The following is a 72,089-nucleotide window of genomic DNA, read 5'->3' as shown; positions in this document are numbered from 1 at the left end:
TGATCCTCCCCCTTTGCTTGTAATGTCTTGTCGTGTCTGGTGGATTCATTCTTCTGGGCTTCCTGGGGTTGTGATCCTCATTGTCTTTCCTTAGAATTTTGACGAAAATTTTTTTGGAGTGCTGGTTTGGTATTTATGAAGTTCCTAAGGTGATCTTTGTCATGAAATTATCTTATTTCAACATCAGTTTTGAAAGATATTTTTCAGGATACATCAATCTGGGTTGGAGGTTGTTTTCCTTTAGGGCTTGAAACACATCACTCCAAGCTCTTCTTGACTTGAGGGTTTGCACCGAAAAGTCTGCTGTGATTCTGATGGGCTTCCCTTTGTATCTTATTTGTTTCTTTTCTGTAATTACTTGTAGAATTTTGTTCTTCTGTGGGGTTTCTGGAATCTTAACATTATATGCCTATGTGTAGATTGTTTTTGATCAAGTCTAGTTGGAGTCCTATATGCCTCACTTGTTTGTATGTCAAATTCTTTTCCCCTGCTTGGGAAGTCTTCTGCCATCACTTCCATAAACAGTTTTTTCATGTCATCTGCACTCTCTCCTGTTTCATCATTGACTCCAATCAGTCATGTTATTTTTCTTTGCATCATGTAGCAGCTGCTGGATTGATTTCTCATGGTTCCTTAAAATTTTAAAGAACTTTTTCTTTTCCTGGTCACTAATTGCAATCTTATCTTCTATACCTGAAATTCTGTCTTCACATTGGCTCATTCTGCTGCATAGACTTTCAGTGGAGTTTTTAATCTGTTGGAAATCTGTTTGCATCTCTTTTATAGATTCTATTTGTTTCATGTGTTGGGATTCCATCATGTTCCTCAGATCCTCTATTTTTTATCTGTTTCCTCTCTAGATTTATTAATCATATCTTGCACTATGGACATAATCTTTGCTGTTATGTGAGAAATTATTTCTGATTTCATTTTTCCCAGATCCTCTTTTGTTGCTAGTTCTGGGAGTCCAAGTGCTTGAGTATCAGAGTGTTCCATCTCATTTCCCTTTGGGGTTGCTGTAGGTGATCTGGAAGTCTGGTTCTGAGGCTTGTTTACCTGTCTTATCATTTTGACTTGGGGGGGGGGGTTGTTGTTCCTGGCACCTGTGCTGCTCACCTCCTCTGTGCTTGGAACAGAGGCACACCTATCTGGAGCCCTCCTCTGCACTGGGAGCCATGACACATATACCCAGAAGCCTCCTCCTGCCTGGGAGCCATGGTGGGCTGACCTAGAAGTCTCCTCTGGGCTGGGAGCCATGACACAACTACCCATAAGCCTCCTCTATGCTGGGAGCTATGACATGCCTACCCAGAAGCCTCCTCCTTCCTGGAACCTGTGGTGTCCCAACCTGGAAGTCTCCTCTGTGCTGGGCACCTCGTCACACCTACCCAGAAAGCCCCTCTATGCTGGGAGCCATGGCACACCTACCTGAAAGCCTCTTCCTAGCCATGGTGTGCCAATCTGGAAGTCTCTTTTAGGCTGGGAGCCGTGACATGCCTACCCGGAGGCCTCCTCTGTGCTGGGAGCCATGGCACTCCTACCTGGAAGCCTCCTCTATCCTGGCAGCCATGGCTTGCTGACCTGGAAGTTGGGAAGTTAGTTTTTACTGAATAGAGTATGTTCAGTTGAAATGAGAAAGTTTAGGAATGAAGAGGATATGAGAATGTCTCTGATAAAAATCCCAAAATTTTCTAAAGTGAGTATTTTGATATAATTTCCCATAACTTAGAATAAGGTTCCTTAATGTAACGATGCATAACCTGATGCATTCCATGATGTGTTCTTATTTGGATTCTGTAAAGTTTACTTTTTAACAAATAGGATTTGGAAAAGTAAAATGTCACTTAGAATGAGCTATGCACTTAAAGTTTCATAGTTCCTAGGTTATCTGCCACACCAGGCCATCCACTCCCTTCCTGTCTCCCAGGACAAATCACACCACAGTTTTCTGTATACAGTATTCATGGATAATAATTTTATTTCTAGCAGAAACCTATTAAGAAGGGAGAATAAATTCTTGAGAGGTGGAATTGGTCAATTTTCTCTTTGCTGGAACAAAATACTCAGCAACCACAGCATAGAGGAGAACTTTATTTTACCCATAGATTTGAGATGATTCAGTTCATGGTTCCCTGGTGCCAAGCAGAAATGGCAATGCAGAAGTGATCTCAGAGGAGAGGTTCTAACTCCATGGCAGCCAGGAAACAGAGACAGAGAGGAGTCACTGGGACAAGAGTTTTTCTGCAGTGTCCACCTCCATCTTGGCCCCACCTCCCAGCAGAACAGTCAGCTACTGAACTCCCCAGGATGAATGAGCTGATGAGGAACAGGATGGATGATCCAGTCAAGATCCAAACATGAAGTTCTGGAGGGAAAGTTTAGATCTAAACTATGAAATGGTTTTGAATGTGATCATAAAACTGAGTAGGAGCCATTGGAAGTATGACCAATATGGCATTTAATGCATAGCATGAGTGTGTTTGTGAGTTTGTGTCTATCACCAAAGGTCACACACATGCATATTGAGTGTCTCAGATATACTTACAAATCTCATTGTCCTATGTAAAAATTCACTTATTAATATCACTTTGTTAGTATTTGTATTCACTTATTAGTATTCAAATCATTGAACTGGGCAAAAATAGTTCATTTAAATGTACATTTCTTATGGGACATTTTTTATTCTGTAGAATCAAACAAGAAAACTTCAGTCCAACTCTTCAACACATCACTGGGTTCAGCTATGGAAAGAAGCATCCAGGGAGGGAAGACAGCCCATGCAGTTATAGGACTTTTCTGTGAGTGAAAACATCAGCCTAGCACTGTGACTCAGCTTCCTCAGAAAACCCCATGTAATAGGCCTGGGTCCTCCATACAGAAGGCTATGTTGCTGCCACCACTGAGGTTCTCAGGCAGTCTGTGAATAGCACCCCTTTACACAACAAGCTCTTGTGAGCATCTCCTACCACGTCACTGGTGTAGGGTGAACCAGAGACACTGAAGTGTTTGTTCTGTGACTTTTGATTCCCATAAGAACTCAGTCTTATTCAATAAACCTCTTTTCAAATTGGCTTCTGATTAGACCCCCTTCTAAATATGGCAGTGAAGCAAGAAACTGAGGAATGCAGACAGACCACTCTTAACGGGAAGGTAGGACCAAAAAGTGGCTTTAAATGCTGGCAGCTCTGCAAGTGACTCCTGTCAGTCTTGAGGGCTTCAAATAGAAGTTTGTGCTTCCTTATATACCTCTTTTTACATCTACAAAGCTTAAGGTCATTGGCACTTCCTTTGGAATATAGCAAGCAGGATTTATACAAAGCAGAGAAGTGGAGAAGGGGGAGCAAAGAGTTCTGGAAGGACTTTCTGTCTTCTGTATTTACTGTATACAGATAATCTGTATCCTTTGGTGACAGATTACAGAAGTTGTCGTGGCTACTCAGATACACTGTAGAAATAGCATCTTTAACTAGTTAACCCATAGTTGCTTAATAACACAACTAACCCATAGTTGCCCAATTGCATATGGAGGGGTTGTCTCCTATCTGAGCAGCACTGCAGTGGATTTCTTCCTCAAAGCTACCCTACCATACTTAAGGGGTCACTTTCAGAGTAAAACCTACCTTCCTTTGCAACTTGCAATAAGTGGGGTGGGGTTTTTTTGTTTTTTTGTTTGTTTTCAGGATTTGTGTTGCTGGTCTGTTTATCACTGAGGCTGCAGTTTCTTTCAGAGATTATATTTTGCTTCATGTGTCAGATTCCGAAGGGAATTTTTTCCAATTCATGTTATGTGTCCTGAATTATTCTGATATGAAAGTTAAGAAAGGACAGTAGAAGAGAATAAATTGCCAGAAAGTATTCCTCATGAACATACACCCAATATCCCCAACAAAATACATGCAAATCAAATTCAACAGCACATAAAAGTAAGTTTTACTGTGATCCATTGGCATTTACTTTTGGGAAGTAAATTTGGTTGAATTCATGCAAATCATTGAAAGTGATTCAACAAAATGACAGGCTGAAGGATAGCTTTATAGATAATCTCAATAAATGCAGAAAATCATTTGACAATATTCAACAATCTTTCATAATCAAAATTCTCCACAAAGAGCAATCTGGTTGTCACACACCTATAATCCATATACATATGCCGTAGTTCCAGGCAACTCAAAGAAGCCCCATCAATGAAGCATGAGGCTTTGAGGGGATATCTTGGTACAATCCAAAGCACATATGATAGAGCAATCACATGCCTGATATGTATGCAAGACACTGAAATCAATCTACTGAAGAAATATCCTCAACTCTTATTAATTGCAAGTCTATTGACGAGGAACCAACCCAGGTGTCCTTCATCAAATGAAGGAGCAAATCCAGCATATACACTAATGGAATGGTACTATACAGTCTTAAAAACAGGGAAGTTCTGGCTTTTGCCCCAACATGGCTGAACCCTGAAGGGATTATGCTATGTGAAACACACCAGGCATAATCACTCTATGTGGAATGTCACAAAGTTGAATTCGTACATCTAGAGAGTAAAATTATTGTCACCAGATGCTGGCTGAGGGGATTCAATGGGCAACAGGGAAATATTGGTTACAGTGTATGAAATTTCAGCTACACTGAAAGATTCAATTTTAGTGATCTATTGGACAGAATGGTGAATATACAGTCATAGTAATGTATATTTTCAATAGGTGAACAAAAGGGAACATTGAATGTTCGTCCTTAAAAATGGTTAGCAGAATGGATGATAAACTTAATAATTAGTCCCATTTCAACATTCCACTGTGTAAACCTTAAGGAATGACAAGGGATCCTTTAAATGTCTATGATTATTATTTGGAAATAAGTACATACAGAAAATTACTCAAAACAAAAACTAGAACTAAAAATTTGCTAGTGTAAAGGACTTGAGTATTATATTTGAAAAAGTCTAACTCATAATAGTATATTCATTGAAAATGCAAAAAATACTGGTGTAGAATCTTATAAATCCATTAATAATAATCATATGTTCTAGGTACAGTCAAACCAAAGAAGAATTAGAGTAATTTATAAATTAACGATGGAAATTACAAATCAATCTCCCTGTTCATACAAATATCTTGAGAAAGTAATTCTGTACAGAAAAATTTGCATAACTGTAAATAAAGACAAAAATAGGGGAAAATAAATTCCTCTTCAAACATTCAGAATTGTTGACACTCTACTTAGCAAACATAAATTAGAGGGCTGGGGATTTAGCTCAGTGGTTCCACTGCCTGCCTTGAAAGAGCAAGGTCCTGAGTTCAATCACTGGTACCAAGAAAAAAACCCATAAATTAGAAAGCAACTTTTTATCCTTGAAAGGAACTATGCAGGTGACCCTGGTAACATTACTTTTAAAAAGAAATGTGGATATGTTCATAAGCTTTTTTGAAGGAAATAGTTGATGAAAAATACAGAAATTAAATTGGATTTGCACCTTATATAAATAAGTACAAAATTGTCACCTATAACTAGGTAAAGCTGGAGATGTAGACTCCTCAGGCATGAAACATTGAAAGTTGAGGTACATTGAGGTAAAACATTGAAAGCTGGGGTGTCTCAGGCATCAGAGGATGGTGAGTCACCTCCAAACCTTCACTGGGGTGTTAGCTCTGGATGACAGGAGGTCCATAGGGCCAAAAACCACTTGATTCTTCTAAGAGCAATAAGTACAAAGATGCAGGGAGCCTGATGCATGTGTTGTTCCAGTGCTGGACTGGGGCTAAGTGGGCACCAGAGCCTCAGTGCTGAGCTTTTCCTAGACAGGACATCTGAATTATAATATAGGCAAATGTGTGAATCAGTTTTGAGACACAAAATTGCCAATACTGTATTTATTTTAACCACTAGGTTCCAGAATCAGCTCTTGGGTGTCAGAAAAATAAAATTATTTCTATTTTATATCAATGCATTTGTATGCAGTATTTGATGTGAAAAATGTACTACACATCCAAGCATTACCTGTCACTCCTCAGGTAAATTCCAGGAGCAGTTACCTTTTCATCTATCTCCATGCTACAATCTGATAATTTTTTTCTTTATGCACAAATTTGAGTGAATAAAGCAGAGGTTGAACTATTCATCCAGAGCACAGGAAGAAACCAAACCTTCCAAAATAAAAATTTAGTGAATTCAGTTGTTTTGTGTCCTAATTTTCATTTAGTGAAGAAAAAAGTTTTTAGCAAATGTCTGTGAGGATCACAATGTTGATCATCCCATTGTATCCTCCAGCCTGAGTTGTCCCCCTCCCTAACCACCTTGTCACTTATCCCAGCCTGAGTGGAAGAGTGAGTGCAAAGAGCACAGTGCAGACAGCAGGGTCTTCTCACAGGACCACTCAGTGTGCTTCTCTATGTTGGTCAGATACAGCACCTGAGGTTCTCTCAACAGCACAGGTGTCTGTTAAGGTGGTACACAAAAAGCATGCCCAGCTCCCAATGCCTGCCTTTGATCTTATCTTAATATATCCCAAATATATTCAAAACAATTTGTCAATATAGACCAGATTTCTTATGTTTCTAAAAAGGGTTATAAAACATAAGAATTACTGAGCAAAAAAGTTGAGATATACATTTGTCATTCACCATAAGAAACATATAGAGAGACACATACAGACAACAAAAATACGGAGTCAGCTAAAATACACAGTCCAGAGGTGTAGATCACAATTAAATGACATACATCATTAATGAGTAAAACTAAATTCCAATGGTAGATGATATTTTTGTTTTACTCAAGAAATTTTTCACAGAAAACACACAGAATCTGTTGAACATTCTTTGCAGAGCAGCATTGATCTCCCTGTTGCGTAGACAGTAGATGATGGGGTTCATGAAGGGAGGCACCATGCTGTAGAACACAGCAGTCAGCAGATTCTTAAGGGATGGTTTCTTTGCAATGGGACCTAAGACAGCCACCACCCCAGAAATTAAAAACAAAAAGAGAATGGCCAACTGTGGTGTACATGTGGATATGGCTTTGGTACGGGCTTCCATGGAATGCATCTCGAGCACAGTTGAAAAAATTTTGATATATGACATAAATATAAAGGCTACACAGCCTAAGACAAAACAAATACACACAATAACCAATATAAATTCAGAATACTGGACATCTGCTGATGATATCCTCAGAATTTGAGGAATATCACAGAAATATTGCTGGATCACATTGGTCTTGGTGAAGGGAAGCCTGAAGAGAACACCAGTATTCATACCTGAGTATACCAGACCAGAGGCCCAGGAGCCAGCTGCAGCCTGTGAGCACAGCCTTGGAGTGATGATGAGCCCATAGTGCAGAGGGTAGCAAATGGCCACATAGCGGTCATAGGACATAACCGCTAGGAATGCAAATTCCACAGCTGCAAAAAGTGTATATAAGAACATCTGTCCAGCACACTCTGTCAGGGATATGGTCTTACTACCAGTCATGGAATTCACTATGGCTCTGGGAACAACCACTGAGATGCTGCCAAGATCTAGAAGGGCCACATTGATTATAAAATAGTACATGGGAGAGTGCAGACATTTTTCTGTAACTATGAGTGTGGCAGTCACAAGATTCCCTGCCAGTGCTCCCAGATAAATCATTAAGAACAGCACACCTTGCAGAACCTGGAGCTCCCGGGAGCCTGTGACATCCATGAGGAGGAACTCTGTGAAGACAGTGAGGTTGTCCATGTCTGCCCACCAGCCATGGTCTCTACAAAGTCAGAGGTTAAAGTGAGCAGTGGATGATCCACAGGCAGAATGCATAGCACCCATTAGACCTGCAGTTTCTTCTAATTAGGACCTCAGGAGACAATAAGGGGATAAAATGAAGCATTTTGAAATCTAGTGAACATATATATTTCTGTTTTGATTTTCTTTCCCCAAACTGCTGACATGTTTTTAGTTTCTATACTCATAGCAGGAGAGAATTAAGCAATATAGTATTTAAAATGAAGTCAAGTTCCATCTCTCATTTTTTCAGTTCTTTCAAAATTACTCTTTAAATTTTACTTGGACACCTCAAATATTTTCCCATTTGTTTCAGTTTTGTGTGGTGATCCTACACCTACTCTATGAGAGCTTCTCTGTCAGCCCTGGGGTTGGAAAATTCCTCATCTGCTCCTCATTCGCTATGTCCTATGGGTGTAGAATGACTGTGATGTGATACTTCTGTGGCTGATGCTCTCCTCAGTTTTTCCTAACAGGTCTAATTCATGAACCTGAGCTGCCTTTGACAATGATTTTAATCTAAAGGACACCAGGCTGGTCAAGCTGTACCCTTTTCTTCCTTCACATGCTCTTCCAGAACAGTTTGTGAGCCCTTTCTTTCCCTATTTGCACTGTTATGTATACAAGAAGTGATTTCATTCTGGAGGTAGAATTTCTAATTTCCATTGGCAGTGTATTTTCTATTTTCTTCTGATACCTCCATGCCTGCATATTTTATATTAAGAAAACTTTTTTTGTATCAAGGATTGAACTTGGGACCTTGTGTTTGCAAGGCCAGTGCTTGAACCACTGAGCTAAATCCCCAGCCCTAAAAATAACTTTTTAAAATACTCCTCCTAAATCCAACTACCAGCTAGACATGTATTCTAATATTTAATTACATGACAACTGTCTCTGCAGACTCCCCTTCTGTTGATTTCAGAGCTTTTCTAAAATTTCATTATTCTGAAGTTATTTTAACCTCACTTCATTTACCATTGCTTGTTTTGAAGCAATCAAATAATAAAAAATCTGCTTACTAATTTTCTTTTCAGTATTTCAACTAGTCATACTGAGAGTTCTAGTATTGTTTTCTTTTATTTTCAGAGGTAAAAAACAGAACTCAGGTATTATAATATTGAAAATATTTTCATTGGCATTGGTAATACTTTGTTGAAAATTACTATGCCATTACAGAACATTTACCATTTCCTGCTCTTTCTGTGTATAAAAATAATTATTTGCTTACAGTGCACATTAATTATGAGTGTTCTACAAAACTGTGTTTATTGGAATTGTTTTGTCTGGTAATTATTTGACTTACATGTGGTTTCTTCTTTTAGCCTTATTTGTTATTAAAAAGACAATAGTTTGAGGACAGAATATCACTCTCAAATCCAAATTAATTGATGAAGCTGCTACTGCTGACATGGTGTGGATCACAGCCAACTATGGCAATTTTATTTCCTTTGTCAAATTCACAGATAGGGGTCATCAAAACTCTTAGTCTCATTTTCCATCCCATCTTATTACATGCCCTTCCTCTTAGTGCAAACAAATTCTCAAGTTTCCCTGAGCTGAATTCATCTTACATTTCCATTCTGCACAGCACATCCTGATCATGTCCAGAAGAGGAAACCCAAGGGCTGGAGATTTAGCTCAGTGTTTCTGCCACCTGTCTCACAAGCACAAGGTCCTGAGTTTGATCCCTGGTACAAAAAAAAAGAGGAAAACCAGATTGCTCCTCCTTTTCATTTTCTCAGTGATGTGTTGAAAGAATTTGGCCACAACTTCAAAATGTGAAAAACAGAGTGAGTGAGACATTTCATTTGCCACAAGTAACTAAATGGGTGAAATATCACAATTTATCTAAAGAGGCATTATAATTTTAATATTGTGTGGATTCCAGTTATCATCAAATTGAGCATAAGAGTGACCACACTAGACTTCTCAACCTTTTTGCTTTTGCTAATTTAAAGACCATGCTTAAACACTATAGTTTGATTTCCATGAAATGCTCTCATAAATTTTAGCTGCTTATAGATTTGTTCATTTGTTCATTACCCTTTTAATTCCACCTCAAGTTACTATTAAAATGGCCTGTTTCCCTGTTCCACAGTAATTTCCAATCACTATAATTCCTATCTTTAGACTTGGGCCTTAAATGGAACACAGCTCCTCCTGGACCACTTGAAAAACTAATTTCTCAAGGTAAACTGTAGAAACTGGAACAATCTGTCTTTTTTATACTACGTATACATCACGTGTGGCTGAAATAGTTACTTTAGTTAAGATTTTGAAGTATTCCATAGATACTTGTATCTATCTTATACATTACTAATGTTAACAGAAATATAGAAATTAACATGCACAAAATTACCTGAGCAGTGGAGTAATGATTCTAACCTCACTAACAAGAATGTTGCTTGTGTTCAGTGTTAAGAGACTTATTGGGGTCCTTGATCCCTTCTTCAGTGAGTAATACCAAAGTCACTTCTCAGTGAGACTCCCAGTGTGGATAGGGTGGGCAGCCCTGCTTCTGAAATACCTGTGAGCCTGGTGAGTCTCCACCAAGGACATTTGAGGGTCACACTTCTGATGAGCTCTGGAGACCTGGTGATCCCATGTTTACTGCAGCCTCTAATTGGCAAGAATTCTTGGCCACACCATTGAGACTAATTAAATTTCAAATACAGTCTTAAGAAGTACTTTATGTGTGTGACACTTAATAAAGAGGAAGCATTCAGATATGATTTATGTGTCACTGGAGATCCAGGGAATTTTCCAGTTCACAAATTATTATAAAATTAATTGGCTTACATTATAGTAAATCCCTAAAACTTTGGCTTTCCAGTCAGCATGCTTTGACTGGAGGAGGGATGTCTCTCTGTGGGTTGAATTTTCCAAAGAACCAATACATGATATTACAGAATCATGCATCACTCATACCAAGGGCCAGAAAAATTAAAATCAGAGTGTGATAAATTCATTCATAGGGCTTCATTGTCCTATGTTCAATTATTCTTTAATGAATCAGAAGTTATTTTGTATCACTGTGGAATAAATTAAGAATATCAGAATTAAATGGGTACCTGATGAAACTCCTCCCACCCACTAATCCTATATCAATGCAAAGCAGTATTTTTCTTGTTGTTCATCCAAACTCATTGACTACCCTGGCCAGGATGTTTCTCCTCAGAAGCAAATGATTCCTGCACAGGATTCCCAAGCTCATGGACTGAGAATCCTCTCCTCTATGGTCAGACATCTTCCTTGTTGTCAGTTAGCTTCTGCTTGTATATAAAAAAATAATGCATACCCAGGACTTTGTAATGAATAGGTTCTTCAGGAAGCTTAGGTGAACACCATATATGTCATGTGTCTTTATCTACTTTCTCCTTAAAGTATCAAAATAATTTATTTATTAAATTTATTTATTAGCAAACAGTTTTGAAGGTCCAAGTGCATGTCACAAGCATGGGCTTCTGCTTATCAGCTAATGGAAGAAATTAACATATGCAGAGAGAGAGAGAGAGAGAGAGAGAGAAGAGTGGAGTCACAAAGGTGGGTCCTGGTCCCAGCATCTTGGTCTTCTGAAGGAAACACCTCCTTTGGTAAGAAATTAATTGCTGTGAGAAATATATTAATCTTTACTGAAGATTTTACTCTATAATTCAATTAGCTCTCCATAGGCTGAACTTCTTGAAGGGTATATCATCTCTTGTTTCCCCTACATTGGAGAACCTGCCTCCAGGATATCAATGTCTCAATTAAAGCATCTTATTTGTAACAAGTGTTATCATATTAAATGCTCTCTGATTTATCTTCTAACAGATTTCATTGATAATTCAAGTGTAGTATTTGATTCTTTAGGGTTAGATACTTATGTTCACATCTTCAGACTGCCACTTTTAACTTAGTTCTAGGCAAAAGCTACACTGAGGATTTTAAAATTAACTTATGGCAGAAATTGAATAAGAAAATAAAATGAATGATTATGGAAAATTTAGACAAATTTATAATCCTCATCTTGTAGTTTTCAGTAGCATTGGAGTCTATTTATTCTTAATAAAGTAGCCTCAGGCATGTATATAACTAGTGTTTCCCTAATGGTGAAAGCCAATGCCCTAAGGATCACACAGGAAGCTCTCTAATGTGGTTCTGCATGATACATTTGAAATATGAAGAATTTAATAATCCACCATTGATTTGGGCAAGTTCATGTTGCAATAAGTGGAAAGAGATTTGATTAGTACCATTTTCACACTATAGCTAATTGACACTGAACATTAGTTTATGCTTCTTAAATTTCACTAGGGCATAAAGAAGAATTTGGCTTCAGACCCACGTAAATGGGCATCTTTTTGCAAAATGCTCCTAAGTTCCCTTTGCATAAATGTAAGTAAAATTATAATAAGAAATCTGACTCAAACATTGGCTACTATGGCCTAAGAACCTATTGTAGAGCCTATTGTTGCCCAGAAAACTCCAATCCTCTTACTAAATTTGTTTTAAATAATGAGTTTTTTTGCACTATCTGTTGTGTGAACAGGGCAGAATGAAGTTGTAGCAATACTTGCTGCTGTATTTGGATAACTACATCTGGTGTGGTGGAATCTCCTGAAAAAAGCCAACATCCCAGCTACTTTTGTCAAACATGCATGTCCTTCTTATGGCTGATTTGGGGTATATTTCCATTTGCTTGGTTGATTTATAAATGCTCTTGATGAGTTTTCTCAGTTGCTTACTTATGATCTTCACCCTAGGAATTCTAATTGTTTTGTGTGCTGTGTCACCATAGAGTGTTACATGCTCATATACAGCCATCTCTTACATGTCATGTGGTCTCACTATGTGTATAATAAAGATGAAAATAAGAATATGAAGAATTATCCAACTAATTTGACTTTATTAATTGTAAATTCCAAACTAGGACAAAAATTGTAAATTTTAATATGGATAGAAAGTGAGATCCAATGCTCACATACTTAGACAATCTTTCCAAAGTGAGAAACTGAGTCATTAAGCTTAAGTGTGAACTTGACTTGGATGAGAGCCACGTGTGTGATTAGTTAATCTCACTTCCATGTATCTGGCTGTCTTAGACGTGTGCTCTTACAGTCCATATATGGTCCCTGGTTTCTTCCTATTTCCCTGCTATGTGTTCTGGCTTTGTCACAGTCATTTGCTATGATATTCCTTCCCTAAAACTGGCTGAGCAAGGAATGAACACACGGAAAGAGGTGCAGGAAGAAGTCAACCACTGACAGTGATGATTAGCCCATAGTGCAGAGGGTGACAAGTGGCCACATAACAGTCGTAGGTCATGACCACCAGGAAGTCAAATTCCACAGCTACACATTTTGTGAACAGGAAAATCTGCAAAGCACACTCCCTCAAGAAGATCATCTTACCACCTGTCATGGAAGTCACCAAGGCTCTGGCAACAACTGAGATACTGCCAAGGTCTAGGAGGGCCATATTGCTTATAAAAATGTACATGGGACAGTGCAAACATGTGTTTGTGATGATGACAGTGACAGTCACAAGATTCCCTGTTAGAGCTCCCAGATCACTAAGAACAGCACACCTTGCAGAAGCTGGAGCTCCTGGAAGCCTGTGACATCCATGAGGAGGAATTCTGTAAAGATGGTGAGGTTGTCCATGTCTGCCCACCTGCCGTGGTCTCTGCAGAGTCAGAAGTTACAGTGAGCAGAGGATGCTGCAAGCAGAATGCAGAGCACCCATTACAACTAAAATGTGGACTCTAATCAGGAACTCAGGAGAGAATAAGTACATACAATCATTTTGAAATCCAGTAAATATATGTATTTCTATTTCAGTTTCATTTCTCCAAACTTCTGACACACTGTTTATTTTAACACTTATAGGATGAGATAAGTAATCAATACAAAGAAAAACTGAGTCATTTATAGCTAAATGGATGCACTTCAAGACCATACTCTTTAGTAAAATAAATAGGAAAAACAAGTGTAAATATCACATTGTTTCTCTGGTGTGAGAAACAAAGTGTAAATGAATGCTAAAATATATAATAGATATTGTGACATGGAAATAAAAGTTTCAAAGCGGAAAGAGTACTAGGGGAACTGTGGGGGAAAGGAAAGAAGGGAAAAATGAGAAAAGAAGGAAAAAATGATAATAAAGCTTTTGCAAATGTTGAGGGGTGGAGGAGTTGAAGGGAGGGAAGGGTAATGGGAAAAAATAGAACCAAGATATGTCATGTACACGTACAAATACCCTAAGATGAATGTAATCATAATATGTACCTAATTTGTACCAATAAACTCAATAAATTGAAAAAATATATGTACTTGAAATGAAATGAAGCCCCAGAAATCTTTCATTTTTTTGTTCTTTAAAAATGACTTTTCTTGGGCTGGGGATTTAGCTCAGTGATGCCATCGCCTGCCTTGGAAGCACAAGGTCCTTAGTTCAATCCCCGGTACCAAAATAAATAAATAAATAAATAAATAAAAAATAAAAGTAAAAATAAACAAAATAAAAATGACTTTTCTAATTCTTTCAGGACACCATTTGCTAGAGTTTTGCACAGCAATCCTAGACCTACTCTATGTGAGCTTATGTAACAACTCCAGGTGTTGGAAATCCCACATCTATTCCTCATTCTGTAGGTCCTGGGCTGGAGAAGGACTGTGATGCAGTCCTTCTGTGGCTGATGGTCTCCTCAGTTTTCTCTAACAGATCTAATGCATGAATCTGAGCTTCCTAGGACAATGATTTTGAAGTAAAGAACACCAGGCCAGTCACCTCACAGTATTCTCTCATTTCAGATGCTCTTTCAAAACTGATTGTGGGCCTTTTCTTTCCCCCTTTGCACCTTCATCTATAAGAAAGTTATTTCATTTGGGTATAAAATTCTATTTTCCTAATGACAGTGTTCAGCCTGTCCTCATCTTGTACTTCCCTGTCTGCCTGTTTTATCTTAAAACAAAATGAAAGAAAATCAGTTTCAAGTTCTCCTCCAAAATGCAACCTTCTATTAGCCATGGATCTAACGTTTGATGAGGTGCCATAATTTTCTCCATATCTTGCCTCTAGTGGTCTCAGAGCTTTTGTGCAAATCTTCTTATTCTAAAATCATTGTTTGAAATATACTTTATTTACCTGCTCTTATTCTGTATTTTTTTGGTACCAGGAATTGAACTCAGGGCCTTGCACTTGCTAGGCAGGCACTGTGCCACTGAACTACATTTCTGGTCCAATCTGTACTTGTTTTAAAGCCTTCCAAATATAAACAGTTTTTTTGGAGATGATCTTTTCAGTACTAAAATTAGTTACATAGAAAGATATAATCTTGGCATTATTTTATTTTCGTTGCTAAAAAATAGACTGAGAAATTATAATATTGAAAATGTTAGAACCTTTATTACTAAATATTTTGTAGGTAATTAATTTGTCATTACAAAGACACTATTTTTCTGCCTTTCCATGCATAAGAATAATTATTTGTTTACAGTTGTACATTCATATGGGTTTTCAATATATCACAAAAATATTTTACAAGATTGGTTTATCTGGAAATCTTTTTAATTCCGTGTGATTTCTTCTTTTAGCCTTATTTTTCTACTAAAGACAAAATCCTGCTGGCAGAGAATGTTACTCTCTCAACTGAAACGAGCTGATAATGTTGATAGAACTGATACATTATAAGTTACAGATATAACCATACATATGGCTATTTTTCTTTTCCTTTGCCAAAATCACAAAGAGAGGTCAATAGAGGCCTAGTCCCCTCCATCTATCCTGATGACTGTTCTTTCTCCTCATTGCAAACAAATTCTCCCATCTCCCTGTGGAAATTCACCTCTCCCATTCTTCACCATGAATCTTGTTCTTACACAGAGGGGAATCCAGGGATTCCTAAACCTTTTCTTTTCCTCAGAGTATTTTGAAATTATTTCACTCACAACACGAGAATGGACAGCGTCAAAGGGGTGGTTGCTAATTCCTCATAAATTATTAAATGGGAGAAATATAATAATATAAAAATCACATTTTATTTTAAATCTTATAATATTCAGCTATTATCAAAATTATGCATAATAATTACCTTACAAGTCATCTCCACTTTTGTTACTAATTTAAGGACTATGTTTGCTTATGTCATTTGATTTGCATGAAATGCCCTCATAGATTTAATCTGCTTATAGCTCTCTTAATTACCCTTTGGAAATCACTTAACCAGATGCTCAGTTTCCAGGTGACTTCCTATCACTATGATTTTTCCATTTAACCTGGGCCATCTATGAAACACAGTTCCTCACAGAGCATTTGAAGAACTAATTGCCTGAAGTAAACATGAGAATCTGAAATAGTTTATGTATTCTATAAACACACAAGGGCTGAAAACATCATCTTTGCTTAAGATTGTGTAGTACTTCACAAGTACTTGCATGTGATTTATGCATTACTAGTGTGGGTAGAAATACATAAAAATAGGCTGCAAATATTACCTGAGAAGTGAAGTGTAACCTCACCAATATGAATGCTGCTTTTGCCCAATGTGAAAAGACTTAATGATATCCTTGCTTCTTCTTCTTCTTCAGTGAATAAATGCAAACACACTTCTCAGTGAGACTCCCAGTGTGGACCATGCTTGTAGCCCTGCTTCTGAAATATCAGTGGGCCTGTTGAGTGATCATCAAGGATGAGTGGGGGTCACAGTTCTGATGAGCTCATGGGACCTGGTGATCCCATGTTTCCTCCAGCCCCTAATTGCTGTGAATTTTGGGCTACACCATTGAGAATAATTAAATTTCTACTAGATTTTTAAAGAAGTTGTTTATATGTGTGAGATACTAAATAAAAAGAAATCATCCAAATATGTTTTGTACATCACTCATGATTCAGTGATTTTAAAGTTCACATCTGATTCTGGAGTTGGTTCCCTCGCATTCTAGAAAAATCCCCAAAACACTGGTCTGGGACCATCAGTGTGCTGTGATTCTGTGCCTCAGTGTGGTAAGGTGATGGTGTCTCTCTTGGCATGTGGTTGTGAATCTCCTGATTTTTTTTGAAAATCAGCTCATTTTCCAGCTGATGTGTATTATTACTGTGGCTCTGTCACAGGGTTGGTTTACTGGAGCATGGCCTAAAAACTCAGCCCAAAACCATCATCCCCAGGACTTATACTTAACACACTGATCTAAGCTTATGTGATTTTGATGTATACCTGGCAACTCTGTGAGTTTTCAGTGCATTGAATCAAAAATTATAATGCATTTAATTTTGAGCCATTTTAAGGTGATGCAGTCTACCATGCATCACCCCCAATGTGTAAGATTTCCTTTAATCTTATCCTTTTAATCTCATCTTTTCCTGTGGGTGGGGCTCTCACCTCATTCTAGCTTTCATTTACACTCTGTTGACAAATCAAGTGAAGCATCATTTTAAGCACTTTAGAAACTGTCTGCTTAGATCTTGCCTATATCTTACTGGATGCTTTGAATGTCATTATTGAGTTAAAAGTGGTTCCATGTATTCTCATTGTGTCACTGGCCAGATGTGTATTTTGCCAATAATTTATTCCATTGGTTAGATTGTGCTTTCAGTTTATTTAATGTTTTATAATTTTAAAATTACAGTTAAATGCACCTAAAATAAAATCTCCCATCCTCATCACTTTTAAGTGTATAGCTCAGCAGTGCTATATACATTTACATTAGAAACTCATCTCCAGACCTGTCTGCCTCTTGCACAACTGAAAGTCTGTACCCATTTACCCACTTGCCCATGCTGCTTTTGTCAAACTTCCACCAACCAGAATGCTGCTTTCTGTCTCTATGAACAAGGCTGTACTAGATTATTCATATATGTGAAATCACTCAATATTTGTTCTTTTCTCCCTTTCTTAGAACAATGTCCTCAAGGCTCACATATGTTCCAGAATTTCTCTCTCTATATATATATAATATATATATAATATATATATTATATATATATTTTTCCTGTATTGTGAGTAACTTGTTCAGTGAGTTTTCTGCAAGACAAGGAAGCGTTTCCAATAAATTTTAACTTAATAATTGAGTGATGTCTTGCAATATGAGTAGTTAGTAACACTCAAAGTCATATGATCACAACTGAGCCAATGATTCTTCTCCCTTTCTCTCTCTTTCTCTGTGAGATTTGGAATGATGGTCTCCCAACAGCCACAGGTTATGGCAGAGATGGAGTCTTCAGAGAAGGACAGAAAAAGGACGAAGTATCAGTCACTTCAAATGCAATTAGTGAAGATATGGAAAACAGTCCAAAATTTTGTAGAAAAACACCAGCCAGATATGTCTGTAGAATTCCAAGCAATGTTACATTTCTGCAAAATTTTTAATAGGAGCCCAAAGAACGTGTCATTAGATAGGTTCTCATTAAAGTTGCAGCAAAAAAAAAAGACTCCATTGAGGCAATAGATAGCAGTGATTCCACTAGTGCAGTGCCTGCCTCACAATTGCAAGGTTCCAAGTTTGATCCCTGATACCAAAAAGAAAAAAAAAGTAACAAGGAGTTAATTTTTTATTTTTCTTTATATTTTGTTTTCTATGTTCTATCTTATAGTATTGTAAACATTTAAGATGAGTATTTTTGGGTTGTGGAATGAATCAACTGAGTTTCCACTATTTCTTATTGGGAAATTTGCTTTGATATACAGGTGCTCTGGTTTATAAGCTCGGTTCCAGAACTAATCATGCTTGAAAATGAAGGACCCATAAATAAACTGAGGGCTCCAGATCACCAGGATCCATACCCAGAAGCAGGACCAAGACTGCATTCCACTTTGTAATGAAATTGCCATTTTTCCCCATGTGGAACACTATTTTTCATTCCCACCAGCAGTGAATGACAGTTTCTATATTTACCAGTTTTTGCACTGCCAAGTTTTTTTATTTTTGTCATTGCAATTGATCTGTATGGGCAGCCCATTCTTGCTTTAATTCTTACAGTTCTGAAGAATGTATTTTTTTTGTTTTCCTGTGAATTCTTGTTATCACTTACATCATGGCTCAGCATCCCCTCTAGAAACCCCAGCACCTGCCCATCACACCATGCAGACAAGGCCAGGTTGGTGTGGGATGTGGGGTCCCTGGCACCTTACCCCTGGCCTCACAAGGGTGCTTTGTGTGTATCTCAGATGTACTTTCGTTTTCATTGGTGTATGTAAAATTTCACCTATTTGTATTTTTAAATAATCAAATTAGTCAATGAACTACACAGACATTGCCAGAGACCTCTGTAGTCAGGTTCAAGTACTCACCCGTCAAGTGGGCAATGCAGGCCTGAGAAACAGAATTCACTAAAAGACAGAACTAAGAGAGAGAAAGCAGGGCACCAGAAAGACCAATGCCAGCACAACAGACAAAGGACCTGGCCAATTCCAGGCACTGACTTTTATTGGCAATCAATTGTGGTAAAGGCAACATGTGGTTTCTATTGAAATTAATGTAAACAAGCCTCACAAAGAACAAGACAAAGCATTCTCAAATTAGAAATAGAATAGACAAAACATATGATTGTAATTGGAACAGTATCCTTCTAGTCTGAAGGATTAGTCTGAAGGATTTGGTTGTGGGAAGAGAATTTGGATGTGAGTTACTCTGACCTCAGCACATAGGCTTCAGCCAGACTCACTTCTATAAACACGCCAGTTGTGGGGTTAACTCTTTACAGCCTTCTTTGGGCATAATCAATATTATAGTCTCTACAAGACATGATTTCTTACTACAAATTTGCCATACATAATGTACACATTTGTTGTGTGGAGCTTGTACTTGGAGCATGTGCATAACACAGCACAATTCCTTCTTCCATCCCCCTTTCCTTCTTCACCCTCCCCCACCCTGAATCTCTGGATTCCTTTCCATTTGAGAAAGATCTTTCTCCAGATGTACTATGTGGTTAAATGCAGATTTTTTTAGAGAAGGTTTTTATTTTGCAGAAAAGTTTCATTACCACCAGTCATCAGGAAATGCAATTAAAACTAGGAGGAGACAGCACTTCACATCAGTTAAGATGGCTATTGGAAAAACAACAGGTGACTGTGTGGGTGAGGTGCAAAGTAAAATCAGCCCAAGGCCCCATTGTGGGGTTTGCACATTAGCACAGAAATGTGCCTCAAACATTAAAATTGGAGTTACCTTCTGATAGAGGAGTCCCATCCCTGGGTATGAATCCCAGGAACTGGAATCCATCTACTGGAGGAATGTCCACACTTTCTTCTTCATTGCAGCATTGCTCACATAGATGAAAATATGGAAGCCACATGAGCTCACTCTTCAGATAAGGGTTAAGAAAATGTGCCATATACACTCAGTGGAATACTATTCAGTCCTAAAAATGGCAGAGGGCCTTTCATTTGCACCAACATGGCTGCACCTGGAGGGTGTGTATTCTTCTATGTGAAGTAGCTAGGCATCAAAAACAAAAACTGCATGATACATTTTCATGTGGAATTTAGCAAAGTGGAGTCCATAGATATATTGAGTAAAATTGTGACAGATCCTGCAGGGGGGACTGTGGACAATGGTGAAATAGTGACCAGAGTACACAGAATCTCAATCAAACAGAAAGGATGAGCATTGGAGACCTGAAGTTGCACATAATGGTGCCTATGACAGCAATGCATTGCACACTTTTCATACGCTGGACAATGGGAGATTTTAACTGTTTCCAAACCCCAAAATGATAAGGACAATGAATTATACATTTGATTGTTCATTTCACAGAAGTATTCTATGTAAAATTTACATCAAAGAATCACACCACATCCCAAATATAAATACAATTGTTATTTGTAAATGAGAAATAAAATTACAAAAAATAAAATAAATCTAGAATAGAAATTACTCAGTAGAAAAGATACCAATTTCAAAGTATAAGAGGCTAACTTACAATACTATTTTACCTGAAAATACACAAACAGAAATATAATACAGATTTTTAAAGTCCTTTAATACAAAACAAATTCTAGGTTGAAAATAAGTTCAAGGAAGAACTGGAGTGACATAATTTTGTAAATGAAGACTGGAAATTACAAGTGTTTTACTTATTCATTCAAATATTTGGAATAAAGAAAACCTGGACAGAAAGTCTACATATAAATTTAGACAGAAATAAAGAAATAGTGCAAAACAAATTCATTAAAATGTTCAAAGATTCAAAAAATGTTAGCTCCCTACCTTTGTAAGAGTGTTATTTAAATATAAAATTGAGAGTGATATTTTTCCTTGAAAACAGCTACGAAAATGACTCAGCTACGGATATATATTGAAAAGAAATATGAATATTTTGTTTATCTTTGTTGGGACAAATATTTCACAACAAATGTAGAAATCAAATCAACATATTCACCTTACACTCACACAACTTTCAATGTCCCCTGTACCTATATAAAGCTGGATAAGAGATGTAGCCTAGTTATTGATGAAAAATTGAAATTTGAGTTATCTCAGGCATCGAGGAGGGTGAGCCATGTCCATACTTTCACCAAGACATGAGCTCTGGATGCCAGGAGGTCCATGTTGCCAAACACCACCTGCTTCTGGCAGGAGCAATAAGTATGGAGACACAGGGAGCCTGATGGCTCTGCTGTTCCAGTGCTGGACTGGGGGTAAATGGCCACCAGATCCTTGATGTTGGGGTTTTTCTATACAGGGCATCTTGAGGAAACAAACAGGTGGAGAATTTGGGATTCAGTGCTGAGACCAATATATCCAATTTGCATTTTATCCACCAGGATGCAGGTTCAGCTTTTCAAAGTTAGAAAAGTAAAACTCTCTTGATTTTGAGTGAATCATTTGTACACTCTATCTGCTAAGAAAAGTGTGCCACATGGTGGAAGCATTGTCTGATGCTTTCCCAATAAATCCCAATAACAGTTGATTCAGCCTTCTCCATGTTGATTTGCTTTGTTCATTGCATTGAAAGTTTTCCTGCATCAACCATAGCCTGCATTTTTCCATCCTGAGAACAAGAAGAAACCAAAGCTTTCAAACTAGATTTTGGAAGGTCAGTGGTTTTGTGTCTTGATTTTTTATTTAAGGAAGCAAAATAATTTTAGCAAATGCAGCTAAAGGGGCTAGAAATGGTCTCACTTTCAATCACACCATTGTGTTCTCAGGCCTGAGTTTACCCCCTGTCTAATCTCCTTATCACTTTTCCTACCCTGAGTGGAAGAGCAAATGCAAAGAGCACAGTGCAGACAGCAGGGTCTTTTCACAGGACCACTCAGTGTGCTTCTCCAGGTTGGTCATATCCAGCACCTGAGGTTCTAGCAACAGCACTGGCAACTGTTAAGGTGAAACATGTAATGCATATCCTGGTCCTTATGCTGCCTGACTTTGTTCTTAGCTCAAAGTGATCCCAAATATTTTCCAGTCAATTGTCCAAAGTACATCAGAGTTCTAGTGCTTTGGGAAACATGTACAAGACAGAGAAGTACTGAATAAAAAAATCAAGACATACATTTGTAATTCACTAAAACAACAAAAATGTATAGACAGCTAAAAATAGATAATTCAAACTGGGAAAACTGAATTTGAGAACATACATCAAATATAATATAAGATACTTTAAATGATAGTTGAGATTTTTGATTTAGTCAAGAGAATTTTTGTCTGTGAACAGAGAATATCTTTTGAACATTCTTCACAGAGCAGCATTGATCTTCCTGTTGTGTAGACAGTAGATGATGGGTTTCGCACATGGGGGCACCATTCTATAGAACATAGTAGGCAGTAGACTCTTAAGGGATGGTTTCTTTGGAATAGAACCTTGTAGAGCCACTGACTCAGAAATGAGAAACAAAAGGAGAATGGCCACCTGTGGTACAGGTGGTTATAGCTTTGCTACAGGCTTGCACTGAATGGATTATAATCACATTTGAATATATGTGAATAAATGAAACAAACATAAATATAAAACATACTAAGTCAAGGCATAAACTTATACAATGAGAACAAATTCAGAAAACTGGACATTTGGAGATGAAGTCCTCAGAATTTGAGGTACATCACAGAAATATTGCTGAATCACATTGGTCTTGGTGTAGGGAAGCCTGAACAGAGCCCCTGTGTGGATAGCAGAGTAGACCAGATCAGAGACCCAGGAGACAGCTGCAGCCTGGGAACAAAGACTGGGGGTGATGATGAGCTAGTAGGCAGAGGGTGGCAAATAGGTATACAGTAGTCATAGGACAGGACCATTAGGAGGCAATTTCTGGCAGACGTGTGTCTGTCACAATATGAGTAACAGTCACAAGCTTCCCTGTTAGTGCTCCCAGATAAATCACTGAGCACAGCACATCTTGCATAATCTGGAGCTCCTGGGAGCCTGCAACATCGTGAGGAGGAATTCTGTGAAGATGGTGAGGTTTTCCATGTGTGCTCACCTGCCATTGTTTCTACAGAGTCAGAGGCTAAGGTCAGCAGAGGATGCTATGAGCAGAATGTAGAGAATTCTTGAGAGCTCTAATGCATCTTTTAATCAGAAACTCGGGATACAGTAAATGCATGAAGTAAATTATCTTGAAATCCAGTGAATGTGCCTATTTCTATTTCTATTTCCTTTTCCAAACTTCTGATAAATATCCTATTAGTGTCTACCTTCATAAAATGAGAGAATTAAGCAATACAAGTTTTTAGGGTGCAATCAAGTGCCAATAATGTTTTGCTCATTCACCATATTTAAGTGGTTTAGTTTTACTGGACACCTCAAGTGTTTTCCCCATTTGCTTCAGTTTTACATAGCTGTCCCAGACCTACTCTACATGAGCTTTTACAACAACCTCAGGTATGTGAAATCCCACATCTGCTCCTCATTCTCTAGGTCCTGGGGTGGAGAATGGTGGTGATGCAGTCCTTCTGTGGCTGATGCTCTCCTCAGTTTCCCTAACAGATCTAATGCATGAACCCAAGCTTCCTTTCACAATCACTTGGATCTAAAGGACACCAGGCTGGTCATACTGCATGACTCTATTTAGGAGCTTTTCCATACCTGTGTGTGAGCGTTTTCTTTCCCTATTTCCACCATCATCTGTGTAAGATGAAATTTCCTTCAGGATGTACAAATTTTGGTTTTCTAATAGCAATGCATAACCTGTCTTAATCCTGTACTTCCCTGTCTGCCTGTTTTATCTTAAATCAAAACAAAACAACACAAAACAACAAGTGCTTGAAGTTCTCCTCCAAAATTCCACCTTCTGTGTGGCACAGATTGTGATATTTACTAAGATGCAAACTTTCTCTCCAGGCTTTCCAACTACTTGCTTTCACAGCTCATGCTAAAATCACCTTTTTCTAATATGACTATTTTAAATTTAGTTTATTTACATGTTTGTTATGAAGCATTTGAATCATAAACATTGTTCAGAAATTATATTGTCAGTGCTAAAATTCATTGCATAGGAAGATGTAATCCATTTTATTTTTAACTGCTGAAATAATTGAGGAAATACAGTATTAAAAATGTAAGCATATGCATTTGTAATACTTTATAGATACTTTGCCATTACAAAACCACTGACAATATTTCTGTCTTTCCATGGGTGAAAATCATGATTTGCTTACAATCATGCATTAATATAGTTTTCTAGTGCTTTGGAAAAATTTGATGTAGGAAATGTTTTGTCTGATAACCCTCTGCACTACAAGTGATTATTTTTTTAATGTTATTTCCCTAAAAAAGAGACCATCCTGTGAGTTCAACTCTGATACTCACTGATTGAGCTGATTGCACTGATATGGTGTGAGTAACTGATACAAACTCTGGTGGCTATTTTCAATTTCCTTTCACAATATCAAATAGGGGTTACTAGAAGCCTGGCCCCTTCCATCTCCTCTGATGACTATGTATCATCCTCAGTGGAAGCAACATCTTCCACTTCCTTGTGGTACTTTATCTCTTGCTCCTATTCCTCAACATGCATCTTGGTCCAGCACAAAAGAGAAATTCAGGGATACCCACTTCTCCCTCTTTTGGCAGGGACACTTTGAAATCATTTGGCTCACAACATTTCAATGGACAACAGAATGAGTGTGGTTGCTAATTCCTCATTATTTATTAATCAGGGAAATATAATAATATATGTAAAGGATCAGATTTATCATCCTATTGCCTTATAATATCCAGCTACTAGAAATCTCAACTTTTATTTTTACTAATTTGAAGACCGATTTTGCATATGTCATCTGATTGGAATGAAATGTCCTCATAAATTTCATTGGATTATAAGCTTTTTAGTTATCCTTTTAAATACAGCTAAAATTTGGCCTAGTGTTTAATTCCAAGGTAATTTTCCATCAGTATAATTTCTGTCTTTTGACCTGGGCCATATATGAAACAGTTTCTGGGAGCGCATTGGAAGAACTAATTGCCACTAATAATCACTAGTATATGAAACAATCTGTCTATCCTCTCAGCACACATATGCCATATTGGGCTGATATAGTTAGAGTAGTTTAAGATTTTGTAGTATTTCACAGGTGCTTGTATGTGACTTGTGCATTATTCACGTTAATAGAAATACATAAATTAACATGTAAACACTCACCTGAGTAGTGAGGTATTGAGTCTAACTTCAGTTAACACAAATGTTGCTTTTGCACAATGTGAAGAGAATTTGTGAAATCCTTGCTTTTGCATCTTTCTTTAGTGAGTAAATGCAAACTCACTTCTCAGTGAGACTCCCAGTGTGGACCTCGCAGGCAACCCTTCTTCTGAAATACCTGCAATCCTGGTGTGTGTTCACCAAGGACACATGGGGATCTCACTTCTGATGAGATCTGGAGGCCTGGTGATCCCAGCTCCAAGAAGCCCACGTTTCCTCCAGCCTCTAATTGGCCAGGATTCTTTGGTCACACCATTGAGACTAATTAAACTTTCCAATAGAGTTTTAAGTAGTTTATGTGTGTGATCCTTAATAAAAATGAAGCACTCAAATATATTTCATACATCACTTAAGATTCAATGAATTTCCAAGCTCACAACTGATTATTAGATTAATAATACTTGTACTAAGTAAACATCAAAAATGTTGGCCTTGCACTATGTCCTGTGCTTGAGAGAGCAATTTCACTCTGTGGGTTGGTGTTTTCCAGTGAACCAGTAGAAGATGTTACAAAATCATGCATGATCCACAGAAAGGGCTAGAAAAATTAAAATCAGGGCATGAAAAATTTAATTCACAGCTATTCAGTTCCCAAGCCTTAATTATTCTTTTAAAAACCTGTAAGCTGTGTTTTTTTGACTATGGAATAAATGAAGAACGCCAGAAACTATGTAAGTGTATGACAAAAACCCTTCTGATTCCAATCCTGTATCAGTGCAAGGCAATGCTTTTGTTGTTCAACTGAACCCATGAACTTCTCTGGCCAGGAGGTTTCTCCTCAGAAGCAGGTGACACTGCACAGCTTTCCCAAGCTCAGAGATGGAGAATTGTGTCCTCTACAACCAGCAAAGTCTCCTGGTCCTTGGTTTATACAGGGAAAGATAAAGTTCAGTAGGAATTTTTAATCCATAGATTCTTGAGGAAGCTTAGCTGTTCTTTGTCTTCATCCCTTTGTGCTCAGCACAGCACAGCACAGTACCTGTGGGGGGGGTACTTCTTTTTCAAATGCATTTTAGCAAATAGTTCAGTAGGTCAGAGAGCATGGCAGGGGTTTCATTGCTGGTGAGTGGCTGATGGAAGAGAGAGCAAAGGGAAGAGGACATGAGAGAAGAGAGAAGAGAAGAGAACAGAAGAGAACTACTGAAGACCACAGTGTGGTCTATTTTAAAAACCCTCTCTTTTGGTTAACAATTTATCCTTTATTAACATTTTCTGAAATTTTTACCCATAAATTCTTTATCTCTCATTAGCCACACATTCATATGTTCTGTCATCTCCTCTTATGCTTACAGTGGGGAGCCTGGCACACAAATTTTGGGGCACAGACTGCATACAAGCCCCAGGATCTGGTTAGACGGAGCATTTTCCTGATTTTAAAGATGCTCCAGTTTATGTCCAATGAGTTTCATCAATGTAGAAAACACAATATTTCATCCTTTAGGGTTAGGTTTTTATGTTCACACTCAGATTACTAACTTTACTTTAGCACCAGGCAGATCCTACATTGATGGCATTAGGAGTAAATTATCCCCCAAATTGAATAAGAAAACCAAATGAAGGTTAATGCAGTAGTTTAGAGACAAATTCATATCCCTGACATCATAAGCTTCAGTAGCATTCAAGTGTGTCTTAGACTTTGATAATGGAGCCTGAGACATCCATATTACTAGTGCTTCCCTGAAGGTGGAAATGGAGGCCCAAGGCATGCAACAGGGAGCTCCCTACTGTCCCTCCTGGGATGCATTTTATCTGTGAGGGATGTGATGACCCACCATTCATGTGGGCAAGTTCATGGGGCAAGGACTGGAAAGACAATCAATACCATTTTAATTCCATGGCTAATTGAAATTGATTATTTGTCTATAACTCTTAATTTGCATTAAAGCATGGAGAATAGTTTAGCACATGTAAGTGGTGATCTTATTGAAAATCCTCCCAGACTGGCTTGGAGTAAATATAAGTAAAATTACAATAATAAATCTATCTCAAACATTGGATACTTTCACTAAATCTATTGCAAATACTACAGTTGCACAGAAAACTCCAATTCTCTTGATAAATTTGTTTTAGATGACAATAATTTTTTCCAATATCTTTGGGTAAACAGGACAGAATGGGGTGGGAGCCAATGATAGAATCACTTCTGAAAGAAACCAAAACCCCAGCTACTTACATCAGCAATGCAAGTCCTTCTGGCTCATTCAGGGTGTGTTTACATGTGTTTGGTTGAATCATGAATGCTCTTGCTGAGTGTGCTCAGTTGCTTAGTTATTACCTCCCCCTAGGCATTCTAATTATCTCCTCTTGTGCCCTGTCTCTCTAGGTGTTGCATGCTCATATATCTGGTACATCCCAGGTGGTCCCACCAAGGTTACAATAGTGAGCAAAATAATGTAAAGAATCACTCAACTAACTGGACATTTTCAATTGTAACTTCCATACTTGTACCAAATAGGTATATTATCATGGTGTCAAATAGTGGCATTGATGCTCAAGGATTGTGCCATTCTTTGAAATGTGAAGTCCTGACTGTGTGGGGGAGCCACACGGAGGATTAGTAAAGTACATTTCTGGGTGTGTCAGGGTCATGGAGACATGACCTGAAGGTCTATGTTGAGTCTGTGACCCCTTCCTCTCTTGTGCTGTTTTCTTGCTCTGCTTCATGGTTTTTCCACATCCTTTTGCAATGATGTTTCTATCATTCAGGTAGGTGACCAAGGACTGAATTCTTTGAAATCAAGAGCAAAATTAAACCTCTACTCTCTTAAGTTGTGGTCAGACATTTGTTGGCACAGATGAGAAAGCTGCCCAAGATAGGAAATATGGGCCAGGAGTAGGAGCTGTCCAAGCCTTCTGGAACTCACATGTTACCACAGTGTTCCTTGGATGTCAGGCATGGAGTTACAAGGCATATTTATTGAATATCCTCACAAACATAAAATACATTTAAAAAGAGGAAGCCCTAAAGCAGGAACCTGAAAATTTAAAAATTATTTAAATTAAATAAGTTAAGAGAAAGAAATTGGGGGGAAAATATGCAATGGATATAGTATAAGAAAATTTAGTGATTTCCACCAATATATGATTAAAAGTTGGAAAATCAATAATATATACTTATGAAAGAAAAAGGCTACAGAATCCTTATGTAAATAGGTTAACTTGCTGGGGAAAATTGCAATTTTTTGATTAACTGATTAAAATATTGGGCGACTCAATCAATCAAGACGTTTGGCTTTGTCAAAGTGAAATTTTGTAGAATGCAATCCAGAAAATGTCCCTGAAAACAAGGTATTGCTAGTTCACTCATATTATTAATTTATTGACGATAATGTAGATCAGTACACATAGGCTGCTGAAAACTGCTCCTGTGCTGTGTGTAGTGCATATTTCTTGGCCATATTATTCCATGATGCTGTAGTTTTCCACACAGTTTCTTTTTTGGCTGAACAAGATACAATAAGAACAATGTACAATAAGAAAATACAATAAGAAAATTTGTTTTATGTTGACACTAAACTTCAACAGCAGGACAAGTTAGAAACCACTTAACTGTCCTGAATTTCAGTTCTTTAAAATGCAAAATTGGAAGAACACTTGTTTTTTTTTTAAACAAAATTGGAAGACTATAAAAATTAGTAATATATTTGAAATATCATTACTGAAATGAAGCACAACTTTTATTACAAAAGAAGCAATGGTGTCAGATAAATATATTGGTAAGTTTAGCTAAATCATACTGACTTCAGCACTTCAGAAACCATTGCATGTGTTTCACTGCATTCCTTATTTGTGCACAAAACCATATCCTGATGTTTTGTTCTGGTAGATCTCCTGATTGCCCACAGTTCACAAGTCAGATAAGTGCTGCTCCACAACTCAGGGACTCTGAGCTCTCCCTCCTGCTCTGTTTCACCATGTCCTACCATATCACTAGGGCAGAGTGATCACAACACTGATGTGTGGGTGTTCTGATTCCACAGGATCTCAGTCTTACCCAATATGCCTCTTCTGCACACAGACCCTGACTATACAATGCTACACGTGGAGCAGTGCACTGAATTTCTCCTTGAAATCTAGTCTACCTCATGGAAGAAGCCACTTTCAGAGTAGAATTGACACTGATCTGCAGATTATGATAAGAATGAGTTTTTCTTGGGTCTGGTGCTCCTGGGCTGTTATCCCTTGGGCTGTAGACCCTCTCTGGCCTGCCTTTTGGATTCTAGTTCAGGTTCAAGGTCATTTTATTGTCAAGCATTATCCTGAATCAAAGACAAATGCAACAATAACAAAATAAATGCCAGACACTATCATTCATGAACATAGATACAAATGTCTTCAACAAAATACTAACAAACTGAATTCCAACTGAATTAAAGACAATGTTCACCATGATCAACTGGGATTTACCCTTGGGAAGAAATTGTGGGTGGATTTATGCAAAACAATGTTTGATACACAAAATTTATACCGGGAAGGAAAATTCATAGATAATCTCAAGACATTCAGAAAGTCATTTCACAATGCAACACACTTTCAGAATAAAAACCCTCAATAAGTTTGGCATAGGAGGAGTGTACCTCAGTGCAACAAAGACACACATGAAAATCCACAGCAAACCTCCAGTCAATGGTGAAAAATTGGAAAGTTTTCATCAAGATCTTGTGAGAGAGAAGGGTGTGCACTTTCCCCTTCCAGTCAAGACAGCACTGAAACCCCACTAAAGATATTGGAAAACAGAGTAAAAGCCATCCAATCAAAGAAAGGAAAAAGTGAGATTCTTTGTTTGCTGATGACATACTCTCATGGAGCACATTCCAATGTCTCCATTAGAAGACTTGTAGAAATAATCAACACGTTTTGTAAAGTTATATAATAAACAGAAAAAAAATCAATAATATTTTTGTACACTAATAAAAACTATCTTAACAAATTAAATATAAATCCTATTAATAATAGCATAAAATAGAACATTCATATGTAAATGTAAACAAAGTAGTGAAGAATGTGTATACTGAAAGCTGTAAACTATCAATAAAAGAAATTGTATGTGACATGAATAAATGAAAATGTATCTGAGTTGCTGGACTGGAAGAATCCATATTGTTAAGATGTCTATAATAGCAAAACTATCTACAGGTTCAGTGCAATTCTTTTCAAAATTTCAACATTATTTTTAATGAAAAACATGTTTATTGCTATGTAACAATAAAATAAAATGTTGCAATTATTCAAGGCCAATTATTGAAGAAAAATGACAGAGCTGGACTCATCATATTACTTGCCTTTAAATACACTACAAATTTATTGTGATCAAATTACCCGGAGAGTAGCATAAAAGACAGACACGTTGGTACATAATTCAGGAGAGAAAGCCCAGAAATAAACCCTCATTCAAAATTAATTGATCCAGTATAAAGTGTTGAGGACATAGGACAGAAAAAGAAAAGATGGTCTCTTTAAGAATGATATTGAAACATTTCATGTTCACGAGTAGAAGAATGAAAAAGTATCCTCATATAATATCATATACAAAACTGAACCTATTAACTTCACCTAGGACCTTGTGCTGTGTAACTCTGGAAGAGAACATGGGGGAAACTGTGCCCCATCATTCAGCTGGGCAAATCCTCTCCTATAGGACTCCTAAAGCACTGGAAAAAAGTGAATCACACAAAGACACAGAAATTCCCATGAAACTGCACTAAATCAAAAGTTTTTTCACAGCACTGGAAAAAAATTTACAGAGTGAAGAGATAACTCATAGACAGGGAGAAAATATTGGCAAAAATATACTGATATTTGAGTAATATGTAAATATATGAGAGACTGAAACAACTCAATATGAAGAAAACAAATAATACAATCCAAGAATGGGCTGAGCACTTAGACATTTCTCAAAAAAAGACAAAAAGTCACCAATAAATACATGTAAAAGTCTCATTACCATCAGTCATCAGGAAATGCAATTAAAACAAGGAAGAGACTGCACCTCACATTAGTTAGTATGTCTATTGCCACAAAACCAATGGGTGACAGTGTGGGTGAGGTGCAGAGTAAAATCACCCTGGGCCCTGTTGCGAATTAGCACAAACAGCATGGAGAACAGCATGAAGATACCTCAGCTCATAAAAACATAAAACCTTAAAACTGTTACTACCTAATAGAAGAATCCCATCCCTGGGTGTGTTTCCAAAAGCACTGAAATCAATCTCCTGAAAGAAAGTCTGCACTGCCTCCTCATTGTGGCACTGTTCACATAGCTAAGATCAGAAGCAACCTAGGTTCCCTCATCAGATGAGGGGTAAAGGTAATGAGGTGAAATGGTGAAGGGCTTTTCCTGTGTACCAACGTGGCTGCTCCTGGAGGACTCTGCTACAGGAAATCACCCAGGCTGAGAAAGACAAACACTCCATGATTCACTGATGTGTAGAATCCAACAACATTGAATTCATAGATCTATAGAGTAAAATTAATGTTATCAGATCCGGGGATTTTGCTCAGTGGTTTCGCCGCCTGCTGCACAAGCACAAGGACCCAAGTTCAATCCATGGTACCAGGAAACCCGTTGCTTCCTTGTTTCCCACATTACCCTGTGGTTCTTGTGGGATAAAGCGCTCTCCAACTCACTACAGACAGCCGAGCCTCACTTCCGGCCGGCCACTTTTTCCTTCTGTTTCTCTGTGGCACGTGCTTCATGGTTGCCCTGCTGCCAGAAGTAGTTCACTGGGTCGGATTAGTTCGAGGAGTGGTGAGGAACAACCATGTCATCAGAATCAAGCAAAAACCCGAAGCCCAAAGTGATCCAAAGTGATGGGGATCCAGCTGAAGGAAATTGGAATCAATCTGACATGGGGCAGGAGGGTAAATACTACAGTGAGGAGGCTGAGGTGGACCTGTTCGATCCAGGCAGAGACTATGAGCTGTACAAGTATACATGCCAGGAGCTACAGAGGGTAATGGCTGAGATCCAGGACCTGAAGAGCAGAGGTGGCAAGGATGTGTCAACTGAAATTGAAGAAAGGAGGATCCAGAGCTGTGTGCCTTTCATGACTCTAAAGAAGCTTAACCAATTAGCCCACATCAGGTTGAGGAAAGGAAGAGGTCAGACCCATGAGGCTAAGCAAAAAGTTGATGCCTATCACCTGCAGCTACAGAACTTGCTGTATGATGTGATGCACCTGCAGAAGGAGATCACCAAATGTCTGGAGTTTAAGTCAAAGCATGAAGAAATCAATCTGGTCAGTTTAGAGGAGTTTTACAAAGAGGCTCCACCAGACATCAGCAAGGCTGAAGTCACCATGGGAGACCCTCACCAGCAGACCCTGGCATGTCTGGACTGGGAGCTGGAGTAGCAGAAAAGACTGGCAGAGAAGTACTGAGAGTGCCTGTCCAACAATGAGAAGATCCTTAAAGAGATTGAGGTGAAGAAGGAATACCTGAGCAGCCTTCAGCCTTGGCTTAATAGCATCATGCAGGCTTCCCTCCCAGTGCAGGAGTACCTGTTCATGCCATTTGATCAGGCTCACAAGCAATATGCGACAGCCAGACACCTGCCACCTCCCCTCTACATGCTCTTTGTACAGGCCACCACCTATGGGCAAGCCTGTGATAAGACCTTGTCTGTGGCCATTGAAGGCAGTGTAGATGAAGCCAAGGCTCTGTTCAAGCCTCCTGACGATGACTCCCAAGATGACGAGAGTGACTCAGATGCTGAGGAGGAGCAGACTAAAAAATGGGGGTGACCCACACTGGGAGTTCAATTGGATGACAAGCACAAGGAGATGCTGAAGAGACACCCTCTGTCCGTCATGGTTGACCTGAAATGCAAAGATGATAGCATGCTTCACCTGACTTTCTACTACCTCATGAACCTCAACATTGTAACCGTGAAAGCCAAAGTGACAGTCGCCACGGAGCTGATCACCCCCATCAGTGCAGGGGACTTGCTCTCTCCTGACTCAGTGCTGAGCTGTTTGTATCCTGGGGATCATGGGAAAAAACCTCCAAATCCAGCCAATCAGTATCAGTTTGATAAAGTTGGCATTTTGACTTTGAGAGACTATGTAATTGACCTAGGTCATCCCTATTTGTGGGTACAGAAGCTGGGAGGCCTCCACTTCCCTAAAGAGCAACCCCAGCGTACGGTGATTGGGTGATTCCTAACCATTCACGGAGTGCCAGCCACATGGAGACAATGATGAAGCTGCTGAAGACCAGGGTGCAGTCCCGTCTAGCCCTCCACAAACAGTTTGCATCCCTGGAACACAGCATTGTGCCAGTTACCAGTGACTGCCAATACCTCTTCCCTGCCAAGGTTGTCTGTCACCTAGTGAAGTGGGTGACAATTGCCCATGAAGATTATATGGAACTGCATTTCACCAAGGACATTGTGGAGGCAGGACTGGCTGGGGACACCAATCTCTACTACATGGCACTTATTGAAAGGGGCACAGCCAAACTCCAGGCTGCTGTGGTGGTGAACCCTGGCTACTCCTCCATACCACCCATTTTCCAGCTCTGTCTGAATCGGAAAGGAGAGAAGACCAACAGCAACAATGACAACATTCAGGCCATGGAGAGTGAGGTCAATGTGTGCTACAAGGAGCTGTGCAGCCCCGGCCCAGCCACCAGCTCTTGACCAACCAGCTGCAGTGGCTGTGCATGCTCCTAGATGTCTATCTGGAGACTGAGAGCCATGATGACAGTGTGGAGGGGCCCAAGGAATTTCCCCAGGAGAAGACATGTTGGCAGCTTTTCAGGGGTCCAAGTAGGATGAAGCCATTTAAATATAACCATCCTCAGGGATTCTTCAGCCATTGCTGACCTCCTACTCAGCCAGTTGCTTCTCCCAAGATCCTGCCTTGAGTACTGGGCTTCTGCTTTCTGCTTTGTTCACATGTAGCTCTTAATAGTCTCCAAAAATATTAGCCAATAAAAGTGTCACTTGACAAAAAAAAAAATGGCTCTCTGCTCCTGCGCTCCCCTGACCACATCTCTTCCTGTGCAGCACCAGCTGCGACCTGAGACAATGGTGAAAGTCAGAGTGAATGGATTTGGATTTGGCTGCATTGGCCGCCTGGTCACCAGGGCTGCTTTCAACTCTGACAAGGTGCATATCATGGCCATCAATGACCTGTTCATTGACCTCAACTACATGGTCTACATGTTCCAGTATGACTCCACCCACAGCAAGTTCCAGGGCACCATGAAGGCTGAGAATGGGAAGCTAGTCATCAATGGAAAGGCCATATCCATCTTCTAGGAGTAAGATCCCACCAACATCAAGTGGGGTGATGCTGGCACTGAGTACATGGTGGAGTCCACTGGCATGTTCACCACTGTGGAGAAGGCCGGGGCTCACCTGAAGGGTGGAGCCAAAAGGGTTATCATCTCTGCCCCATCTGCTTATGCCTCCATGTTTGTGATGGGCGTGAACCATGAGAAGTACGACAACTCCCTCAAGATTGTCAGCAATGCTTCCTGCACCACCAACTGCTTGGTGCCCCTGACCAAGGTCATCCATGACAACTTTGGCATCGTGGAGGGGCTCATGACCACAATCCATGCCATCACCACCACCCAGAAGACAGTGGATGGTCCCTTGGGGAAGCTATGGCGTGATGGCCGTGGGGCTGCCCAGAACATCATCCCCATGTCCACCGGTGCAGCCAAGGCCGTGGTCAAGGTCATTCCAGAGCTGAACGGGAAGCTCAGCAGCAAGGCCTTCCATGTGCCCACGCCCAACATGTCGGTGGTGGACCTGTCCTGCCACCTGGAGAAAGTGGCCAAATATGATGACATCAAGAAGGTGGTGAAGCAGGCATCAGAGGGCCCCCTGAAGGGTATCCTGGGCTACATTGAGGATGAGGTTGTCTCCTGCAACTTCAACAGTGACACCCACTCTTCCACCTTTGATGCTGGGGCTGGCATCGCCCTCAATGACCACTTTGTCAAGCTCATTTCCTGGTACGACAATGAGTTTGGCTACAGCAACAGAGTGGTGCACCTCATGGTCCACATGGCCTCCAAGGAGTGAGCACCCCAACCACTGCCCCAGCAAGGCCTCGTTGCAGAGCCCCTGCCCCACTCAGCCAGCCCCAGCATGCTGAGAATCTCCCCACAGCTTCCATCCCAGGCCCCAGAAAGCCCAGAGAGCCCAGCTCATCACACTCTCAATAAAGCCTTCTGCACTCACCAAAAAAAAAAAAAAAAAAAAAAAAAAAAATTCGATTTCAGAATTATGGCTACAGTGGATATCAGAGATAATCTGCTGGGAATCTCTTGGGTTGACACCTCTTGGATCTCCATTTTAAACAGTGGTAGTGTCCTGGATTACTTTTCAGAAAGAGCCAATTCTTTTCATCATTCAAAAGCAACAGTGACAGTCCCCTGCTCAAGTTATCCCTCTTGCTGATTACTATATTATTGCTGGGGTGATTTATCAGGTACCAGACTTGGGATCAGTTATAAACTCCAGAGTGCTTACTGCAGTGCATGGCATTCAGTCAACTTTTGATGAAGCTATGTCTTATTGTCGATAGCATCCTTCCAAAGGGTATTGGTGGCACTTCAAAGATCATGAAGAGCAAGATAAAGTCAAACCAAAAGCTAAAAGAAAAGAAGAACCAAGCTCTATTTTTCAGAGACAGTGCATGGATGTTTTACTTGTAGAACTTAGACAAAAAATTCCACCTAAATTTGTGCAGCAAAAATTTGGAGAAAAGCCTGTCCCAGTGGATCAAACAAAGAAAGAGGCAGAACCAACACCAGAAACTGTAAAATCTGAGGAGAAAGAGACCACAAAGAATGTCCAACAGACACTGAGCCCTAAAGGGCCACCTAAGAAAAGGATAAGACTTCAGTGAGTATGGGACAAAAGAAGAGCCTGAAAGACTTCCTATTCTCAATTATTATACCTCAGTACTGTTGTAGAATTTTGAGCTTTAAACCCCTTTTCACAACGCTCTCATTTGTATGGAATGTGGTTATTCTCTAAGAAAGGTTGTTGTTTCTACCATGCTATGTGACTATTTCATATGTATCTTTTGTAACCTTTCCTTTACTGGACTTGAGCAGTCTACCCACTCAAATATGTATCTGTATTATATTTAAAGACAAAAATAAAAGTATTTGTATATATTCAAAAAAAAAGGCAGAAGGGTTGATGGGTCATAGGTAAATATTGATCAACATATACAACATTTCAGTTAAATAGAAAGAACAAACTTGAGGGACGTGTTTGCATACAAGTGTGACCATAGTAGTAATGCATTATGTATTTTTCAAATGTTAAAAACAGTAGATCTCAAATGTTTCACACCCAAAATAAGTGTAAAAAGTGATAGAGTTAAGTCATCATATTTAAACAATCCACTTTGTACAAATTATATTACAGAATCTCCCTGCATCCCATGAATACATGCAATTGTTGTCAGTAACTAAATAAACAAATACCCAGGAAAATTACTTGAGTTTCAAAATAGAAAAAGTCTAACTGGTAATAGTGTACTACCTAAAAATATCCAAAAAAACACTATGCAATTTTATGTCTTCTTATAAAATAATGTGTTCTAGGTAAAGCAAAACAAAGGAGAACCACAGTGAAATTTATCAGTTAACCATGGAAAGTAAAAATCAGCCTATTTGTTGATTCAAATATCTACAGAAAAATAAACCTGGACAGAAACTTTACATACAAAATTAAATAGAAATAAACAATATGGCAAAATAGTGTCATAAAAACACACTCAAAGCTTCAGAAATGTTAACCCTGTACCTTTGTAAGACTATTATTTAGATATGATTCAGAGAGTGATTGTTTTTCTTTGAAAACAGTTATGCTGGTGACCTAGGTAGGCATGTATTTTGAAAAGACCTGTGGACATATTACCTTTGTTGGGGCAAATATTTCAATGAATACCAAAATCATATCACGATTTGCACCTTACACTCACAATTTTTGTTCTCACCTATACATAGATAAAGCTGGAGAACAGATGTAGCCTCCTTAGTGATGAAAAAATGAGAATTGAGGTATCTCAGGCATCAGAGGAGGGTGAGTCCCATCCAGACCTTCCCCAGGATGTGAGCTCTGGATGACAAGAGGTCCATAGTGCCAAACACACTTGCTTCGGCCAGGAAGAATTAGTATGGTGATGCAGGGAGCCTGATGCACCTGTTGCTCCAGGGCTGGACTGGGACTAAATGGGCATCAGTGCCTCTATGCTGAGGTTTTCCTAGATAGGGCCTTTAGATGAAACAGGAGATTTTGGGATTCAGTTCTGAGACAAAAAATTGTTGTTAATATGTGTTTTATCCACCAGGATTAAGGTTGTGTCTTGAGAGTGAGCAAAATAAGACAACTCATTTTGAGTGAATCAATCTGTATGGCACTATCTGTTGCTCTCCAGGGAAATTCCAGTAGCAGTTATTTTTCTGTATTTCTCCATGCATCACTCTGATTCATGCTCTTCATGGCACACAGAGTTTCAATGGATCAGGCATGACCTGCATGTTTTCATCTGGATTACAGGGAGAAACCAACATTTCCAATTACAATCTTTTGGAAAGTCAGCTTTTTTGTGTCTTAATTTTCACTGAAGGAGGAAAGGATTTTGTGAGATGCAGCAAAGGGGCTGGCAAGGATCATAGTGTTGATCACCCCATTTTATCTTCAGGCCTGAGTTGTCCCTCTGTCTAAATATAGTGTTACTTATTCTAATCTGAGTGGAAGAGTGAGTGCAAAGAGCACAGTTCAGACAGAAGGGTCTTCTCATAGGACCACTGAATGCACTTCTCCAGGTTGGTCAGATCCAGCACCTGAAGTTCTCTCAACAGCATAGGTGTCTGTTAAGGGGGAACACATAACATATGCCCTGCTCTTCACATTGTCAGAATATTTTTCTCTCCAATGATCTTAAATATTTGCAAAACATTTTACGAATATATACAATGTGTGTAGTATTTCGGGTTACTTGTATAAGATACACAAGAACTGCACAATATATTTGAGACATAGACTTGTACTCAATCATAACAAGTACAGAAAACAAAAATATACAGACAACTACAATGAGATAATCCACAGGTGTAGATCCTAATTCAAGAATATACATCAAATGTGAATTAAACATCTTGAAATGAGAGTTGAGATTTTTGTTTTAGTCAAGAAAACCCTTGAGTGGGAACTCAGGTCAACTACTGAACATTCTTCTCAGTGCAGCATTGATCTCCCTGTTGCATAGACAGTAGACAATGGGGTTCATGAATGGGGGCACCATGGTGTAGAACATGGCAGTCAGCAGATTCTTAAATGATGGTTCGTTTGAAATAGGACCCAAGAGAGTCACACACCCAGAAATGAGAAACAAAAGGAGAATGGCCAGCTGTGGGGAACAGGTGGACATGGCTTTGTTACGGGCTTCCACAGAATGCATCTTAAGCACAGTTAAAATTATTTTAACATATGACACAAACATAAATGCAGAATACACTGAGACAATGCAAACACTTACAGCAAGGAGTACAAATTCAGAAAACTGAACAGCTGAAGATGAAATCCTCAGAATTTGAGGAATTTCACAGAAGTATTGGTAGATAACATTGGTCTTGGTGAAGGGAAGCCTGAAAAGAGCTCCTATGTGGATAGCAGAGTAGACTAGACCAGAGGCCCAGGAGCCAGCCATGGCCTGGGAGCACAGACTAGGGGTGATAATGAGCCCATAGTGCAGAGGGTGGGAAATGGCCATGTAGCGGTCATAGGACATGACCAACAGGAAGACAATTTCCACTGCTACACACAGTGTGAACAGGAAAATTTGTGCAGCACACTGTGTCAGGGATATGGTCTTACTGTCTGTCATAGAATTCACTACAGCTCCAGAAACAACAACTGAGATACTGCCAAGGTCTATGAGGGCCACATTGCTGATAAAAATGTACATGGGTGAGTGGAGACATGTGTCTGTCACAATGACAGTGACATTCACAAGATTCTCTGTTAGTGCTCCCAGATAAATCACTAAGAACAGCACACCTTGCAGAACCTGGAGCTCCTGGGAGATTTTGACATCCATGAGGCAGAATTCTGTGAAGACAGTGAGGTTTTCCATGTCTTCCCACCTGCTGTGGTTTCTGTAGAGTCAGAGGTTAAAGTGATCAGAGGATGCTATGAGGAGAATGCAGAGCAGCCATCAGATCTACAATATGGGCTCTAATCCAGAACTCAGGATAGAAAACATGCATACAATAAATTATTTTGATATCTAGTGAATGTATATATTTCTATTTCAGTTTTTTTTCCCACAAACTACTGGTATCCTGTTAATTTCATCTTTTATAGAATGGAATAATTAATTGATATAAAGAAAGTTAAACTGGAGTCAACTATAGCTAAATGGATGCATCTCAAGACCATACTCTTAAGTGAAATAAATGGGACACACATGTAAGTACCGTATGTTTCTCTGCTGTGAGAATTGAAGTGTAAATGAAGAGTAAAATGTATAATAGATAATGTGAAATAGGAAGCAAAGGCTCAAAGGGAAAGGGGAAGTAGCGAGGAGTGGGAGAATGGAAAAGAAGGGAAAGAAAAAATATTAGAACAGAAGAAAAAACAGAAACAATGTCTTTGTAAATAGGGAATGTTGAGGGTTGGAAGAGATGGCAGGGGAGTGGGAAAAAATAAGAACCAAGATATGTCATGAACAGGTACAGATTCCCTAAGATGAATGTGATCATAATATATACCTAACTTGTACCAATAAACTCAATAAATAAAAAAATAGTAGTTAAAGTGAAATGAAGCCCCTCCAATCTTTCATTTTTCAGTACTTTTGAAATGACTTTTCTAATTCTCCCAGGACACCACTTGCTTCAGTTTTGTACAGCAATCCCAGACCTACTATACGTGAGCTTCTGTAACAATCCCAGGTATTGGAAATCCCACATCTGATCCTCATTCTTTAGGTCCTGGGGTGGAGAATGACTGTGATGTGGTTCTTCTGTGGCTGATGTTCTCCTCAGTTTCCTCAACAGATCTAATGCATGAACCTGAACTTCTTCTGACAATGACTTTGATCTAAAGGACACGAGGCTGGTCACCCTGACTCATTATCTCACTTCACATGCTCTTCAAGACGTGTGTGAGTGCTTCCTTTCCCCCTTTGCACTGTCATCTATGCAAAAAGTTATTTCATTTGGGTGTAAAAATTCTGTTTTCCTAATGGCAGTGTTCAGCCTGTCCTCATCTTGTACTTCCCTGTCTGCTTGTTTTATTTTAAAACAAAACAAAATAAAATCAGCTTCAAGTTCTCCTTCAAAATGCAGCCTTGTGTTAGGAATAGATTCTAACATTTGATGGGGTGCCAGCATTCCCTCAAAATCTAGCCTCTACTTGGTCTCAGAGCTTTTGTGCAAATCTCCTTATTCTAAAATCATTGTTTTAAATTCATTTTATCTGTACTTTTTAAAATACTGGTAATTAAACTCAGGTCCTTGTGCTTGCCAGGCAGGTGCTGTGCTGCTGAGCTACATTCCTTGTCCCACCTGTACTTGTTTTGCAGTCTTCAAAATATCAACCATTTATTTGGAGATGATCTTTTCAGTACCAAAATTAGTTACATAGAAAGATAAAATCTCAGCATTATTTTATTTTCATTGGTAAAAATAGCACTGAGGAATTATAATATTGAAAATCTTAGCACCTTTATGATTAAATAGTCTATAGATAATTACTTTGTCATTACAAATCCATTTATTAATTTCCTGCCTTTCTATGAATAAGAGTAATGATTTGTTTACTGTTGTACATTTACGTGGCTTTTCAGTATATCACAAAAATATTTTACAAGATTTTTTTGTCCGGTAACCTTTTTTAATTACACATGATTTCTTCTTTTAGCCTGATTTTTCTACTGAAGTGAAAATCCTATTGGCAGAGAATGTTACTCTCTTACTGGAAACCAACTGATTATGTTGATAGAACTGATACAGTGTAAGTTACGGATGCAACCACACTTGTGGCTATTTTTCGTTTCCTTCACCAAAATCACAGACAGGGGTCAATAGAGGCCTGGTCGCCCTCCATCTCTCCTGATGACTGTCATTCTCCTCAGTGCAAGCAAATCCTCTCATTTCCTTGTGCTAATTCACCTCCCCCTTGGATTCCTCACCTTGCATCTCAGTACCTCACAGAGGGGAATTCATGGATTCCTACTTCTCTTCTTTTCTTTAGAGTATTTTGAAATTATTTCACTCACAACACTAGAATGGACAGCAGCATAGTGGTGGTTGCTAATTCCTCATAAATTATTAAATGGGGCAAATATAATATTATAACTAAAAATCAGTATTTTATTTTAAATCTTATCAAATTCAGCTATTATCAAAAATTACTCATAATAATGACCTTACTAGTCATCTCCACTTTTGTTACTAATTTAAGTACTATGTTTGCTTATGTCATTTGATTTGCATGAAATGCCCTTCTAGATTTCATTTGCTTATAGCTCTCCTTTTTACCCTTTTCAATGATGATGCCCTTTTCAAAACTGATGCTCAGTTTCAAGGTGATTTCCCAGCACTATGATTTTTTCATTTAACCTGGGCCATCTATGAAACACCGGTCCTTGGAGAGCATTTGAAGAACTAATTCCCTGAAATAAACACTAGAATATGAAACAGTCTATGTATTGTATAAACACACAGGAACCGAAATAGTCATATTTGCTTAAGATTTTGTAGTACTTCACAAGTACTTGCATGTGATTTATGCATTAGTAGTGTGGATAGAAATACATAAAAATAGCCTGTAAAAATTACATGAGCAGTGAAGCAGTGAGTCTAACCTCACCAACATGAATGCTGCTTTTGCACAATATTAAAGACTTGATGAGATACTTGCTCCTCCTTCTTTCTTATGTGAGCAAATACAAACTCACTTCTCAGTGAGACTACAGTGTTGACCACGCATGCAGCCCTGCTTCTGAAATACCTGTCAGCCTGCTAAGTGTTCACCAAGAACATGTGGTGGTTACAGTTCTGATGAGCTCAGGGGACCAGGTCATCCCAGCTCCAAGGAGCCCACATTTTCTCCAGCCTCTAATTGGCAAGCATTCTGGGCTACACCATGAAACTAATTAATTTTCTACTATATTTTTAAAGAAGTTTTCATATGTATGAGATATTAAATAAAAAGAAATCATCCAAATATGTTTTGTTCATTACTCATGACTCAGTGAATTTCAGGTTCACATCTGATTCTGGAGTTTGTTCACTCAGCTTCTCACAAATCCCCAAAACACTGGTCTGGCACCATCAGTGTGCTGTGCTTCTGTGCCTCAGTGTTGTCAGAGTGACAGGGTCTCAGGTTGTTGTCAATCTCCTGCTTTGTTGGAAAACTGACCCATTTTCAAGCTGATGTGTTTTATTTCTCTGTCTCTGTCACAGGATTGGTTTACTGCAGCATGGTGCAAATACTCAGTGTAAAACCATATCCCCCAGAATTTGTATTTAACACACTGACCTCTGCTTATGTGAATTTGATGTATACCTGAAGATTCTTTAATTTTTCAGTGCATTGGCTCAAAAATTTTAATGCATTTAATTGTGAATAATTTTTGAGCTTATTTAGTCAACTATGCATCACCCCAATGTGTAAGACTTCGTGCTTGTCCATGTATTGATTTGGACCCAAAATCATAACTCCCATGAATCCGAGAGACTTTCCTCACCTTGGAAAGGAGGTCCTGGGCCCACTCCTCTCTCTCTTATATCCTCCCACTTTCCTCTCCTCAACCCTACACTAGGCCACCACTAATCCACTGCTTCCGTAGTTTTTCCTCCTCTGTATTTTGATATTAGTGAACCATAGAATAGGAGGTCTCTGTGGTTGACTTTATTCCATTGCTATAATTTTTCAAGCGAATCCATGCTGAGGCCCACATCAGAAGTTCAGTTGGCTTTATAGTCTAATAACATATTATGATGTGATCAACATATGCAAAGAATGTTTAAATTTGAAAGGATCATCACAGGAAAAGTCACATTGGTATGAACACCCCTCAGAATCTTCCCATGTCTTGCAAGGCACCTACACCACCATTCTTGTCACTCTTAAGCAGCTCTGGAAGTCCTCTTTTGTGAGTGTATGTAGCTGTGCTGTCCTATTGGCCTTGATGTCATGAATTGCTTTAAAACATTTACATTTCACAATCATTTTGACTTTGGGGAGGAGCTCAAAGTCACAAGATGTCAGATCTGATGACTAAGATGAAGGAGGACACAGTATCATGTTTTATGAGCTGCCTTTCTGTTGGATGGAGTTTGGCAGCAGCACTCAACATATTTTTGATCACACCTCACAGAGAACTCACAAAAGTGGACTTCAGAACTGCTTCAGTAAGTGGAGAAGGCTGGTATTAGGGTGTAGTAAGTGAAGGGGAGGATGCTGAGGTGGATTAATGGCAACGTGTCTTTTATTATAATCAATGTTAAAAAATTTAAACACTCATTGTACATTTTGATCATAATCTGTACATAGCATATATTGTTTATCTTTCCAAAATTGGTGGACATTTGGTTTCTAATGTTTGTTTATTATGAACAATATTGCTATGAACATTTTACAAATTTTTGTTCAGGCTTGTGCTTCTAATTCTCTTGCAAGTAGAATTGTTCCACTGAGGTAGAATTATCAGGTCACAGGATAGCTCTGCACTTAATCTTGTGAGGAACTGCACACTATCGCAAAGTTGAGGGAAGAGTTGGGGAGGTCCCAGTTGATCCACTTCTTCTCCACCACTTGTTGTTATCTCTTTAATTTGATGCTTTCCTGCAGGTGGGGCTGTCACCTCACTATGGCCTTCATTTACACTCGGATGACAAATCATGTGACGTATCACTTTATGGAGTTTTAGACATTTGTAAATCTTCCTTGGAAACTGTCTGCTTAGATCTTTGCCTATTTCTTACTGGATGCTTTCAATGTCATTGTTGAGTTACAGGAGGTTCCATGTATTCTAATTGTGTACCTGGCCACACATGTATTTTTGCAATATTTTCTTCCATTGTTTGGATTGTGCTTTCAGTTTATTTGTAATGTTTTATAATTTTAAAATTACAGTTAAATGCACCTAAAATAAAGTCTCCAATCCTCATTACTTTTAAGTATCGAGCTCACTTGTGCTATGCACATTCACACTGGAAACTCATATCCAGAACTCTCTGTATCTTACACAACTGAAAGTCTGTACCCAAATACCCCTTCCCCTTCCTGCCTTTATCAGGCTTCTGCCAACCACTGTGCTGCTTTCTGTCTCTATGAACTTGGCTGTACTAGATTATTCATATATGTGGAATCACACAATATTTGTTCTTTTCTCCATGTCTTAGAATAATGTCCTTAAAGCTCACTTATGTTCTGAAATATGTCTATATTTGTAATCTTGGATTGTAAGCAACTGATTCTGAGTGTTCTGCAAGACAAGGAAACATTTCTAATAAAGTTTAACTTGATAAATGTGTGATGTCTTGCAATATGAATAATATATGACACCGAATATCATATGATCACAACTCCTCCCATTATTCCACCTCCCCCCTTCAGATTGTGTGTGATGATCTCCCAAGGGCTAGAGGCTCTGGAAGAGATAGCACCTGCAGAGGAGGAGGGGAAAAGGACAAAAAATCTGTCACTTCAGATGAGATTAGTGAAGATGTGGAAAACAGTGCAAGATTTTGCAAAAAAGCACCAGCCAAATAAAAGCCAAAGAAGATCCATCAGTAGAGCATAGGGATTCTAATGGGCATTTTCTTTTTCTTGACAGTGTCTTTGAAATACAAGTTATTTAGTTTGCTTTAAACAGATTAGTTTTTGTTATTCTGTGGGTTTCATATCTGATATCTAAAGTCATGAATAATTTCCTCAATATTTTACCTAAGAGTAAAATAACTTTAACATTTGCATTTATATATTTGTTGCATTTTGATAATATTTATATATGTTATGAGAATCTAACTTCATTTTTTGTATTGACTATCTAGTTATCCAACTACTAATAATTGATAAGGCTATTTTTCCCTGTTCTTGGTAGCTTTCTAAAATATCTATTGATCACAAACATGTAGTTTTATTTCTGGAATCTCACTCTATTCCACTGACCAACATATTTATTCTTGTGGGATCACCACAATTTCTAGACTGATAGTGTTTAGTGCTAGAATTAGGATGTACCTTTCCCATCCAACCTCAAATTTTGAAGCCAAAATTTCCAAAGTGATGCTATTGGAATTTGGTAGAATTGGAACATTTATAAGGTAAGACATAATAAAATCAGTTATGTAAATGCATTTCCCAGGTTCAAAAATAAGGATAAAGATATGCAACTAACACAAATCTAAGTTCAGAAGGAGAGGATAACATTTGTAGTGTCAGACATCAGACACGCTCACCAACCTGAAGTAGAAGTCCCTGCAGGTGGAATCCAGCTTAGAGTTCAGCCAGCACCACTGGCCCCAGGACTGGATGAACCCAGTAGTGTCCAGCTATGACACAGGGACCCAGAGAGTGAGAGGTTTGCACCATGCAGGATTTGCCTGATCCTGGGCCCAGGAGCATTGGGGGCCAGAGAGAAACATGGAGGACAGGGGAGCTGAAGGTCATGACTGCCACCCAGAGATCAAAGGCTCAAGCCATGTCCCTACTGGAGAGGGCACTGGGATGACCATGATCCTGATGGAGACTGAGGCAGAGAGAAGTGATGAGCACTGGGATGGTGAGGAGTTGGTGCTCGCTGGACCTTTAACCCCCTTCCTTCCCTCAGCGCCAGGTATGGCCGGAAGTGAAGCGCTGAAACACATCTGGAGAAAGGAGGCAGCTGCCCCTCATGAGCATCGGGGTAGGGAGAGAAGGCCGGGCCTGTGCTGCTGGGGCTGGCTCTTCCCATCCCTGCATACTAATGAGATCCCTAGCCAGAGGGAGATGGGGACAAATGGACCATTGCTGGTGCCCAGAGAGAAGGACAGATGGGGTTCAGCTTCTTGGGGAGGCTGTGGAGTTGCCAAGCCTGAGAGCCAGGGCAGAGACCAGCTGGAGTGACCAGACAGCATCCCGGCCCCAGCACAGGCTCAGGGGCTATGACACCTGGGCTGGGCTCCCCATCCTGCACAGATTGGGGCTTGCCCCAAAGACCTGGGTTGGCTTCCCAGGTCGGTGCAGCCTTTGATGCAGACCCCTGCACATAAATCCTGTCAGTTCCACATTTCACATGTATGTCTGTTTTCCAGTTCTGTGCTGAACTGGCCAGTCCCTCGGTGCATCACAGGAGCCCAGGGAGCCCAAGTGTCCTGCCTCACCAGGACTGACTAAGAGCTACCTGCTCCTGCCCACTGGAGCTTTTCGCCCAGTCCAGAGGCAAGTGTGGGTCTGAGGAGCATCTGAACTGGGACCTTCCCAGTATGTGCCCCAGGGAACTTCAGGCTGTGACCCGTGGAGAAGGCTGTGATCTTGAGTCCCCTTCTGTGTAGGAAGCAGCAGAGATACTGGGCATTACTGTGAAGACTGGCAGAGCCCCACGTTTGTGAAGAATTTGTGTTGGATGGAATTCATCAACCTTCCAGGCCTGTTCTCTGCTCTGGTTTGTCATCGAGGCCTGATGGATCATAGGTAGCCTGTACCCTGTGGCTAGGCTGTGGCTGTCTCTATAGAGCTGTGACCTCCATGTCACTGGGAGCACCTGTTGCATAGGAAGTGAGATGAACAACTGCTCCCACTCCTGTCTCATCCATCTATCACAGTCCCCACCTGTGACCGTCACGGGTCACACACTGGCTTCCACCATCCCTTGGAGACTGGAGACCTTGGTTCCCTCTCTCTGGCCTATTAAGGTCCCTCCTTCTGGTCAATCCCAGAGCCTGAGACTTATGGATATGGAAACATCTGTCTTTCTGTGCAGGCTCTGCCCTGCAAAATATTTCAAATTCTTAAGCCAGCATGAAATTTCCATTTGAAAACTATGGCTTTAAATACCAACAGGCAGATGTTCAGTTCCCTTGTTTAATCTAAAGAAGACCCCAACAGTTTTATTTTTCCATATATTTTATCCTTGAAGAAGCTATGTCAAGGGCATTCTGACTTTAATGATGTACCTGCTTTTTGGTTGGATTTTTCATCTTTTATTTTACTGGTACATGTTTGAAGTTCATGCAGTTTACAGTCATCTTGGGGAGTGGTTACAGGTACACACACCACAGCTTGATTATGTTTCCCCTTCCCTCCTTCTCCCTCCCTCTTCCTCCAGTCTCCTATCCCGTTTTTATCATTGCTGATATTATTCATCTTAGCTCACATTATGGCATAAGATGTTTACATTAATCGAGGCTATGAGACCCCAGCACATGGCATATCTTTACTTATTTCCCCTTCCCCTCCTCCTCACTCCTTGAGCTTTTACCCTTGGTCTACTTCCCTATTGCAAGAGACCCATCCCCTTGTTCCCTTCTATCCATCCTTCATTATTCTCGTTGCTTGTACTTAAATGAATATTACTGTGCTATAAAGAAGGACAGAGCTGAGGTATTCATAGGGAAATAGGTGTCCCTGGAAAACAAGCATTGGGTGAAATAAAGCAGACACATAAGGACCTGGTTTTGAAGTTGGTAAACTTGTCTGGAAGAATGAGGGGCCCACGTCCCACACTTTGGTGGGTAATAGGTCCTGAGCTAAGCCCAGGAGGCCCTGCCCTCTGTCCTCATGGTTGTCTCTGACTCAGCAGACTGTGGAGGGGAGGGGAGAGAGTGCCTACGAGGCAGGGGTTGTGTCCTATCCAACCCAAGCTGGCCTCTGGGCAGGCACCAGCCCCTAAGCTTTCCTTCCTGTGGAAAGACTCTTCTTAGGCAGAGAAGAGGAAGGGGATATGGGGTAAGAAATTGTCTTTTCTGCTGTTTAATTTGCTTCTTAAGTTGTCCTTTACAACTTTCTTGAGTCATTCCTGTTTCAGCAGAAGTCTGTAGCTTCTCTGAATATTCAACGAGAAATGTGAGAAGAATATTTGTGGTGGGATCTTTTACTCTGCTCCCATGGGCTGCTGGGTCCCATCCATTTGCAGAGACATGGCCAGTTCAGAGGGAAAATATCACCACATTTCCAGGACCAGAAACTAGGCAGGATTGGCTTCATTTCCTTCCATACTGGGGATTGAACTCAGGGACTTTGTACTGAGCTACATCCAAGGCTTCCTCTTCCTCCTCCTTCTTTTCCTCCTCACTTACCAGGCCCACATAATCCTCTTCCACTTTCTCCTTGTCCTTTTCCCCTTTCTCCTTTTTTTTTTAAAATTTGCTACAAGTTATCACTAAACTTAGCAAGTGGCTTGAGCTCAACCTTGTGATTCTCCTGCCTCAGCCTCCCAGAATTCTGGGGTTAGAGGCATGTGCCACCGTACATGGGTTCTTTTCCTTTTCAAAAAAGCTTAATACATTTGTGTAAAACAAAACTTGATTTAAAAAAAGAATTTTGTTTTGTCAACATATTTGTGTGTGTTTTCTACTGTTAGGCTTTTGATTACTTAGGGAACTGAGTCTTAACAGAACTAGGTTTCATTTAAATGCTGAATTCTTGTAATCATTCAAATGAACAGCTTATAACTGCCTAAGTGAACAACTATTATGTCAGGATATTATAGTGCACCTCTATATCTGGGGCTAGAGATGTGTATTCATTTGAGGACTGAATATGCTGCAATTCTGATCATTGTCAAAATGTTTTTAAAAGGTTTATGTGCTTTATAGAGTTAAGGGTACTTATGTTTAATGTCCAGAAGGTAACCAGTGAATGTTCTCATTTATACAAATGCTTCTCATCTGAATCTTAAACATAAAGTGATCAGTAAAAATTGTTACCATTTCTTCCATTTGTATTTGGTACCATTTGGACAGGAAAAAAACCTGCCATTTGAACAGTTTTGCCTGCCTTTCAAAACCTGGTGTAAATCTATGGATTTTAATCACATAAGCATGTTGTTGTATAAATAATGCACTTCTATATCAGATAATAAATTTATTTTTCTTTATTGAGTTTCCTAAATTTGTAAGCAGTCCAAAGCTATGGTTGAATTTTTGTCCTGCTCTTACCCCATGTAGATCTGTTAACGGATTCTAAACTTTACTGCAGAAGGAAAAGCTAAGGAGTGAGCTAGACGGGAGCACTGAACCTCCCCAGTTGTTCAGGATCCACTCCAGGAAAGCAGCAGTGACCACAGGGCTTAGAAGAGAGCAGATTCTGCGCTCCAGGGTCCGCAGCCGGGACTGTCTCTCCTACACTGCTTTCCACGGGAACTCGGGCTCCAGATCAGCAGGATCAATACCCAAAGCAGGACCAAGACTGCATTCCACTCTGTAAAGAAACTGCCATTTCTCCTCATGTGACACACTATTTTGCATTCCCACTTGCATTGAGTGAGAATTTCCATGTTTACCAGTTTCTGCATTCCCAGTGATTTCAGTGTTGGTCATTGCCTGATGTGTAGGCCCGGCCCATTCTGCTGTAATTCTTAATTGAGAAGAATGCATTTTTCCCTGTTCTTGTGAGTTCTTGTCATCACTTAAATCATGGCTCGGCATCCCCTCTTGGGAGCCCCAGCGCCCCCCACCCTGCCATGCAGAGAGGCCGGGTCTCCTGGGGCATGGAGTCCTCAGCACCCCCTCCTCCCAGGAAGAGGGCAGGGAGCACAGCAGCACTGGTGCTGGTTCCTGGCCCCCTCCCTGCCCTGAGGGTGGGGTCTTCTTGGCAGTTGCGCAGGGGAGGCAGTGAGGCCCTGTCTGGGCCAGCACCAAGAGCCACGCTGTGTGCAGGGAAAGGCACTGAGCTGGAGGCCCTTGGGTGTGTGGGCCGGGTGGGTGAATCACAGATGGATACAGGAGCAGCACGGAGCATCTGCCTGTTAGAAAGGCCCAAGATCAGCACTGGAATTCCTGATATTCTTATACACGGATCATTTGCTTGATCTGTAAAAAGTCTTACAAGAAAAAATGTACACTGCTCACATTTCACAGAATGAGACATATGGCCTCCAAAACCCTGTGGGATTCCGGGGGCTACAGCCTCCTGAGCAGATACTGGGGTCCCACACGGCCTCCTGCTTCCCTACTCCTCACGGTTTCTGGGGTTTGTGTCCTGGCTGGAAGCATTTTGCTGTGGTCTTGACAGCTCTCAGCCAAGCTGTCCAGAGAGAGAAATGGGGATTTCATCAACAGAAATCCCGGGAAGTCTGCTTCTGGCTGCAACTGATGCCCAGGCTGTGCTTGCATGGTGCGACCTGGCTGCCTTTGATGAAGACCCGCGAGTCTGCACAGTAGAGCCGAGCCAGCCCACCGCTCTGCACTGTCACTGGGAAGGACTGGCCCTGCGAGTGGCCCTGCTTTTCCTCATTGAGTCTGTGACTAGTTCGAATGTTTTTCTCCAACTCTCAACTTCCTAAGAAGAAAGATACTAAATCCTTTACAAACGGTGTTCCAGCTCCAGCAGATGATACAGGGCCTGTTGTGTGTTTCTCCTTTTTTGACATCATCCAACTCAAAACCTAGTGCTGTAGAGAAGGAATGTGCTGTGCACTGTTTCTCTTGAAGGCCAAGGAGCCCGGAAGCATCATCTTTCCACCAATTATGATCAAGAGGAGAATCCGTGAGCTCAGAGTTCTGCCTGGTCAGAGAAGTGGGGGAGGGTGGTTATGGAAATGGCTACTAAACCAGGCCTCTTTCCCAGCAAGCTCTCGCTGTGACTTCTGATGTAATCATTATTTTTCCCACAACAAATAAAACATACTTCCACCTGAGTCCCACAGAATAGTTTCTGGATTTCTGCAAAACGCAAGATCCAGTTTCTTCATGTCCAAATTCTCAGTGTTTTTCTATGTATTACTCACTTGAGTTTTTATAATGCTTTCCTCCTTTTCAATGTGGTTCAGATGTTGACATCCCCAAATGCCCCACGAACTCTATGCATGGACAGGTAGAACAACACACCTCAAATCACCAGGTAGGTTGAGGTTTGAGACATGACCAGACCACACATACTTGGGGACACTCACATGCATGAAATCTGATTAGAGAATTGGTGTGACAGAGAATTGAAATCAGAAGAATGGAAGAAGGAAAAATACAAGTTGTGTCTACAGAGGTGCAATATCGGTCACCTGGGAATGGCACAGTGAGTTCCCAAGTCTGTGGAAGTTAAGCCCCCTCTGTCCCGGGCAGCTCTTTTCACCTTTCACCTCACTGCACATGGCAGAACCCTGAATGCACCCACAGGAGGCTGAGGCAGTTGGAGGCCCTCCACACCACACTGTGGGCCTCAATGTCTGTCTAACAGCTTGTCCGAGGCCTCCCTCACAGCCCTGTTCATTAGGCTGTAGATGAGTGGGTTCACCACAGGGGGGCAGATGGTGTAGAAGATGGAGGAGACCCTGTCTTGGAGTGGCATGTGGTAGGACTGGGGCAGAATGTAGGTGTACAGGGTGGCCCCGTAGAACAGCATCACCACCATCATGAGGGACGAGCAGGTGGTAAAGGCCTTCTTTCTCCCCTCTGCAGACTTCATAAAGCACACAGGGAGGAGGATATGGGTATAGGACATAGTCACCACCGAGAAGGGCACCAGCAGCCTCAACACACAGTACACGTACATCACCATTTCATAGGCAGCCTTGCCACCACAGGCTAGCCTCAGCACGGAGGGTGCCTCGCAGAAGAACTGGTTGATGGTGTGTGAGGCACAGAAGGGGAGGGTCACAGTGAGGAGGGTGAGCAGGAAACTGTCCAAGGCACCGCTGAACCATGAGCTGGTCAAGATCACCCAGCAGACCCTGTGGCTCATGAGCACTGGGTAGTGCAGTGGGCTGCAGATGGCTACATAGCAGTAGTAGGCCATGAGCCCCACCAGGATGAACTCAGCTTCTACAAATCCTATGTAGAGGAAGTACTGGGCCATGGAGCCCAAGAAGGAGATGGTGCCCCTTGGTAGTCTACCAAGGCCGTGGGCATGATGGTGGAGATGTTCATCACATTGATGAGGGAGAGCTGGCTGAGCAGGAAGTACATGGGGTGTGCACCAGTGGGTCCTTGTGGATCAGGAAAATCATGGACCCATTAGTGACCAGGGCCATCAGGAAGATGATGCCAATGACCGCAAACAGGAATCTTGCAGCTCTACTGTGAGTGAAGAGCCACACAAGGGTGAAGTCGTTGGAGGGCATCTTGTTTCCAAGTACTGTGCTTCGCTTGAGCTGGGGGAGAGCAGAGAAGAGAAATGGGTGTCACTGAGGCCATGAAAGATAAAATGATCACATAAAAACATCTACTCTTTCTGGTCCATGTCATTTAATGAAAAGTTTTAGTACAATCAGTAGCCAGCCCTTTTTCACGAAGTGAATTAGCAGTTATTCTTTTTGAAGGGAGATTAGAAAGTTAGAGTCCCCTGGCCTGGGGTGAGTGGGTGTCCAGTGGTTGATGCTGTGTGTAAAAAAGTTGAAATATTACTGCAGAATATCTGGCTCCAGTGGAGATTCTTCCCTTGACCTGGGCTGCATTTATTTGAAATGAGGACACAACTGCAGGACAATTGGTTTACTCTATGTACATAACCTAAGCATGCAGTGAGACATTTGGTCCCATTGGGGATTTTCCTCAGAATCTCAAAGACTGATGAGTCTCATGTAGAGGTAACTGTTCAGCTGCAGGCACAGCTTTGAATTACAGTGAGCTGTAGTGAACAGGAGAAGCGCTCCTCCACCTGACTCCTGGCCATCTCGCTCACTCCTTCACCTGCCTGTCAGCTTTCATTCATTCCCACTCTGAGTCTCTATTACAGAGATGCCTTGTGGCCTCAACCCCCTCGGCACAGAGCAGGATTCCCATATCTTGCTTTCTTGTCCTGGGAGAAGCAGAGCAGGATGGCAGACCAGACAAGCTCCCGGACAGTGCGGCCCAGTGTGGAGGGAAACCTTACCACAGCCTGCGACACAGGGCACAGAACACCTCAGAAAAGCAAGTTTCAGCTTGAAACCAAAAGTTCACTTAATACGTTCCTTCTGATCTTTTCAAAATTGTCACATTTGTACATGGGAGCCAATAATTTTTTCTTGATTCCACTTTTTTGTGGGTTTTAAGGTTTTCAAGAGGAAAGCACATCAGTATTGGCAGGGCCGTCCAGGCTGTGCCTCTCCCCATTTTCCCTTCTATTTAATGTCTGTCCCCATCTCTTTCACGCAACAGGTTCCCAATTTAATCAGTGAATCGTAAGTTCCAGAGGTGACAGTGTAATGAGAAGTTTTAAGGATTCTGGACCAGAGCGCAGCGGGAGTCCCCGAGCACAGAGTGGGGACAGCAACCATGCTGTGGGTGGCTCACACACATCTGCAGTGCACAGTGAAAGGAGGAAACCCTTTTATACAGTTCCTCAGCATGGGAGAAGATAATTTGTGTAGGCCCTCAGAAGAACAGCAGCAAAAGTATGTGGACCAATGGGATTGCATTAAATCTAAAACAGCATGAGGCTATATCTCAGCGGCAGACTGTGCCTCATGTACAAGGACCTGGATTTGCTCTCTGGAACCAATAGAGAAAAACAACTAAACATTTTCTTCAGAGTGTTGAAGTATTCATCAGGGAAGAGATAGTATACAGCATGGGAAAATAATTCAAACTTACGTGATTAGGGCCGGGAGTTTAGCTCAGTGGTTCTGGTGCCTGCCTCGCAAGCGCAAGGTCCTGAGTTCAATCCCCAGTACCCGCCCCTCCCAAAATACTTACATGATTGGAGATTAATATCCAGAATATAGAAGGAACTCAAAGAAAAAACAAATCAAAGACCAGCAAGACCTAAAGCATTCACTCCAAATATTCCATTAAAAGGGCAAAAGATCTGAAAAGTATTTCTCAATGGAATTTACATGATGGCCAACAGGTAAATGAAAACATGATCAGCATTACTAATCATGAGAGACACCATAATCACAGGCTGTCCCTCCTCACCCTGGTTACAATGCCTGTTAGTACCAAGATAGAAAACAAATCTGCTAAGGATATGGAGGAACAGGACATGTAAATTAGAGCAGGCATTGTGAGTAACTGGGAAAATTCCTCAAAATTAAAAATGGGAGTTGGCACAGTGGTGTTATCTATCATATCAGCTACTAGGGAGGGGGAGGCAGGAAGCTCACTAGTTAGAGGCCAGCTAGGGCCATTTGGCAACATCCTAAATCAATAGACAATAAAAGGGCTGAGGATGTAGTGAAATGGCAGAGCACCTTCCCAGCCTGCCTGAGGCCCTGGGTTCACTTTCTAGTATAACACAGACACACATACACACACACACTCACACACTCAAATTAAAAACGAAAATAATGTGTGATTCAGTAACCCCAATACTGGGTATGTGTCCCAAAAAAGTCAGTGTTTGAAAAGATGTCTCCTCTCCAATATTTACTGCAGTACTATTCATGACAGTGAGGACAGGAAATCAATCTAACTTACCTAAAATGAATGAATGAATAAGAAAACTGTGTATGTATACACAATGGAAAACTATTAAGCCATAAAAATAATAAATTATTGTCATTTGTTACAATGTAGATAACCCTGTAGGACATTATTTAAATGAAATACATCAGGCACAAATCGCCAAATTAATACCAAATGACCTCTGTCAAATGAAAAATCTAAAATGTTTATCTGGCACAAGTAAAGAATAGAATAGTTTTCTGAGGCTGGGAGGGTAGCAAGTGGGGGACTTGAGGGACAAGTTGTCAACCTAGTGTTCTACTACACAGTATGTTACTGTAGATTACAATAGCATATTGCATTTTTCAAAGTAGCTGGAAATGAAAGGTTAGATGTTCTCATCACAAAGAAATGATAAATGTTTGAGAGAATGGTATGGTTGTCATAACACAGTATATAGAGTTATGAAAGTTTTACTTTACACCTATTCAACATCTATAATTCTGTAAATTAAAAATGGAAGAAAAATGGTACATTTGAGTTTCAGTGATTTATGAATCATAAAAAAGGTATTCTGAAATACACCGATGAAATAAACAATAAGATACATCTCAGAATTTGTACAAAAACACAATTTCTAATTTAATTTCATGGATAAAATCAAGGAAGAAACTGTGTAATATTACCTCTAGTGAACACTTTAAGTATATGTTTAAAAATATATAATTGGCAACATAGAATAGAGTTCAAACAAATCCTGGAATACCACTATGTGTACTCTGTATGTATACACACACACACACACACACACACACACACACACACAAATATCAAGTTCTGAAGATGGAATGCTAGTATTTCACACCAAAGCACATTCCGCTGACATGGAATGGAACATGGGTTAGCCATTAAGAATGCAATCATGTCATTTGCAGGAAAATAAATCGAACTGAAAATTGTGTTAAGCAAAAATGGGCCAGACTCAGGAAGTCCAATGACTCATGTATCCTTTTATTTGTTGAATCTAAAAGAAATAAAAAAAGAAATGACATGAAAGCAGAGAGGAGTCCATTTGAAAAGAGGAAAGGGGCTGAGGAGGACCCTATCATTCTCCACAACTAACCTGCATTCCTAATAAACCTGGCAATTTCACTTGATAGATCTATGGACTCCACTTTGCTAAATTACACATGAAAACGAATCATGCAGTGTTTATTTTCGGTGCCTGGCTTACTTCACATAGCAGAATACACACCCTCCAGGTGCAGCCATGCTGGTGCAAATGAAAGGTCCTCTGCCAGTTTTAGGACTGAATAGTATTCCACCAAGGGTATATGGAACATTTTCTTAACCCTTATCTGAAGAGTGAGCCCATGTGGCTTCCATACCTTCTGCTGCCTGCCTTGCAAGTGCAAGGACCTGAGTTTGATCCCCGTTACAAAAAAAAAAAAAAAATCAACTGAACTATTACAAAGTGCCATGAAAGCAGAATAGACAATGATATTGAAAACCTTTCTATTCACAACTAGAAGAAGGAAACAGGATGCTTCTCTAATACTACATACAAAAATCAACTCCAAAACTTCATCCCTTAAGACCTTAGAGAGAACTTAGAGGCCTTGCTCCCCTCATTCACCTGAGCAAAAACTTCTTGGATGTGATTCTTAAGCTCATCCTCCTGGATGAGGCAGTGGGAGACATGGCTGCCCCCTAGGTCCACAACACTAGGCAGGATGATAGTGAGTTGCTTTGCAAGCCTTCTTACTTTTTCAGCTTCATCTGACAAATACAGGAATTTCACTCAGGGCCAAGCCCCAGGCTCAGAGGTGGGGATGGAGAATAGGAATGAAATGCAAAAGTGCTGGATACCCGGTTGTTATGGGTGCTCCCACTTCACAGGGTGAGCTCAAGAGTCTGCAGTGCATTGTGCTAAGTGCTAGTGCTTCCTAGGTCTGAATTTTCTGGAATGCTACCCTCGGAAGGTGAAGTCAGGGGGCCCTGAGTCCCAGGCACCAAGGGGCCAGTTCTCTCCAGTGCCTCCCACAGAATGTCCACAAGTTAGAATCACAATGTGCAGCCCTCTCAGATTGGCTGACTTCACATACAATATGATTTTTAGGTCCCTTCTGTCTTTCTGTGACTTGTAGTTTTGAATTGTTTTGCCTTCTTTCATCTTTTTAACACTTTTTTGTACTAGTACACGTTTAAAGTTCATGATGTTTACATTCCTTGTGGGGAGCTGGGATGTGTACTTACCATATCTTAATTCCTTTTTCCATCCCCTTTCCTTCTCTTTCATGCCACCTTCCTCCATCTTTTCATCCCCTTCTCATTTGAGAAAAGTCTATCTGCCTACTTCCTATTATCTGTCCTTTATTTTGCTCTTTATATTTTGGGCTTCTCGTATAAAAGAAACTGTGTGAGATTTAAGTTTGTGTGACTGATTTATTTCACTTAAGCTTATGGTTTCAAAGTATATCATTTTCCTACAGATGTCTCAAATTTGTCCCCCTTAATGGCAGAGTAGTACTCCAGTGTGTAAATATTACTTTTCTTTATGCATTCATCTGTTGATGAATATATAGGCCTCTTCTGTGATCTGGCTACTATGATTTGTGCTGCCATAAACATGGGTATGCATGTATCACTATAATAGAGTGTATTTCACACTTTGGAGAAGATACCTAGAAGGGGAACTGCTGGGTCAAATGGAATTTCAAGTTTTAGTTTTTTATGGAAGCTCCACACTGATTTCCACAATGCTTGTACTAGTCTGCACTCCCACTAACAATGTTGAGGATCTCCTTTTCCCCCACAGCCTCACAAGCATTGTGATTTCTTGATGATGGCCATGCTTTTTGGCATAAGATGGAATCTCAGTGTTTTAATTTGTGTTTCCCTGCCAGCCACAGATGTGGAGCACACCGTCATGTACTTATTGGCCATTTGCACTTCTTCTGAGAAGTGTCTATTCATCTCTCTTATGAATTTTTGATGGGTCTCTTATCTAGGCTGGGGTGTGAAGCTGAAGTTGTCAGGGTATGAGAGGGAGCCAGGGGACACCAGATGGACCATCAAAGAGAGACATGTTTGCCATGGCTGGATCCCCACATGTTTCTTCTTGCCTCCAGTGCTAGAGGGGTCAAGGTCAAGAAGTGTCATGGGAACTGTCCTTGTCCTCTAGTAACTCAGAAGCCACTTCCCTGAGGGCCTGGTTCCCTGCCTTTGAGGGCTGAAGCTCATATTCTGAAGACATTTCTCCTCCATGTTCCAAGAGGTCTCATGGCAGATTGTTGAGATCCTGGGTCTGGAAGTTCTCCTGGGAGGCTGGATGTCACTAGGAATGGCTCAGCCAGGCCCCTGTCTTCATCCCTTCTCCCCAGTGGGGCTGTCATTAACCTGCCTCACCACTTTCAACCCTGCTCTCTGGCTTGCTGGCTGACGATCAAGCTGGCTGCTGGCCTCGGTGAGCTCACCTTGGAATATACAGTGATGGGGTGTTGAGTCTCTGCAAATGGCTTTTTTCTTATTATTAAAACAATAACAGCTGCAGCATGAAACTGTGAATCTGCCAGTAAATTACTATGAGAAATTTATTGCTGTGGTTATATTTCAGAAATTGGCCATATTGTCCTGGAAGGAAAGACAATTAAACATTGAAGGATAAAATTCATGTAGGATTGAGATGGTGCCTTGCAGTGGAAGGTTTCAAAGACTGTCTCCCCTTCCTATCAAGTGCTATGCAGATGGCTTCAGAGGCAGAGGAGTGGCGGAGACCTGTCTGTGATCCACAATGAGGTCCTGGCAGAGCCGGCTCCTCCCCTGCCCCTCATGCCTCCTTACTGCTGTGCTGGATTTGGGGTCTGCAGGGTGCTAATCCTGCCACATGGCCTTGTAAGCCACAGGATTCCCCAAAGTAGTTTGAGCTTGACTTGGGAGCTTCCAAGGGTCCTGGTGACAGAGGTCCCCAGTGGAGACCATCAAAGAACAGAAGCAAGAAGCAATCTGGAGAAGAGATCCGAAGCCTCTTGCTGTGTCCAGAGTAGGGACAGTCAGGGAAGTCTAAGGAGGGGTCTGCACTGGGAACTGTGAGGAGTGAGAGGGTGACCATCTGAAGAAAGGAGCTGGGACCCTGCATGTGGATTTCGGGGGAGGACAGAAGTATCTGCCACTGGTTTCGTCTCATACAGAAGGGAGTGAGACCCCAAGATCCTCTGAGTGAGATCTGGGGAGCACATAGCCCTGAGGGGCTTCCTGTGCCTGCAGATGCAGCAAAGAAGTAGAGACAAATTTGGATAGACAACATGGTCCATGAAAGGAAATGGAGAATGTCATTGATTTCATCTGCGCAAGGCACAGTGCAGGGGATAGTGTGGCTCTGCTTGGGCACTGAGAGCCACAGAAGGCTGGTGAGAAACAGGGGCCCCAGTGATTCTGGGCATAGAGGGGCTTCTGGCCTGCTTTTCTCCCTTCAATCACCTGTTATGCGAATCTTGGGACATCACATCAGGCTTTTCTCTGCAGGGAAGACACTACTGTCTCACCCCAGCTTGCACTGGCTGCAGACCTTCCCAGGCATGTGTTCTCTGGGGGGCCTAGGCTCAGGAGACTCCCAGTCCCCAGGCCTTCTTTGGGCATCTGTAGATTTGGGTTGGAGTCCAGGCTCAATTCCTCCATGATTGGGAGAGTCCTTCTATGCCCCATGTTCTAATGGTGACACCACAGCTCTTACCAGGGCAGTGGCCACTCACTTCTCTTGTCACTCAGCCAGCATGCTGTTGACACTGCTTTCAGGTGGACCCTGGTAGGATTCCCATTGTAAGATGAGGGAAATGAAGATTCAAGAGGCGAAATAAACACCTTACCCAAGGTGACCAAGCCAGTGTCAGAAACAAGGCTAGAGCCTGGATGCCCATGTCCTGCAGACCTGCACCACTTTCCCAGGGAGTCCTGTGAACCTGAGATGCCCTGGCTCTGAGGTCTGTGGCTGCTGTCTGCCCTCAGTAGCTGGATAGGGCAGTGCCCAAGATAGGCCAGGAACAGCCCATCTCTCACCTGCCCACGACTGCATGCCAAGTGCTTCCCATTGGCTTCTGGGTCCTAGGGTTTTGGAACTGAAGAGATGAAGAAGCAAGGAATCCCCTTTGATGCTTGCTCTTGTCCTTCCCACCCTAGTCCTCTCTCCTCCTCCTGGGCCAGGGCCAGGGGAAAGCTCTCATTCCCTCTATCTCCTGGGTCAGTTTTAGACAGCGAGGCCAATCCTGTTAAGGTCCTTCCTATGCTCAAGTCACTTTCCTTCATCTCTCTGATCTGTGCGGACCCTGGAAGGGCAGCCAGCAGCAAAGATGCAAGATGGGGAAGCTTGAGTCATGCTGAAAAAACTGAATCAGCCTGCTGCAAACAGGCAGGTTGGCGGATGCGGTCCCAAGGTCTCCAGTCACGCTGAAAATACCGAATCAGCCCGTGCCCCAGCAGCAAGACACTGGATCCCCCCTCCCCAATCCTTTGGCCTCTTCTCTGTACAGCCACCTGGTTCCACACTACAAAGACACAGAGGACACTGGACCACCAGACCACTGTACTGGAGCTAATCAAGTTCTCAGCATTTGAAGAATTCCTGCCCAGAGGTAGGGGCTTCTGAGCCACCGTCACACTTCTCCTGGTCCAGAGGAAGGGGCTTTTGGCCCACCATCCCTACTGCTGCTCCCGGCCCCTGGTCCACCTCTCCCAGCTCAGAGGAGGTGACCTATGAGGGAGCCAACAGCACCACTCTGCCCCCCCCCAGTCGAAATGAGAAAACACATAAATAAGTCTCAAAACAAGACTTCCAGATCACCTAAAGCAACCCCAAAGGGAAATGAGATGGAACATTCTGATACTCAACCACCTGGACTCCTTGAACAGCCAACAAAAGAGGATCTGGAAAAAATGAAATCAGAAATAATTTCTCAGATAACAGGAGAAATTGTGCCCTAATGCAAGACATGATTAAGAAATCAAGAGAGGAGCTGAGGAACAAGATGGAATCCCAACATAGGAAACAAATAGAATCCATAAAACAGATGCAAATAGATTTCCAGGACATGAAAAATTGCATTGAAAGTCTACACAACAGAATGAGCCAGTGTGAGGACAGACTTTCAGATATAGAAGATAAGATTGCAATTAATGACCAGGAAAAGAAAAATTGCTTCAAAATTATAAGGGAACATGAGAAATCAATCCAACAGCTGCTAGATGATGCAAAGAAGAATAACATAAGACTGATTGGGCTGAATGAAGAAACAGGAGAGAGTGGAGATGACATAAAAAAACTCTTCACAGAAATAATGGCAGAAAACTTCCCAAGCACGGAAAAAGAGCTTGACATACAGATAAATGAGGCATATAGGACTCCAAATAGCCTTGGTCAAAGAAAAAAAATCCACACATAGGCATATAATTGTTCAGATTCCAGAAATTCAACAGAAGAACAAAGTTCTACAAGAAGTTAGAGAAAATAAACAAATCACATACAAAGGAAAGCCCAACAGAGTCACAGCAGACTTCTCAACACAAACCATCAAGGCAAGAAGAGCTTGGAGTGACATATTCCAAGTCCTAAAAGAAAACAGCCTCCAACCCAGATTGATGTACCCTGCAAAACTATCTTTCAAAATGGATGGAGAAATAAGATACTTTCATGACAAAGAGCACCTTAGGAACTTGGTGAATACCAAATCAGCACTCCAAAGAATTTTACACAATATCCTAGGAACAGACATTGAGGATCACAACTGCAGGAAGCAAAGCAGAATGAACCCATCTGGCATGACAAGAAATTAAATGTAAAGGGGGAGAACCCAACAAAAAGAAAAAGTCATGGCAATGATAAGTCAATAAGTTTCAGTTATAACCATCAATGTTAATGGTCTCAATTCACCAATCAAAAGAAATAGACTGGCAGAATGGGTCAAGAACCAAAATCCAACAATATGCTACATACAAGAAACACATTTAATTCAAAATGAAACTCATAGACTGAAAGTTAAAGGGTGGAAAACAATACTCCATGCGACGGGATCCCGGCAAAAAGTAGCTATCCTCTTTGCATATCAGGTAGATTTCAAATGAACACTGATTAAGAGAGATGAAGAAGGATACTACATCCTTGTAAAGCGAAGAATCCAAGAGGAAGAGATGACAATCATAAATATCTATGCACCAAACACTAGTGCACCCAACTATGTAAAACAAATACTAACAAACATGAAAAGTCATATATGCACTAATACAATTGTAGTAGGGGACCTCAACACCCCACTGTCACAAATAGATAGATCAACTAAGACTAAAAATAAAGAATGAAATAATACAACTCAATCGAACTCTTGAACAAATGAATTTAACAGATGTTTACAGGGTCTTCCACCCCACAAAATCAGAATACACATTCTTCTCAGCTGCACATGGGTCATTCTCCAAAATAGACCACATACTCACACATAGGACACGTTTAAGTAAGTGCAAAGGAATTGAAGTTATCCCCTGTATATTTCAGACCATAGTGCAATGAAATTGGAATCCATAGCAAAATAAACTCGAAAAAGTTCATCAATGTGTGGAAATTGAACAACACACTTCTGAATAACCAATGGGTCACAGAAGAAATTAAGGAAGAAATCACACAGTTTCTTCAATTAAATGACAATGACAATACAACATATCAGAATCTATAGGACACAATGAAAGCAGTCTTCTGAGGGAAATTCATAGCAGTGAATACGCATATCAGGAAAACAGAATGAGCCCAATTAAACAACCTGATGCTGAACCTCAAGCTTCTAGAAAAAGAAGAGCATGACAACCCCTAAGCTCATACAAGGGTGGAAATTATAAAGATCAGAGGAGAAATCAATGCAATAGTGACTAAGAGAATGATACAAAAATCAATGAAGCCAAGAATTGTTTCTTTGAAAGAATCAACAAAATTGACAAACCCTTAGAAAACCTTATCAGAAAAAGAAAAGAAAAGGCCTAAATCCATGTAATTAGGTAGGAAAAGGATGAAATTACAACAGACCCAGCAAAAAGCCAGAGGATCATCAATACCTACTTCCAGAACCTATACGCCAATAAGATGGACAACACAGAAGAAATGGACAGATTCCTAGACACATATGAATTACCAAAGTTGAATGAAGAAGACCTAAAAATTGTAAACAACCCAATATAAACAAATGAAATTGAAAATAAAATTAAAATCTTATCAGCTAAGAAAAGCCCAGGCCCTGATGGCTTCACTGCTGAATTCTACAAGACATTTAGAGAGGAACTGCTGTCACTACTGTTTAAACTCTTCAATGAAATTGAAAGGGAAGTTATACTCCCAAATTCATTCCTGGAAGCAAGCATCACCTTGATCCCCAAAGCAGAGAAAGACCCAATGTAAAAGGAGAACTATAGGCCAATCTCACTAATGAACATAGATGCAAAAATCCTTAATAAGATACTGGCAAATAGCATGCAGAAGATCATCAAGAAGATCATACACCCTGATCAGATGGGATTCATCCCAGAGATGCAAGGATGGTTCAATATACACAAATCAATCAATCTAATACACTATATCAATAGAGCCAAGGACAAAAACCATATGATTATCTCCATAGATGCAGAAAAAGCATTTGACAAAATCCAACATGCATTTATGATAAAAATCCTACAAAAAACTGGAATAGATGGTCTCTACCTCAAACTGATAAAAGCCACCTATGAAAAACAAATAGCCAATACCATCCTAAATGGTCAAGAACTGAAATCCTTCCCACTAAAATCAGGAACAAAACAAGGATGTCCACTATCACCACTCTTGTTCAATATAGTATTGGAAACACTAGCCATACCAATTAGACAAGAGAAAGAAACAAAAGAATAAAGATAAGAAAAGAAGAAGTCAAATTGTCATTATTTGCATATGACATGATACTCTATATAGAAGACACCAAGACTCCACCAAAAGTCTTCTAGACTTAAAAACCAAATTCAGTCAAGTAGCTGGTTACAAAGTTAACACACAAAAATCAATAGCTTTCCTCTACACCAATGAAAGACTCACTGAGAGAGAAATAGGGCAAACAATTCCTTTCACAATAGCATCCAAAAAACTGAAATACCTAGGAATCAACCTAATGAAAGAAATCAAAGACCTCCTCTCTGAAAACGATAGGACTCTGAAAAGAGAGATTGAAGATGATATCAGAAAATTGGCAGATATCCAATGGGTCAGAAGGATTAATATAGTGAAAATGGCCATACTTCCAAAACTGCTATATAGATTCAATGCAATTTCAGTTGAGATCCCAACAGCATACTTCAGGGACCTTGAGAAAACAATCCAAAAAATCATTTGGAACAACAGACTCAGAATACCAAAAGCAACTGTAGGTAACAGAGACAGGGCAGGAGTATCACAATCCCCAACCTGCAACTATACTACAAAGCTACTGTGATAAAAACAGGATGGTACTGGCAAAGAAAAAGACCCGAGGAACAGTGGAACAGATTAGAAGATGCAGAAACAATGCCAGACACACTCAGCCATCTGATCTTCAATAAAGGAGCCAAACCCCCTCACTGGAAGAAAGATAGCCTCTTTAATAAATGGTGCTGGAAAAATTGGGCTTCAACTTGCCACAGATTAAAACTAGACCTATATCTCTCACCATGCACTAAACTAAAATCGAAATGGATTAAAGATCTCAATATTAAAATAGAAACTCTGAACGAGTTGGAACAGAGGTTAGGTAGAACCCTTGAAGACATCGGTGTAGGAAAAGATTTTATGAACAAAACCTCAGTTGCCTGTGACCTAGCAGAAACAATCAACAAGTGGGATCTCTTCTTATTAAAAGGCTTCTGCACAGCAAGAGAAACCACCAGCAGTGTGAATAGACAACCCACAATGTGGGAAAAGATCTTCACCTGCTCTTCCTCAGACAAAGGTCTACTATCTCGAATCTATAAAGAACTTAAAAAGATCAGACGTCTCAAATTTAAAGACCCAATCCAAAAATGGGCAGCTGAAATGAACTGACATTTCTCAGATAAAGAAATAGAAATAGCAAGTAAATACATGAAAAAATGTTCAACATCACTGGTCATTCGAGAGATGCAAATGAAAATAACACTGAGATTCCACCTCACTCCAGAAAGAATGGCTGCTATCATGAAATCAACCAATAACAAATGCTGGTGGGGCTGTGGGGAAAGAGGAACCTTGCTCCACTGCTGGTGGGAGTGTAGACTGGTGCAACCACTGTGGAAATCAGTATGGAGATACCTTAAAGAACTAGGACTGGAAGTCCCATTTGACCCCCTATTCCACTGCCCGGGATCTTCCCCAAAGAATTAAAAGAATCATACCACAGTGATATATGTGCACCCATATTCATAGCAGCACAGTTTGTGATAGCTAAAACTTGGCAACAGCTCAAATGCCCATCAACTGGAGACTGGATAAAGAAATTGTGGTGTTTTTTATAAAATGGAGTACTACTCAGCCATAAAAAATGAGAAATTAGAGACATAGCTATGTGGATGCACATTGAGGTGATACTCCTAAGTGAAATAAATAGGACACACATGTGTAAATACCGAATAGTTTCTCTGGTGTGAGAAACTGAAAGTGAAAATAAGGACTAAATGTATAATAGGTAATGTGAAATAGGAAGAAAAGGGGCAAAGGGGAAGGAAGTGGGAGGGCTAGGGGAAAGAATAGAAGGGAATGGGATTAATATGAGAAAATGGAAAAGTAGGAAAAAAATCTTTGTAAATAGGGAGGACTGGAGGGGTTGAAGGGAGGGCTGGGCAAGGGTGAAAAATAAGAACCAAGACAGACTATGTAAAGGTGCAAATTTCCAATGATGAATGTCATTATATTGTATACCTAAAATGTACCAATGATTGGAATGAATAATTGATATTGTAAAATAGGAAGAAAAGGTCCAAAGGGGTAGGGGTAGTGGGAGGGGCAGGGGAAAGGAAAGAAGGGAAAGTAAAAATGATGAGAAATGGAAAAAATGGAAATAAATTCTTTGTAAATAGGGAAGGGTGGAGGGCATGAAGGGAGGGCTAGGAATGGGGAAAAAATAAGAACCAAGGTGCATTATGTAAAGGTACAATTCCCAATGAGAAATGTAATTGTGTTGTATACCTACAATGTACCAATAAAATAATTTAATACAAAAAAAATAATTAATTAATTAATTTTATTGGTACATTTTAGGTATATAGTATAATGACATTCATCATTGGAAATTAGCACCTTTACATAATCTCTCTTGGTTCTTATTTTTTCCCCATTCCCCTGCTCTCCCTTCAACCCCTCCATCCCTCCCTATATACCAAGACTTTGTTTCCATTTTTTCATTTTCTCATATTAATTGCATTCCCTTCTTTCTTTTCCCCTACCCCTCCCACTTCCCTTTCCCTTTTGCCCCTTTTCTTTCTATTTCACATTATCTATTACACCTTTTAGCCCTTATTTACACTTTCAGTTTCTCACACTAGAGAAACTGTTCGGTTTTTACATGTTTGTCTTATTTATTTTACTTAAGAGTATCACCTCAATGTGCATCCATTTAGCAATAAATGTCTTTAGTTTCTCATTCTTTATGGATGAGTAGTACTCCATTTTATTTTTTTTCTAAAACACATTTTCTTTATCCAGTCTCCATTTGATGGGCATTTGGGCTGCTTCCAAGTTTTAGCTATTACAAATTATGCTGCTATGAATATGGGTGCACATATATCACTGTGGTATGATTCTTTTAATTCTTTGGGGAAGATACCAGCAGGGGAATAGCTGGGTCAAGTGGGACTTCCAGTCCTAGTTCTTTAAGGTATCTCCATACTGATTTCCACAGTGGTTGCACCAGTCTACACTCCCACCAGCAGTGGAGCAGGGTTCCTCTTTCCCCACAGCCCCACCAGCATTTGTTATTGATTGATTTCATGATAGCAGCCATTCTTTCTGGGTGAGGTGGAATCTCAGTGTTGTTTTCATTTGCATCTCTCGAATGACCAGTGATGTTGAACATTTTTTCATGTATTTATTTGCTATTTCTCCTTCTTTGTCTGAGAAACGTCTGTTCATTTCAGATGCCCATTTTTGGATTGGGTCTTTAAAGTTGAGAGGGTTGATTTTTTTAAGTGCTTCATAGATTCCAGATAGGAGACCTTTGTCCAAGGAACAGCAGGTGAAGATTTTTTCCTACATTGTGGGTTTTCTCTTCACACCGCTGGTGGTTTCTCTTGCTGTGCAGAAGCTTTTTAATAAGAAGAGATCCCACTTGTTGATAGTTTGTGCTAGTTCACAGGCAACTGAGGTTTTGTTCATAAAATCTTTTCCTATACCAGCGTCTTCAAGAGTTCTACCTAACCTCTGTTCCAGCTGGTTCAGTGTTTCTGTTTTAATATTTAGATCTTTAATCCATTTTAATTTTCGTTTAGTGCATGGTGACAGATCATGACTGCTTTAATGGAGTATGATAAGAAATATGGTGAATGCTGCTTCTGTTGTCAAATAACATCCAATGGAATGGTAGACCCCTACATACTTTACAGTGAGTCCTCATCCACCTTATTCCCTGATCTGCACTGTGTGACTTCTGTCTCTTTCTCAAAGTCAAAATGACAATGAAAGGACAACATTTTGAATCAATACAGGATATTTAAACAGCAAAACTAAAGTGCAACTAAAGGTGCTTATAAAAGAGGACTTCCAGAATTGCCTCAGAAAGTAGTAAAAATGATGGAATTAGTGTGTTCAAAGCAAGAAGATGTATTTTGAGGGGTTCATTGCAATGTGTCTTTTACTGTAATAAATTTTTCAAAAACCTATGCATTCACTGTACTTTAAAAAAAATCTTACCTGGTATATCCAAATAAGACTGCTGAATAATAAAGAATTTATCTGGTCTAAGATGGAATTCTAAGCCTTAAAATATTCTGAGGAATTGCACTGTATTTTTTATTTATGGTGGGGCTCCTGACCACACCTGGATGTGTGCTTATGAGGTGACCCTGGTGGGCTCCTCAATGGTTTCAGGCTGGAAAGAGAGCCATGTGATTAGATGGTGGGAGTTTTGCCAGGGGTATTTGCCCCATCTTCAGACTTCTGGAGTCTAGAAATTAAGTGGAATCATTTGCCAGTATTTCAGTCTATGGGGAAACCCCATGAAAAGCCCTGGACCCTGCAGCTAAATGAGGCTCCCCTGGCTGGGAATATGTAGAGGCCAGATGAGGACATGGACCTTTCCAGACCTTGTCTCATTCATCTCTTCCTTTGCATGGTCCCAATTTTTCTCCTTTATAAGAAAATGATTGTCTACTTATAGGACTTTCCTGAGGCCTGAGTGGTAAATTAGAACTGCAGGGTACAGTGTGAAGCCCCACGTTTCAGTCTGGCAGCCTGGAGTTTGTGCCTGGCGTCTGAAGGGCTGACATCTTGTTGAGAACTGTGTGCTGACATGTGAGATCTGTGCTGTCTCAGTAATTAGTGTCAAAATGCCACTGTGGGGACTGTCCCTGAAATGGAAAGGTTTTCTTACCCAGAGAGTGTGAACTCTTCCAGGCTGCTGGAGTTGGCTAGCAGATGTTCTGGTCATTCTTTGTGTGGACTGTGCCAGTGATCAAAGAGTTTCCCTGTCTGCCATGCCTGCAGCCCCAGGCCTCAGGGGCACATATGGCCCTCATCCTTCACCCCAAAAAGACATGTCCAAAGGGAGCTCACAGTGCCCTTTTAGGACAGGACAGAAAACAATTCCAATTACACATGTCAGGGGGATTATTGAGGGCTGACAGTAAGGCACGAATCATTTTCCCACCAAAACAAGTGCTTTTATTGTTCATCCTTTCTAGTCAAAAGTGCATAGAGCAACAACTAGTTTTACAGTGATTGACTTTCTTCTCTAGAGGCCAAACAGCTTGGGGAACAGTGGTCCAGGTGCACTCTCTCAACTGGAGGCCACTAACAAAGCAATTTTGTCACACGGTGCCAGTGTACAAGTCTCTGGACTGTGGCCACATGTGTCCCTCTCCCTCAGAACATGATTCCTGTGGTCAGGGAGGGTCCTGACCTCTACTGCCCACAGAGCAGAAGTGATCACTAAGAAGACCACAGAGCTTACTCCGAGGAGGCACAATGAGCAGAAATGGGAGCTGATGACCTCACATTAGGGGTTAAAAACAGATTTTAACTAAGAGTTTTTAAAAAGACCTAAAGAACCTTAAAAAAAAAGACCTTAAGAACAAAGTGGTCTTGAGAACTTTAGTGCAGGGACTGGGTCCCTGCAGCCAAATGGTGCAGGGGGACACTGCTGTCCTGGGACCTCAGGAAGCAGTGAATCTCAACCACTGCTGCCCATGGCTCAGAGCCACACCCAGTGTGATGCCCATGTCAGCTGTGAGTTTTACACACTTCATGGGGTTCAGAGCTGGAATGAGATTTGTCTTTCCTAGCTCTAGCCTCTGTCCTATGTGAACATTTCCCAACATATTTCTTGTGCCCAGCATTACCTGTTTAGGTATATAAAATATCTTTTTGTTTTTTCTAATAGCACTGGGAATTGAATCCAGGGCCTTCATACTGAGCTACATCTCCAGCCCCCCCCCCTTAATTATTTATTTTGAGACAGGGTTGCCTTGACTCAGCTTGAATTTGAGATCCTCCTGCCTCAGCCTCCCAGCAGGCTGGGATTACAGGTATGCATCACCATGATTGCTGCAAGGAACCTTTTAATAGATACTTAAAACATAAACCTTAAAATCTTTTAAATAAATCCTGGTTACCTTGGAAATTAGGGTTTGTGAGACCCTTGACTAATGTGTCAATAATAGATAAGTGAGGTTGTAATATATTCTGAACTCATTTCAGAAAATCTTATCTAATAGGAGTGGATTACATCCAAGCAGTTCTCTGCCAATTTTAGAAGGAGATAAATGATCTGCCATGACTCGTAGATCGTTTTAGACAGATGGGTAACAAATGGAAGAGATCTTGAACAATGGAAATGGAGCCCAGTGCTGAGTCACTGTGCAGTGTAAAGGGAAGGAGGAATCACCATCAGGCAAATTACACCATGATACTATCAGAGATTAACAACAACAGTAACAAAAACCCAGACTGTATGGGAAGGAGATTGGGCAAGGTGTTTGTGAGGAAAATGGCTTAGAAGAGAGAGAGAGAGAGAGAGAGAGAGAGAGAGAGAGAGAGACAGAGAGAGAGACAGGGAGAGAGAGAGACAGAGAGAGAGACAGAGAGACAGAGAGAGAGCAGTTGGTGAAGTTGCAACTGTGGGGAAATTGCTCAGACAAAGGAGGGTTGGGCGGCGTTTCCCACATCAGAAGCACTTCGGGCAGATGCCAGAATGATAACTTAGTCAAAGCCATCTTCTCGACTTTGCTGTGAGGAGGAAGATGATGGGGACTGATAACTCTGGAGCTCAGTATTAAATTGTTAGCTCCTTATTGGTGCTTTGTCAGAAGTAGTTTTATTGAAAGAAACCTCTCCCACTGCCTCCAGGTCCGAGTCTTCATGTCGGCTCTGTAAATCAGGTTTTCTCCCACTCCAGGCTCAGAAGAATTCAGCTCTGAATGCAGGAGGAGAGAGGCAATGTTAATTGGGTCTTTAAATGATTGAACAATTAATCAACCCATAAAGCCCTAGGACCCTGGTCCCTCTAGTGTGCTCAACAGGGCACAATGCATTGGGGGATACAGAATCACCCTAGGAAACAGCTCCTACCCTTACAGCACCAACAAGTAGGAGGAAAGACACAGATGAAACAAGGGGTGACAGCATTTAACAGTGACCTGTGCTGTTAATGTGGAGGACACACAGGAGACCATCTGGAATTGAGAAGGCTGTTTCCTAGGGAGGGGATTAAGGCAGAGCCCATGGCAACCACTCACCCTCAGTGTGCACAGCACATTGTCTTACTTTAGTGAGTGGACTGATGCCTACTCAGACTTGCACTGGACACATCCTATATGCCTGACATCATTCCAGGCACAGGAGGCTCAGCAGCAGCAGTCATCTTTAGTGAATCTGAGGCCACTAGGATGTGATAAAAACTAACATGAGCTAAATGAAAGAAAAATCCCTGCCAGAGGTCACAGTGCCCTGATGCAAGGGGGAGGATCCCCTTTTCCTAAGATGAAGAGGAAGGAGTAAGAGCAGGATTTCTCCAGGGTGCCTCTTCAGCTGGGCTCCAACAGGCCCATGCAAACATGTGTTCATCTGACCCTCACAACATGCTTTGAGGTCAGCGATGCAACACCCTGTCTACAAGCTGAGCAAACTGAGGCAGGGAGGAGAGATCACCTGCCAATATCCCTCACTGTCACGGGTATGAGGCATTGCTCCTATAATTGGCTGAGTCAGAGCTAAGGCCTGGTTCTCAAGGGCTGAGTGAGGGACAAACAAGCATGACAACGTACCAACACACTGTCTGCTTTTGAGAATCTCACTTCTAATGCTCCTAATTTCTATATTTAACAAAGTAGCTGTTAGTTGAAGTGGAGAAGAAAGGAGGAAACAATTTTTTAGGCCTCTGAAGGACATTGTTTAGCCAAAAGTACCTCTCAGACCCTTCTGCTGCATCAGAGGTTTTTTCCTTGCCTTTATTTTTTTGCCATGAGTAAATCATGCAGATGTTACAGAGCTCGATTTGGAAGTCTATGAGAAGCACCAAATCCCCTACAATTGTGTTATTATTATCATTATTATTATCATCACTGATCTAGAGTTTCAGACCTTCTTGGATGCAGAGATGAACAACTCCTCTGATTTGTTCTGACATGGGAAAGTGTGGTGTTTATGACACTAGCAACTCACAAGACCAACAGCCTTCCAATCAGCTCTGCAACCAGTGGCACCTAAACTAGTTTAAATCACAAATCTGCAAATATTTCTATATTTAGAGATGAGGTGTTTTACCACTGCAGAAAGCCTATTATTTTACACATACAACAACATTTGCTGAAATATGTATTTTACTTAGAGGAAATCAAATAAACACATAGTACGGAAGATATGTAAATCAGTAGAACATAAAAATTGTGCAGAATAAAAAGAATGTGCTAGATTGAAAGTGTGCAATTTGGCTTCTGCTGACAGAGTCTTTATGAACTGCTAACATTTGTTATTTGATATCAACAATGGATGATCTAAGAGTTCTCAAAGG

At 40.5% G+C, this 72,089-nt stretch overlaps 2 protein-coding genes and 4 pseudogenes across 2 annotated transcripts; 3 read left to right on the top strand and 3 right to left on the bottom strand.

The window, feature by feature from the left end:
- Positions 1–6,731: 6,731 nt before the first annotated feature.
- LOC101726525 (olfactory receptor 14I1-like) lies at positions 6,732–7,712 on the bottom strand. Its single transcript, XM_087216980.1, has one exon. The coding sequence runs from the start codon at positions 7,710–7,712 to the stop codon at positions 6,732–6,734; it is 981 nt and encodes a 326-aa protein (XP_087073106.1).
- Positions 7,713–32,129: 24,417 nt separating this feature from the next.
- Positions 32,130–34,328, top strand: LOC101703737 (THO complex subunit 5 pseudogene; annotated as a pseudogene).
- Positions 34,329–34,396: 68 nt separating this feature from the next.
- Positions 34,397–35,424, top strand: LOC101703374 (glyceraldehyde-3-phosphate dehydrogenase pseudogene; annotated as a pseudogene).
- Positions 35,425–35,583: 159 nt separating this feature from the next.
- Positions 35,584–36,280, top strand: LOC101703031 (mediator of RNA polymerase II transcription subunit 6 pseudogene; annotated as a pseudogene).
- Positions 36,281–38,085: 1,805 nt separating this feature from the next.
- LOC147826835 (olfactory receptor 14I1-like) lies at positions 38,086–39,479 on the bottom strand. The gene is made up of 2 exons (XM_087216979.1): positions 38,883–39,479; positions 38,086–38,214 (listed from the first exon to the last, which is right to left on the bottom strand). The coding sequence occupies exons 1-2, from the start codon at positions 39,477–39,479 to the stop codon at positions 38,086–38,088; spliced, it is 726 nt and encodes a 241-aa protein (XP_087073105.1).
- A 12,152-nt stretch (positions 39,480–51,631) lies between these two features.
- On the bottom strand, positions 51,632–52,625 carry LOC101725808 (olfactory receptor 2T6-like; annotated as a pseudogene).
- Between the last annotated feature and the right edge of the window lie 19,464 nt (positions 52,626–72,089).

The sequence above is a fragment of the Heterocephalus glaber genome, unplaced genomic scaffold, assembly GCF_053883595.1.
Source record: "Heterocephalus glaber isolate CG9 unplaced genomic scaffold, H.glaber_assembly_v1.0 deba00001461, whole genome shotgun sequence".
NCBI lineage: Eukaryota > Metazoa > Chordata > Mammalia > Rodentia > Bathyergidae > Heterocephalus > Heterocephalus glaber.
The sequence above is the reverse complement of the archived record's forward strand: the minus strand, read 5'-3'. Positions and strand labels throughout refer to the sequence as shown.

Bases quoted from the DNA above. Each gene is read 5' to 3' on its own strand.
- LOC147826835 (XM_087216979.1), bottom strand. From the start codon at position 39,479: ATGGAAAACCTCACTGTCTTCACAGAATTCTGCCTCATGGATGTCAAA. The intron at 38,215-38,882 runs GTAAGTGTTTGC...CCCCCTTAACAG, and splicing joins CTGAATTTGTACTCCTTGCT to ACACCTATGCTGTTGAGAGA.
- LOC101726525 (XM_087216980.1), bottom strand. From the start codon at position 7,712: ATGGACAACCTCACTGTCTTCACAGAGTTCCTCCTCATGGATGTCACA.